Raw genomic sequence first — 60,652 nt, 5'->3', positions numbered from 1 at the left:
TTGAGTGGTTGGATAGTGAATAATTGATAAAGAATAGAGAATAATGAATAAATAAGAATAAAAAAATAAATAATAAAGAATGAAGAATAAAGAATAAAGAATAAAGAAAAAATAATAAAGAATAAAGAATAAATAATAAAGAATAAAGAATAAAGAATAAAAAATAAAGAATAAAGAATAAAAAATAAAGAATAAAAAATAAAGAATAAAGGATAAAGAATAAAGAATAAGGAATAAAGAATGAGGAATAAAGAATAAAGTATAAAGAATAAAGAATAAAGAATAAAGAATGAAGAACAAATAATAAAGAATAAAGAATAAAGAAAAAAATAAAGAATAAAAAATAAAGAATAAAGGATAAAGAATAAGGAATAAAGAATGAGGGATAAAGATTAAAGTATAAAGAATAAAGAATAAAGTATAAAGTATAAAGTATAAAGAATAAAAATTTCACAGAGACGAAGGAAGGAGGAAAGCAGAAGGCAGAAGACGGAAGGAGAGAGAAAGAAGACGGAAGAAGGGAGAAGGAAAAAAGATGAAAGATTGAAGAAAGAACATAGAAGAAGGAAGAAGGAAAAAGTAAGATAAAGATGAAAGAAGAAATAACGGTGATGCAAGAAGAAACAAGGAAGAAGGAAGGATAAAGATGGAAGAATGAAGAAGGAAGAAAGAAGAAAAAACAAGAATGAAGAAAAAAGAAAGAAGAAGGAAAAAGGAAGGAAAATGGAGGAAGAAGAAAACAGGAGTTGCAAGAAAGAAGGAAGAACAAAAAAGGAAAAGGAAAAAGAGAGAAGAATAAAGAAAAAAATAGAAAGCAATCTAGCAAGAATCAAAAACTACATACAAGAACCAAGAACAAAAGTCTTGTTCCCTTCTATGTTACCGCCATCAGGAGTGACAATGGGTCTGGGGGTGAGAATGGGTCATCGCTCTCACCGGCAGTTTGGAGGTCGTAGAGAAAAATCGTTCAAAAAGGTCTCTTATATTTTAGTCTTCTTGCCCTCAGATACATTCGATGCATTCTACAAGCATTCATTCAGTGACCCATTCTCACCCCCAACGACAGTACCTCAAAATTTTATGAGCTGTATAGACTACAATATAAGAATTCTGTATATAAATTGAAAGACAACAAAAAGTCACAAGAAGGTTGCGGATCATTTTAGTTTGTGCTCCTTCTAACGTCAAATGTGAATTCATCCACTAATATTGGTTTCTCACGATTTTTCAGCCTTTCGAGTTTCAGCCTTTTGTTATTTCAGCCTTATGTGAGATTTTTACTTTTCAGCCTTTCGTGTTCAGCCTTATGAGTTTTCAGCCTTATGTGATTCTGCCTTTCGTGGAAGACCCTTCAGGAAAGGTACCGCCGCGCTTTCTGCACCCCGTTTACTTGATTCTTATGGGTGAATAGCATTGCGGTGTAACGTAACAGCGTGAAACGCTAGGATCACTAAATATACTAAATGATAATAAGTGTTATTATCATTTAGTATATTAAATGATACTAGCGTTTCCCGCGGTGAATATTAGACATAGAGCAATGTACCCTTAGACAAAGCTATAGAGGGGAATCAGCGCTAGAAGTCCGCCATACAACACTTTTCGGAATTCCGCCTCTGGAATGAGTTTTTGGCTGAATACTAAATGATAATGAAATGATAAGTTCAATCCCTGGCCTCCAACTGCCACGTGGTGGACTTAATGCCGGTGAACCCTATCGAGAGCCGCTTGGAAGCCTGATGTACATTATGCTTTGTGTCAGGCCAGATGTGTGTTACCCTGTCGGGTACCTCGGGCGGTTCCAGCAAGATTCGTCGACCGTACATTGGAACGCCTTGAAGCGATACTTAAGCGGGACAAAAACCCTTTGTCTCGAATACCAAAGGAACAGCGAAGCAGAAGCGCTCGTCGGCTTTGCTGACGCCGATTGGGCGGCCGATGTTCAGGACCGAAAATCGGTAAGCGGGTTCATCTTCAAGGTGTATGGATGCACCGTGTCGTGGAACAGCAAAAAGCAATCCACCGTATCGTTGTCGTCAAGCGAAGCGGAGTATGTCGCTCTTAGTGCAGCAGCGACAGAGGCCGTATGGATCAGCGGCGTCTTGGAAGATCTACATGTTGCTGCCAACCCGGTGTCAATCGTGGCTGTGTGTGCATGGCCAAAAACCTGGAGAGCAAGAGGACCAAACACATCGACCTGAAGCATCACTTCATCCGAGATCTGGTCGAGAAAGGTACGCTGAATGTAGAATCCATTGGCACTCGTGATCAACTGGCTGATCTGTTCACGAAGCCTCTGGAAGACACCCAATTCAAACTGCTGACATCAAACCTAGCAATGTCGGATTGAGAGGAAGTGAAAACATGTGAAAAACAAAGTAACCCGGGACTGCCGTGACCCGTGTTAAATTCGTGTTTCTCTGCGTTATGGAAACATCGGAACATCGTGCCACTCAGGTGCACCAATTGCAGTCAGACAACGTGGACGACCCAAACTGCCAGATCAGCAGTTTGTCCATTATAAATAACCCGCGAACGCGTGGCGCGTTCTCTTTCCTTTGGCAGCTTTGGACAATCACCGGTGGTGCTGTATTGTGTTAGTATTATTAATAAAAGTGTTTTAGAGTTACTAAGTCTTTTTAAAAAGTGAATCCATATCACGATTCCCATAAGTGGTGTCAGGAGTGGGATCGTGAGGTGTTTAAAAAGTGGTAAAAATCCCGTCGCACGCGAACCTGCAACAACGTGATCATCAAACCCCTCGGATGTGGATATCATTTACGTGAGTAACTCATTTTTATTATCTTTTATAAAACAATCCACTAAACAATGCCAGAGACTAGGCAGTCAGAGATTGAGGCGCTGAAGGCTGAAATTGATCAGCTTAAGGCATTGATGACGTCGGGGAATAGTAGTAAATTTACTATCCCCGATCCCATCAAGAACCTATCGGAGTTTTCCGGTAGTTAGAAAGAACTTTCAAGCTGGCTACGGGAAGTAGACGAGCTATATGAAATGTTCAAGATAAAGGGGGCCAACGGCCAGCCCGATTCACTAAGCTCTATGAATATTAGAGCGATTAAAAATAAAATTAGAGGAGATGCTCGCGCGATTGTATGCGCAAATGGCGATCCTGATACCATTGGTGGTATCAAACAGATCCTGTTAGAACAATACGGTGATCGATTTGACTTTGCGACAAATGTGTCGATACTGTTTAACATTAAGAAAAGTGATAAAAGTCACCTGAAGTTCTACAACGAATGTAAGGAGATTAACACAAGACTAAAATCTAACTTGAATTCCATCCTATTACAGGAAAGGAAACCATAGATATTTTAACCGTTACTAGATATCTCGACAATATCGGAGAACCTTTATCCGCTATCATTAGATTATCCAAGCCTAAAACCTTAGAAGATGGATACGAGTCAGTGTGTATAAACCAGAACGCAGAAATTAGATCTAGACCCGCGAAATCTCAATTCAACAAATTTCCCAACAAAAGCAACGGCCCCTCGAGTAGCTCCCCTAAGCAGCATACAAATTCAAAACCCCCATATAGGAATCCGATGCAAAAACAAAAATTTAAATCAGAGTTCCACGCGAACGAAGTAGACGTAGATAACGACGACGACGACGATGAGGATGAGGATGACAATGTGCAAGGTAGAGCGATGCAACCCAACGTGTCAAATTTTCGCTTAGAGGAAGACGATCTCTCAACAACGTAAACAATTTCATACCGTTTATTCGCTACAAGTCTAATAAAGGGATATTGAATTTCTTGATAGACACTGGAGCGAATAAATCGTACACGTGTTAAAGTCCCAAGAAACCAATCGACCAGCAATAGTGACTAATCAAAATGGTACATTTGTTATTGATAAAGTATTGCATGTCAATATCTTTCCTAGAGGCTTTGACAAAACGTTACCGTACCACGTATTCAAATTCCATAACTTTTTCGACGGTCTTCATTTCATTTATTTAGTTAACATCTAAACAGATAACACTGAATCAACAATTTGACGCCACAATGCACGGTTCGAGGCCGCATCTCTCCATCCTCGGATACGCCCCACGCTCGCCAAGTCGTTCTGCACCTGGTCTGCCCATCTCGCTCGCTGCGCTCCACGCCGTCTCGTACCTGCCGGATCGGAAGCGAACACCATCTTTGCAGGGTTGCTGTCCGGCATTCTTGCAACATGTCCTGCCCATCGTACCCTTCCGGCTTTAGCTACCTTCTGGATACTGGGTTCGCCGTGGAGCTGGGCGAGCTCGTGGTTCATTCTTCGCCGCCAGACACCGTCTTCTTGCACACCGCCAAAGATGGTCCTAAGCACCCGTCTCTCGAATACTCCGAGTGCTTGCAAGTCCTCCTCGAGCATTGTTTCATGTCCGTAGAGGACAACCGGGCTTATTAGCGTCTTGTACATGACACATTTGGTGCGGTGGCGAAACCGCAGTTTCTTCTGGAGCCCGTAGTAGCCCCGACTTCCACAGATGATGCGCCTTCGTATTTCACGACTAACATTGTTATCAGCCGTTAGCAAGGATCCGAGGTAGACGAATTCCTCGACCACCTCGAAGGTATACCCGTCTATCGTAACACTGCTTCCTAGGCGGGCCCTGTCGCGCTCGGTTCCGCCCACAAGCATGTACTTTGTCTTTGAGGCATTCACCACCAGTCCAACTTTTGTTGCTTCACGTTTCAGGCGGGTGTACAGTTCTGCCACCTTTGCAAATGTTCGGCCGACAATGTCCATGTCATCCGCGAAGCAAATAAATTGACTGGATCTGTTGAAAATCGTACCCCGGCTGTTACACTCGGCTCTCCGCATGACACCTTCTAGCACAATGTTGAACAACAGGCACGAAAGTCCATCACCTTGTCTTAGTCCCCGGCGCGATTCGAACGAACTGGAGTGTTCGCCCGAAATCTTCACACAGTTTAGCACTTCATCCACCGTTGCTTTGATCAGTCTGGTAAGCTTCCCAGGGAAGCTGTTCTCGTCCATAATTTTCCATAGCTCTACGCGGTCTATACTGTCGTATGCCACCTTGAAATCAACGAACAGATGATGCGTTGGGACCTGGTATTCACGGCATTTTTGAAGGATTTGCCGTACAGTAAAGATCTGGTCCGTTGTCGAGCGGCCGTCAACGAAGCCGGCTTGATAACTTCCCACGAACTCGTTCACTAATGGTGACAGACGACGGAAGATGATCTGGGATATCACTTTGTAGGCGGCATTAAGGATGGTGATCGCTCGAAAGTTCTCACACTCCAGTTTGTCGCCTTTCTTGTAGATGGGGCATATAACCCCTTCCTTCCAGTCCTCCGGTAGCTGTTCGGTTTCCCAGATTCTGACTATCAGTTTGTGCAGGCAAGTGTCCAGCTTTTCCGGGCCCATCTTGATGAGCTCAGCTCCGATACCATCCTTACCAGCTGGTTTATTGGTCTTTAGCTGTTGAATGGAATCCTCAACTTCCCTCAAGGTGGGGGCTGGTTGGCTTCTATCGTCCGCTGAACTGACGTAGTCATCTCCTCCGCTGCCTTGACTTTCACTGCCTGTACTCTCAGCGCCATTCAGATGTTCCTCGTAGTGCTGCTTCCACCTTTCGATCACCACACGTTCGTCCGTCAAGATGCTCCCATCCTTATCCCGGCACATTTCGGCTCGCGGCACGAAGCCTTTGCGGGATGCGTTGAGCTTCTGATAGAACTTGCGTGTAACTTGAGAACGGCACAGCTGTTCCATCTCCTCGCACTCCGCTTCTTCCAGGCGGCGTTTCTTCTCCTGAAAAATGCGGGTCTGCTGTCTCCGCTTCCGTCTATAACGTTCCACGTTCTGCCGGGTACCTTGCTGCAGCGCGACCGCCCGCGCTGCGTCCTTTTCCTCCAGAATCTGTCTGCACTCTTCGTCGAACCAATCGTTCCGTCGACTTCGACCCATATACCCGACGTTGTTCTCCGCTGCGTCGTTAATGGCTGCTTTAACTGTACTCCAGCAGTCCTCAAGAGGGGCCCCATCGAGCTCACCCTCTTCCGGCAACGCTGCCTCGAGATGCTGCGCGTATGCAGTGGCGACATCAGGTTGCTTCAGTCGCTCTAGGTCGTACCGCGGCGGTCGTCGGTACCGAACATTGTTGATGACGGATAGTTTTGGGCGCAGTTTAACCATCACCAGATAGTGGTCAGAGTCGATGTTAGCGCCACGATATGTCCTGACGTCGATAATGTCGGAGAAGTGCCGTCCATCAATCAGAACGTGGTCGATTTGTGATTTTGTCTGCAGTGGTGATCTCCAGGTGTACCGATACGGGAGGCTGTGTTGGAAGTAGGTGCTACGAATGGCCATATTCTTGGAGGCGGCGAAATCAATTAGTCGTAGGCCGTTTTCGTTCGTCAGCCGGTGAGCGCTGAACTGTCCAATAGTCGGTCTAAACTCCTCTTGGCCAACCTGAGCGTTCAAATCTCATATGATGATTTTGACGTCGTGGCTTGGGCAGCTGTCGTACTCACGTTCCAGCTGCGCGTAGAATGCGTCCTTATCATCATCAGTGCTTCCGGAATGTGGGCTATGGACGTTGATTATGCTGAAGCTGAAGAACCGGCCTTTGATCCTCAACCTGCACATTCTTTCATTGATCGGCCCCTACCCGATCACGCGCCTTTGCATATCGCCCATCACTATGAAAGCTGTTCCCAGCTCATGTGTGTTGCCGCAGCTCTGGTAGATGGTATGATTACCTCTACACGTTCGCACCATTGATCCCTTCCAACAAACCTCCTGCAGCGCTACGATGCCGAATCCACGGTCCTTGAGCACATCGGCGAGTATGCGTGTGCTCCCGATGAAGTTGAGAGATTTGCAGTTCCACGAACCGAGTTTCCAATCGCTAGTCCCTTTTCGTCGCAGTGGTCTTCGCCGATGGTTCCAGTCCGTACTCTCTTGTTGATTGTTCGTTGCTTATGATTTTTTAGAGGCTGGCTTGCAGGGCCTGACACCAAACCCCCTAAATTTCCGGAGGACCATTCCTCCTTATTTCCGGTGGACCATGGTGCACAGTTTCACTTAGAGTCCCTCGCTGGCACTCGGACGATGATCAGCCGCCCCTAACATGGAGAACAGACGCTGTTGTGAGCCGATCATGACATGGAGAACAGACGCTCAATAAGATTTGCACCTCCGGAGAGGAGCAAACCCCCCCTTCCCTGTCAGCATACGACCATAGTTCCCACCGGGGTTGGTTACCCGATCTTCCCTAAGGTTGCTCGTATCCCAGCCAGCACCGCGGGGAGGTAGGGATAGGAGTTGCTGGGTAAGAGGCTAAGGACCGCTAGATGGGGTCTATTTTATTCCTTCAGGTACGCGAAGTACCAATGGTACGCTTTACCCAGCATTCGACGGTCTTATCGGATATGAAAATTTGTCTACTATGAATGCCAAAATCGATGCCGGTAGCCATGAACTTTCGATTGGAAATATAAAATATCCTTTAGATAAATACTACCCAAGTTCCATGAATTTTCATGAACAAACGGAAACCCTCATAGAGATACCGACTACTGCAGACGGGGCATTTCTCATTGAGGAAGAAATTAATTTGACGACAGGTGTCACATTACGACCTGGCCTTTATGCGGCTAGAAATAATCGTGCCACTGTACACTTGTTTACTACTAGGCAAGCCAAACTGGAGAGATGAAAACCTTTTGAGAATGAACGTTTCTTTCTCAACCAGCATGAAACTTTTCCGCAGCTTAACTTTCCTGCAGAACATTTGAATAAAGAAGAGGTTAAATTATTAGCCAAAACTCTTCGGCCCTTCAAGAGTGTTTTCTTCCATGATGGACAGAAATTGGATTTCACCCATCAAGCACAAAATAGAAACCGGTGAAAGTAACCCCATTCACCAACGAACCTACAAGTACCCATACCATCTACGGAAAAAAGTAAGTGAGCAAATTCAGAAAATGTTGGAGACTGGAATCATAAGAGAATCCTCTTCTTCATGGACTTCCCCGATCTGGGTGGTCCCAAAGAAAACGGATAATTCAGGTATAAAGAAATATCGCGTAGTTGTAGATTATAGTAAACTGAATAAATTAACGCCAGCAGATAGATATCCTATACCCGAGATCAGCGAGATTTTAGATCACCTCGGAAAAGCACAGTACTTTTCTTTACTCGATTTAGCCAGTGGTTTTCACCAGGTAGAGGTGGAGCCGAATGATATTCCAAAGACGGCATTCAATGTCGACAATGGAAAATATGAATTTTTGAGAATGCCGTTCGGGTTGAAGAATGCGCCCGCGACATTCCAACGTTTAATGGATGCTGTTCTACGAAAACATCTGGGGATAAGATGTTTCGTCTATATGGACGACATCATTATCTTTACAACTTCTTTAGATGAACATATGAAGGACATTCAGAAAATCTTACAAACCCTTAAAGATGCTAACCTTAAGGTACAATGCGATAAGTCTGAATTTCTTCGTAAGGAATTAGAATTCCTTGGACACGTCGTCTCTACAGACGGGGTGAAACCGAACCCAAAGAAAGTTGAGGCAATTAAAAAGGCCAATACCGAAAACATCAAAAGAACTAAAGTCGTTTTTCGGAACAATCTCCTACTACAGAAGATTTGTACCAGGATTTGCAAAAATTGCAAAACCAATGACTAGCCAACTTCGTGGCAAGAATAAATCAATTACTACCAATCCTGAATATGAATCTGCCTTCGCTAAGTTAAAGGATATCATGAGTACAACACTACTCTTGAGTTATCCAGACTTTAACGAAGCGTTCATACTAACTACCGACGCATCAAACTATGCTATCGGCGCAGTACTGACGCAAATGGTAGATGGACACGTAAGACCAATTGCGTACCTTTCGCGAACACTGACAAAAGCAGAGGAACAGTATTCCGCAACTGCGAAAGAACTTTTAGCTATCTATTTCACTGCAAAGAAATTTCGATTATATTTGTATGGTAGAAGTTTTACTATTTACACGGACCATGAGCCATTGACGAAGGAAATTAAATTAACAGATGCAACAGGACGAGTAACTCGTCAACGGTTATATCTGGAGCAATTCGATTTCCAATTGGTTTACAAGTAGGGGAAACAAAACGTGATAGTCGATGGATTATCCCGGATACCTCGCGTGGATGAATCTGAAATAAATTTACAAACTATTTTAGAAAACGAAGTACACGAAAACGATCCTATATACGGGCCGGAAATCATAAATAAATTTAGAAATAAGCTCACCATTCATATTACCAATAATAGAAGAAAGTCCCCTCACATTTATTTATCTTTTCAGGTTATAGTAGACACGTATTCCACCAGGAGGAATATACCGAAAAACTATTGAATATTCTTAAAGCTCATTTATCTCCAAAAATAACAAATGGGATCTTTGCCCCACCTAATATTGCAAAATTGTGCTCTAAAATTCTAGATAAACATTTCAAGGGAATGCGAGTACAATTCTGCAATCTTAAGCTACCAGATCTAATTTCTAAAAAAGACCAAGACGAATTTGTGCGTAAGAGTCACAACTTTGGAATCATAGAAGTTGGAAACTCACATATGAAGAGATTCGTCAATCAGTCTACTTCCCAAACATGTCTTCAATTGTTAGGACCTTTGTAAAAAAATGCTGGGATTGTAAATACGCTAAATATGAGCGTCATCCCTTTAAAATTCCAATCACACGTAGAATCTATGAAAGACCTTTAGAAAGTCTATTCATGGACGTCTACGTGAAAGAAAACGAAAAGTTTCTAACAATTATAGACTCCTTTTCCAAATTTGCGCAAATTTACAAAATCATTAACGAAACTTCAGAAGAAATCATCGAAACGCTCATCAAGCAATTCAAAATTTTTGGCCTACCGAAACAATTAACTTGCGATCAAGCCACTTATTTCCGCAGTCAAAATTTTAAGGAATTTCTAGAAACCCATGGTGTTGCCGTTCACTACGCTAGTAGTAGCAACAGTAATGGCACCATTGAGAGGTTCCATAATACACTTTTAGAAATGTATACGGCCAACCGCAGGAAATTCGACCAACTTTCACTCATTTGGAAACTCGACGTCATTAGACTTACAGGACATTAACCTAACAAAACAACGTACTATTATGACAGCAAGAGACAATATTGTATTTGAGGCTAACAAACATAATTCCAAAATTAAAATACATGACAAAGACTATGAGGATATTGGAGGTTAAGACGAAAGGAAAAGCCTCTCCTTTTAGCAACCGATATAGACTAGTAGATATCAAAGAACAAAACGAAAAAACAATTACGGACGCAACAGGAATCAAAATTCATAAAAAAGATACAAAGAAGTAACAAACTGATTAAAACTGGCTTTCCGACTTCCTTACAGATTATGGCTTGGTATACTGACGCAGACGACTCTAACGGATTTAAGACTACACGATGTAAAACAGAATCCAATCATAATGATTCCCTTAGGAGAAGCTAGGATCAGTAACAGCTTTTTCAGAATAATGCATCCGATAAACCTTACAACCATTGAATCGACAATAGATGTGTACAATAATGTAGCCCAAACCGGAAAGCTTAATCAGACCTTTTTTGAGTTATCTATCAGGAGAAAAATAGGCAGAATTAATCTGTTGTTTAATAGAATTAGGCCACAGCGAATCAAACGATGGGAATCATTAGGTAGAGCGTGGAAATATATTTCAGGAAGTCCAGACGCCGACGATCTTAAGGTCATAAACTCTTCTCTAAACTCCTTGGTAGATGAAAATAATAAACAAATTCAGATAAATCACTTGTTTGAGAAACGTATGAGAAACTTGACAAAAACTTTCAATTCACTATTAGATAACGAGCAGAATTTGGAAAAAGTAACATTCGATAGTTTAGACTCTTTGAATTTCATATTTGAGATTGATGAATTATTATACTATTTAGAGATAATTGAAGAATCTATAACACTAGCCGGACGAAGCATCCCAAGCAGCCGCATCATCCACCCTGAAGAATTTTCGGTTATTCGCCATACCCTCAACGATAACGGTTTTCGATTGAACTCGGTCGACGATATGTTGAACATTGCTAGCGCATACGCAGTATATAACAACGAGATGTTCATGTATACACTCAAAATACCAAAAATCAAGGATGTGCAATACAAAATTGGTTTGATTGAACCCGTAATTGCCAATAATTTACGAATTCATCTTACGGCACAATTTTATATTGAAGGACAGAACGCATTTATGTCAAAAAACCCGTGTCCAAAGATGAAAGATCTCTCTATATGTTCCTCCAGCAACCTGGAACCGCCTACGGAGTGCATTCAACAATTAGTTTCAGGACAACAAACAGCCAAATGTCCTATGGAACGAATTTACGAAGCTAAAACTATTCGTAAAATCACAGAAGGCAACATCATGGTTACAGGATCCAATATCACACTTTCATCAAATTGTTCATCCGAACGATTACTCAATGGGTCATTCCTCATACAATACTCCAATTGTACTGTGAAGCTGGACGACGAGGAGTATGCTAACTCCGACATGGAAATTCAACCATTCATCCCTACCACAGGAATTAAGGTCAGTCCAACTATACTGATAAACAATATCCCGTTGCAGCATCTGCAAGAGATGCGTTTAGAACACAGAAACCAGATAGATCATCTCAACTTAACTACAAACAATCTACATTGGAAACTACATATGTTTGAATGGTTAACCTCATTATCAACAACAGTTATAATCATATGTATCATATGTATCTGATCATAGCCATCATCTTTAAAATATTTAGTTGGAGAAAACATCTCACACTTGACACAAAAGAAGATATTTATATCAATTTCAGTCTAGCAACTGATAGATGTCCCGTGTCAAGAGATATACCACTTATCCCACAGCAATAGAAGAAAGCCGAGGACGGCTTTCAAACTAAAAGGGGAGCCGTTATGGAAACATCGGAACATCGTGCCACTCAGGTGCACCAATTGCAGTCAGACAACGTGGACGACCCAAACTGCCAGATCAGCAGTTTGTCCATTATAAATAACCCGCGAACGCGTGGCGCGTTCTCTTTCCTTTGGCAGCTTTGGACAATCACCGGTGATGCTGTATTGTGTTAGTATTATTAATAAAAGTGTTTTAGAGTTACTAAATCTTTCAAAAAAGTGAATCCGTATCACGATTCCCATAAGTCTGCTACACGTAATACCTACAAGAATATCATTCTTCACAATTGAACCACATGAATTCAACTCACCTCATGAATTCAGAGACAGGATCCAATAAATAGACTGGCAGGATCGCCAAAATGTGTGGCCCTGAATGGTTGGCACGAAATTATGTGACAGTGACTCTCCGTTGTTGCGTGTGCACTCCACGGAGATCTGACTGGAAGAGGCAGAGTCATGGCTTGCTGCTCGCCGATTGACACGCTAAGGTGTGAATCTATAAACACACGCTGAAAGCATTTTACTCAAACCCCACAGGCCCTTTATGGACATGAAGCATGGACGTTGAAAGAGGCGGACCGAAGAGCTTTCAGGGTAATCGAGCGGAAAGTGCTGCGTACAATACTTGGAGGGAAACTAGAAAATGGTGCGTGGCGTAAACGCATGAATCAATAGCTGTATCAAATATACAAAGAAGAAACTATTGTGAATCGCATAAAATACGGCAGACTTCTGTGGGGTGGTCACTTAGTGCGAATGTCAGAAGAAAGAATAGCGAAAACAATATTCAACAGAGAACCGGATAGTGGCCGGCGACTTCGTAGCATGCCCAAGACCAACGATTATAGAGCTTTACAATACGTCAGGCATAGGTTAATCGACGCTGTAACCAACCAGGTATCTTCTAGGTAGGTATGAATAAAAACCCAGGGTTGATCCAAAAAGCGGAGTGCAATTTTTCCATGTTCTGTGAGCAAGTGTTCTCACTCACTCACTTGTCAAAAGATTTCTCCACCATCCACTTTATCCGGAGAATTTTCAGTGGATGGTGCAGAAATCTGTTGACAGGTGAGTGAGTGGGAAATCCGAACCCTGATGTTAGCTTATGTTTAAAGAATGAATAAACAACCGAAGTGGTTCTTTTTCGAGAGAAGTCGTTAGTTGTCAGTAATGTCTGTATAAATGAACAAAGATAATTGAGTCAGATATTGACAAACGCATATAAAATTCCATTACGAAACATTTTGTTTTATTAAAATAAAAGACATTAGAACGATATCTATCCAAGTTTAAACTGATGGGTTTCTTCAAGTTATATACACATTTGGCCTCCGATATTTTCGAGTTGTCGTTGTATTTTTATCTATCATTCTGGCATTGTGTTACCAGCACTGCAAACACTTATAGAAATACTACTCATATTTTACAAGTTGATACGCCGAGTAGCGAATAATCGAACAAAAAAAACAAATTCGTTGACCGTCTTACTGTTTCATAGCGACGGTAGATCCTACCTATCTATTTCTAGGTATATGCTATTATTGGGAATGCTTTTTTGAAAAGAGGACCCAAGCAAGATTGTTACGTTTACATGTACTGATTAAGTTTAAACCCCTAGCAGGGGATTGATGATCGACAGTTTAAAAACAACTATTTACATTATTGGTTTGAGTAATAATTATAAAACAAAATATGCTTCTCCTTGCACTAATTCGAAAGGAATAAGGAAAATGATTGCTTCGGCAAACGGTGAGTTGAAATAAGTATATCCTAGATTCATTTTACATATCCTATTAATGGTTATAATAAATATAAGTAGATCAAACACACTCGCGTATCCGTTTCGGCAATAGTCGTGCCGCGTTCCATCCATACAATTCTAGTCACTTACCTTAATCATATCAGTCGGTCATCACCCATCAACGCGTACGCCTCTCCTAGAGTCGGTGTGTTTGAGTTACCAAGATCACATTTACCTCTTCTGATCGTCAAGTTTCCGTCGCATCCGGTCCGGTAACAATGACAACAGAAAACATCACAAGTTGAAAGGAATAGGATTATCCGTTCTGCTTCCTAAGACCTAATCCGGGTGGACCGTCGTAGGATTCTGCTATCGCTTTCTCCTGTTGCCGTTGCTACTACTGTTTCTGGCTTCGGGTTCGGTGGTCGTCGCGCATTCGTTGCAGCTGCCAGCAACTTTGGCTTTTTAAACTGCTTTGCCGTCGTCCGAGTAGATGGCTGGTCAGGTTTTACCGTGTCATCCCCTTTGGATGGTGCTTTCCGCTTGCGAGAAACTACCCCTTTTATACCACTGCTGGATGTGGATGTGGTACTCCTTGGTGGTGGTAATTCTGCAACCGTCGTAGCTGGAAGAACGGCCACCGTTTGCCTACGCAATGAGTAATTGCTGTTCTGCTTTCTAGCTACAACTTTTGGTGCATCTCTAGGAAGTGGCTCTACCACAAGCAAAGTGGCTCCTCTTGTGCGATTGAGCTTCTTCTGCAACTTTTGCGCAAACTCAAAGTCTCGCCGTTCTTGTTCGATCATTGCTTCTCGCCGCTGCTGATCACTGACGATCAGATTTTTCAGCCGGCTGGGCTGCCTAGTCAGACTCTTTCGCGATGTTTTAGTTTTGGAGCTGTTAATGCTGCCTTTACTGGATGGCTCCTCTTTCACCTTTCCCTTCGGGTGTGGGGAGAATTTCAATTTCCGCTTACGAGGTTCCATGTCAGGGTTCGAGCTAATAGACTTTTTAGAGATTCGTTTCGTCGTTTTAGCGGACGAAGGCGAGGATATTTGCTTCTTTGCTGCAGAATTCGTTGCTCTTCGTTTCTGGCGTTTTTGTGCCCCGACTTCGGTGGTTACAGGTGTGAACAAATTTACGTTTACTACGGAAAAAGCCGACCGACGTGGCGTTGTTGGATCAATTGGCTTGAAGGGGCTTTTGCTGGGACTAAAACACTCGGTATTCTGTGGCAGCGATCCGGTTTCCGGTCGCACTGAAGGAACTCGAACGATTGCCTTAGACGAAAAGCTGAAATTAAAATTATTAAATTTAAGAAATTTCTGAATATGTTCGTTAATATACTAGAATTTTAAACTTATGTTATCCCGAAAGATTAGATTAGGAAACATCGGTACGCTAAGTTTCTTACCAACTCTTGGGTGTCGTCGTGAAGATTGGCTTGAAATGATTCAACTCAGACCGTAAGCTGTCGCCATCGTCATCCTCGTCGTCCTCCACCGCTTGACTAGAGGTTCTCCGGTGAAGCTTGGTAGGCTTCACACACAGCTCGTTTTGATTCAGCTCGGCCATCGTGAAAACCTTCTTGGCCACTGGCCCGGCGTTGGAACCGCTGATGCTGCTAACATGTTTACCGGGCGGATTCGAGCTATGCGCCTTCGAGGTCTGCTGCTGTTTGATTAAACTATACCGACTGGAGGCGGACGAAATGCACGAAGAGGAGGCTCCGGACGCGGACGACGTTGACGAAATGGATATGACACTGAAACGAGAAAGGTTTACAATATGTCTGATAGATACGAAATTTGCAAGATATTAACCTTCCATTGGATTGAGACTTCGAGGTCTCCGGACGACTAGTAGTTTGCACGTTGTGATTACTGGTTGTGACCGCATTGTTCTGATCGGGAGCCGCCTGTTGAGAGTGTTTATGGACTTGGTCTCCACTCCCAGAACCTGAAGGGCCGGCCACCTCGTCTTGGATCGGCTCGTGCGCTTTTGCCTCATGGCTACTGCTAGTACTGGCAGCTGGTGGTTGTAGCTTTTTTGCATTTGTTTGTGCTGGTGGTTCTGGAGTGCTTGTTGTAGACGAAATGGATAGGTGGTCGCTACTGTCTACCAAATCTATGATTCCCTCTTGCTTGTAGAGATTAATGATGTACTTTTCGGATGCCGCCAGTTCCTTCTTCTTTTCTTCTATGAGCTCTTTGCGGTATCGCTGTAGTTCGTTCTCGTACTCCTTGCGGATTTCTCCCGGTTCGCTAAGGTGGATAACACTTTCGCTTTCTGTAATGGAATGAGATTGAAAAGTGACTGATTCATTGCTTATATGACCAAACAAAAGAAATAATTAAAAAAACTGAACTATTAATTCTCATCGATACTCGAATTTAATCTGCCCGTACGCATGTTCTGCATTTTAGTGAGTTTCCGGAACATCGCTACATGCATTATTATTCTCTCTGTTATTCCCAGAAAATATGCACGTTTGTGTATACTTTCTGGGAATAACAAATTCAAATTCGCTCGCTTGTTTAAATAATAAATATAAATATAAAAAAAAACCAGATTAATCCACCTAGCGGTGATGGTGCCTTTATCGTTTTTTTCGTGAGTAATTTCTAAGCACTTTTGGCATGAACAAAAATTATTTTGGCCATAACTTCTGAGACCATAGTCCGATCCGGTCAATTTTAGATTGGAAACAATGGGACAGGATTCTGCGTCGAATGCAGCTTGCTGCGAGCAAATCGGCTAGAGGTTAGTGCCTAAAAATGAGTGAGATTTTTTTTGTAAAAAAATGTATTTTGGACATAATTCCAAATCCCATAGTCCGACTCCGCCAATTTTCAATACGAAACAATGGCACAAGATTCCGCGCCGAAAGCAACTTGCTACGAGTAAATCCGTTAAAGAGAAGTGCCTTAAAAATGAGTCAGAATTTTGTATGTGTTTCGGCTAAGAGTAAGTGCCTAAAAAGTGAGTGAGAACTTTTCTTGCAAAAAATTTTTTTGGCCATAATTTCGAAGCCCATACACCGATTGAGCCAATTTTCAATACGAAACAATGGCACAAGATTCCGCGTCAAATGCAATTTGTTGCGAGCAAATCGGTTTAGGATAAATGCCTAAAAAATGAGTGACATTTTTTCGCGATTTTTCTAATAAAAAATATATTTTGGCCATAACTTCCGAGCCCATAGTCCGATCTAGCCAATTTTTAATAGGAAACAATGGGAAAGGATTCTTGTCGAGTGCAATTTGTTGCGAGCAAATCGATTTAGGATAAGTGCCTAAAAAATGAGTGACATTTTTTCGCGATTTTTGTATTAAAAAATTTATTTTGGCCATAACATCCGAGCCCATAGTCCGATCCGGCCAATTTTCAATAGGACAATAGGACAATAGGACAGGATTCTGCGTCGAATGCAATCTTTTGCAAGAAAATCGGTTAAGAATAAGTGCCTGAAAATGAGTGACATTTTTTGCGCACATACACACACAGGGGGCAGCAGAGACTGTCCAAGGGCTTGACGACCCCTCCCCATGGCCACTGCAAGTTAGACCGGGACCATCGTCCCTAACCCCTAATTCCAAGGCGTCAAGCGACCCGTGCCGAGGGGATGCATGGCCAGGGGGGTGAAATAATAAGCTAGGCCTTTAACGGAGCCTGTGGGGTACCTGGGCACCCTCCACAGTAATTGTCCTTTACCGCGTCATGCTGGGCTCTGGCGTGGTGGACCTCTTTTCCCGAGCAACTCGTGGGACCAAAATGGAAAACCAAGGCAATTCTTCAATTAGTGGTAGTAGTGTAGGCAACAACCCCTTCGCAAGAGGTGGGTTGTTCAGGTCTCCGCCTAGGAGGCCAGAGGCAATAGTCGGCAGCTCAGTGCGCAGCGCCAGCGTGGGTCACTCAACCTTCCTCTCGGCTAAAAAAACGCCGGTAGGGGTTATTGACGGCCCATGGCTTGTGGAGGCGATGAACCGCAAACGCGATGGGCTTTCGGCCTTCGAGGTGGCGACGTAACAGCTGGACGCCATCATCGACTTAGCGTCATCGAAGCATAATATCAGCAAGTACCTCAAGAGGAGCTTGCAGAAATTTCGAAAGTCGATGCTGGACGCCAAGCTGGAGAGGGCGGTCGGGACGGCCAAGTGTAAACCCGTGAAATCGGTGGAGTCGAGGTCTACCCAGACTGAGGCCCAAGGATTCGCGGACTCGGGCAAGGTCGAATCGACCGAGGGCGTGCCAGCAAAGACGGTGGTACCAAAGTCTACCCAGACTGAGGCTCAAGTATTTGCGGTACGTTGGGGGTGACTGCTCCAACGGAGCAGACACAAAAACGGGGGAGACAGTCTCCAGGGGATGAGCTCACTGGGGGCCGCTCCAAAACGCGGAGGGTTACTACCCCGAACAAGGGTACTGGGCTGGGAAGCTGAACCCCGGCCAGGTACCTCCAAAACCGGGGGAGGAAGGATCTGGAAAGGTCCGTCCACTCAAGAAAGACGGTGGTAAGGAATTACGGCAGGCTGAAAGTTTTCAGCCGCACCAGACCAGGGGAATAGAGGGGGATGACGCCTCCTGGACCCTGGTCAAGAACAAGAGGAAACCGAAGACGTCAAGGGCCGAAAAGAAGGCCCAGGCGAATGAGGGTAGCAAGAAGTCTAGGGTAGGCGCTAATCGCTCCAGGGGCGATGCCCTAGTCATCACGGCGGACGAGGCTAAGTACTCGGACGTTTTGAAGGCAATGAGGAGTGACGTCAAGCTCGGTGAACACGGCGCCGACGTACGTCGAATAAGACGTACCCGGATGGGCGAGATGATCCTCGAGCTGAAGCGGGGCGTCTCGCAAAAGGGCGCCGCCTACAAGAAGTTGGCGGAGGAAGTTCTAGGCGAGACGGTCAAGGTGAGGGCACTCACAACGGAGGTGATATGCCCTGTGCGCATATACGAGCAACCTGAAGTTTGCTTCAAGTGCCTGGAACCGGGGCACAAGCAATGGGACTGCAAAGGCCCTGACAGAAGCAATCTCTGCTGACGCTGCGGATTGGAGGGACATAAGGCACAATGCTGCACGAACCCTCCCAATTGTTTGATTTGTTCCAGCAAAGCTGTGAACAGCAAGCACCCCATGGGGGGTTCGATGTGCCCGGCGTTTAAGCGTGCTGCAAAATCACAGTGTAGGTAACGAAGCTGACTTGCTCGGCCTCGCCCGAGTGTTTGGTGTGCGCAGGTTTCGTGTGCTCACGTTTTAGCGCAATGCGTGACCACATGCTTGCCACTAGGGGTAGTGTGGTCTGGACACTACCCCGGACAACCTAGTTCGGAGGATGTGTAAAGATGAAGTTGGCTGGAACGCCGTTTTATCGGCTATCGCCCAAATCGTCTCGGAGCTACACAGAAGGTGGCGCGTGGACTCAAGGATGGCTAGTACAGGCGCAAACAAGAGGTGGTCCAAGGGAGCGGAGTCGGCTTCATGGGTCATACCGGTGGTCATGCTCTGTGGTCGAACTCGATCCTTTTATCGAACAAGTGGCCGCGCGAAGAACAACACTTTCGCGGCGTCCGTCAACTGGGCGGGGTTCCGAGCCCGAGGACGGAAAGGGGTCTTCGTCAAGGCTGGGGCAGGCGTAGGCACGGCGTCGGCAAGTCCCTCTGTGTGCTGGCGAATAGGCCCTATCGCAGAAAGGTCAATTTTGGGTGCATGCGGCATCATCATTCTTGATACCAGTCGTGCAGAGGAAAGCAGGCGCGAAGTCGACCCTTCCTACCTTCCGAGGACATAGGGCGTGGTAAGGCCACCTGGAAAGCCGGCAACGCGGTGGCACGATACCATGGTGTTCTTCTGAAAAAGCGAGTCACGATGTTCGGTGCTGCAAGGACACGCAGCTAACCTCGAGGGTGCGTTATGCACTGGCCCCCCTTTGAAGCATTACTTTCTGGTAGTACCGAAGGGACGATGGGCTTGGCGGCAATGGAAACGGTTTAGCGGGTCGGGGATGCAGTCCTGCCTCAGTCGTTTGGAGGTGGCCCCTAACCCCGTACTTCCTGGACAACCCAGGATGTCTGTTGAGCAGATTCCCCCTCCATTGCTTAGGAAGAAAAAAAACACACACACACAGACATTACCTCAATTTGTCGAACTGAGTCGATTGGTATATAACACTATGGGTCTCCGGGTCTCCTATAAAAAGTTCATTTCTGGAGCGAACATATAGCCTTTACGTATACTTTGTATTAGAGGCCTTGATAAGAGAAACGCGGATTGGCATGAGCCGCCAATAGAACCGTCAAAAAACAGTAGCCAATCGAGCAAGAGACCTGTCAAGCAACCAAAACATCGGCTCAAATACTGAAAACGGCTAAATTCGATTTAATGCCATTTATGAATGCCAATTTTTAATGCATTTAACATTTGTTATAAATAATATATGCAAATCAATGACAGGTTATGAAATGCAATTGCTTTGTTTATGGGATTTTATTGTCATGTGATGTGAACACATTAAATAGAGGTGTGTAAAATTTTACCTGGATAAACCATTTCCTCGTTTTCATGTGTTGTTCTTACATGAAGAAGTTCGGCTGCAGTGTTGACAGAGCCATATTTTCTATCCGCGTTTCTCTTATCAAGGCCTCTACTTTGTATACGAGAAAGGCAAAAATATAAAAATAAAAATAAATAGATAAGTAATAAAAAACTTCTCGGATTTGTTAAATAATGTTTTGACAATCCTCAAAATTTTATTGTTCCCCCTTTTTTTTGGGCAAAGAAATTCGAGGAGGGTGACATAATTTGTTCTAAGTATTTGTATCGGCCTTATTACTTGTCTAATTAAGTGGTCAAACTGATCAAACTGACGTTGAAAACGTCGAGATCTGGTGTTATCTCGAAATAATATTCAAAAAGTCATTTTTTTTTAGATAACACCAGATCTCGACGTTTCACGCATTTCATAAGCAATTTTTTTTTGATTTCGAAAAAAAATTCATGTCCCAAAAAGTCATTTTTTAGCATAAAAAAATAATCGATTTCGATTTTTTTCCGTAACCCATCTCTAGTTCACACCAACACTCCTCCTCAACTTAAGTAGCCATCATACGAAAAAAGCCTCATCATACGAGAAAACTTCAGAATCTTCACTGCACCCACCGGTTTAGTGAGAGCATCATCTAGGGAGCATTCATAAATTACGTAACGCTTAGAGGGGGAGGAGGGTTGAGTGAAGTGTGACCATCCATACAACATTTTAGATGTTTCATATAAAAAGTGTGACATAGGGGGGAGCGGGGTTGAAAATGGCCGATTTTTTCGTTCGTAATTAATGGATCTTCCCCTAACTGTAGTAAATAATATTAATATATCTGTCTAACTCGATCATTAGCATTAGCATTTACAAATTCGTAGGTGGTACAAGCCAAGACTATTGTATGAGAGTAGCATCACTTTCATCCGTTACCACAGATATTGATTTGGGACTAATCACTAACTCTTAGAAGCAAGCAATGCACTCTCCAATAATCGAGATCTGTCCTGGCCACGTCCTTGCGAATGCTGAGGAAGGGGAAGGATGGTTTGTTGGACACCTACTTAAGAAAGATGCAGAGAACTCTACGACCTCTCATAGGTGCCACGGGAGGTTTTTTTTTGGGATTGCGTGGAAGGTTATAACAGTAGGAATCGTTTTGGTATAACGTGAAACACAGAAAGAACTAAGATAGAAATACAAAGTAGGAAAGGGACGAGCCTGGAATTGAACCCACAACCTCCTGCTTATAAGGCAGAAGCGGTAGCCACTAGACCACCGAGCTCGTCTTGTATCTGTCTAACTCGATCATGGTAGGTAATGGACTGAGACATTGGACATTTGACAATATGAGGACTAATAAAGATTATTCTATAAGACAACTTCAATCAGATTGGTTGTATTTATTGAAGTCTCCACATTATCAGAAGTGGGATGTTCCTGCGAAGTCAGAGGACATCAAAAGAACTGGATCCTTCCGGTGATCATTGTAATGCTTCCTCTGAAGCTGCTGACAGAATACTACAGGCTGATGTTCGACAAGAATCTGTATAGGTATCGCTGCTCAATGCACTATGAATGCTACAATTCCGTCATTACAACCCAGTCAAGCATATACAAGTGGTGGTCACGGTGATGGATTTACAACAAATTCGTTTCCGGATCGCAATTTACCAAGAAATGATGTGCAAAGGTGTGAATGCCAACCGAATGTATCAAGCATTGGACTAGTACCGTCAATCAATAGTTATCGTCTTGAAGAAGTTGGTTGATATCAACCATTTTATTGCAATCACAGATAACACCAAGCGTGCACTTGGGTTGGATTGTTAAACTATGAAATTAGTTGTCATCAAGCAACTGAAAGGTACCGCAAGAACTTGGTTACACACACGAGCAGACTTCATGTTGAAATCTTATGAGGAAACTCTGGAAGATCTTCGCCAGACGTTTGGAGTGTCGGTCAACGGGTTTGAAATGCGGAAACGATTGGAGAAAATTAGATGGTTTGGTCGTTAGTCGTTTGCTGATTATTGTCAATCGAAGAAGCTAATCGCACAAAAGCTAAAAGAAGAAGCAGAACTTGTTGAATATAATGTGGAAAGAATTGGAGACGTAATTTTAAAAAATCAAGCCAGAATTCAAAATTTTAAGACGGTTACAGACATCATGCAAGTGTTCCGGGTGGTCAGATTAGATGACAGGACGTTTTCGAAGAAACCAAATGTGTGCTATTCCTGCAATCAACCAGGTCATTTTGCTGCTAACTGCAGGCATTTTTCGGGTTAAAAATCTGTATCAACATCAACCTTTCGGAAGCCAAACTACGAGATCAAAAGACAACTAGCAGCAAACAGGCCCGTTATCAACGCAGTTATAAATGATGAGCGCTCGAAGGACGATTTTACTGACGAGGGACATAATGGACTGGTAGAATTCAAATTTGACAATTTCGATAACTCTTTTAAAGCTTTATTTGACACTGGGAGCACTATCTCACTTATACGACGTGGTTTATTTGATAAACAATGTATTTTCCAAAATTGCAAAAGCGAACGTTATCAGGGTATAGGTGGGAGAAGGCTCAAGACATTAGGCGAATGCATTAAAATTATTAACATTCAAAATATCTTTTTCAGAATTAAATTCGTTGTAGTACCAGATAGGGTGCTTGGTCACGTTGATGCTATCATTGGACGAGATGTCATTATGCGTTCAGAAATTCGGACAGTAATTTAATATTAAATATTTTGTTAAAAGTAAGCAGTTTAATTTGGAAAAACGAAACATACAAGAAACGCGACGTAATGCACAAATAAGAAATCGAGAAATACAAGAATATAATAAAAAATGGTAGATAAGAAAAGATTGAAATGCCCAGATTATAAGGAAGGGGATTTCATCGTTCTAAGAACTAATGATTCACATAAATTGTCTGCTAAATTTAAAGGTCCGTATAACATAAAAAAAGTTTTGCCAAATGATCGATTTGTTATATCTGATATAGATGGATTTCAAGCTTCGAGTACTCCTTTCAATGCCATTTGCTCTCCTACTAATATGAGGAAATGGATGCATAATGACTTGCCACTCGAAGATAATATCGATGAGGACATCGGATTTGTCAGGTTGGCCGAAGTTGTAGTAAATAATATTAATGTATCTGTCTAACTCGATCATGGTAGGCAATGGACTGAGACATTTGACAATATGAGGACTAATAAAGATTATTCTATAAGACAACTTCAATCAGACAACTTCAATCAGATTGGTAACATGTCGTCAGTTGGGCAGTAATGCAATTCCATGTCTCCACCTTCACACATATTTTTCACATAGGTACTGTTCCTTCGCGACGACTTTTAAGATTGTCTTCCATTACCGTCCAATCAAGGTTTAGTTTTATATAGCGCCATATATTCGGATTTCGTCGACGATGGTGACGCAGGTTTGCCTGCAAATTTCCCATCGTACTACCCCACCAGCATACAGGTACACCTCGATTATATGGACTTCGATTATATGGACTTCGATTATATGGACTTTTACCTTGATTATATGGACAATTTTTTTCGCCCAAATTTGTTTTCGTGATTTGGGTTTCTGAAAAGCTATTGAATATTCTATGTCATAGGGGAAAATACCTATTCTTGGCAGTCTAAGACATTCGCCAAATTGAATGACAAAAATAATGAATAATTACACTAAAACACAGGTCCAGTTTAACTGGTATACATTTGTATGCTCTTTCTTTGATGGTTGGTGTTCACTAAATATAACAGCTTTTACCACAAACTCAGTAAATTTAATATAAAGTAACAGGTTAACGTTTCTTCTGTTGGCATAGCAATTTCTATTATCAGCAATGAGTTTGCTCCCTTTGGCAACTAGACATGGAAGTAGAAAACTGGTAATGTATTGGTGCCAAATGCTGGTTGTTTATATCCTCGAGTAGTAAAATTCATTCATATTAATCGGCCGCACGCTCATCTCGCTTCACTCAATTTTGGAACAAACTTTATTGTTTATCAAAACTGGTTTAAAGCAAAACATGAATTTTTAGCCTTGGCATCAATTTTATGTCATGTAGACAGATAGGCAAAAGCATTTAAACACATTGTAAAACAAATTTAACCCTTATGCGGCCAACAAAAAACAGACGTGAATGGCAGATAGGGTACCCGTGTACCTAGATATTGACCGTTTCATAACTTTTACCATTTTCAACCTATTTGAATAATGTTGGCCATTTTAGAGAAGGGAACTTATATGCTTTTTGTTCGCTGCCAAGATTTACATTTTTGTCTTTTGTAATGCCTTAGAGTCTTAGAGTTTTGTAATGCCAAAAGTATATCAACAACATCTTTGCGGTCCTTACATGATATGTTTGTTTCATCAAAAAAAATCATGGTGGTTGTGTACAAGACACGACTGCTCGACATAACTACGTAAAACCAAATCTATACACATAAGAATGAATTTTTGTCTGTCTGCCCTTATAGACTAGGAAACGGCATTAACATTTGTATGTAGAGGTTTTTGGAAACGATGAAGATTCTTATGATGGTATTAGGCCCCTACTCTTCTGGAAGGGGGACTCCCGTACAAATGAAGTACAAATTTCTGCTTTAATCGAAAATTAAACTAAAAAATAGAATACAAATTTGCGAATTTTGAATACTTAACCGTCTTTTAAATAATGTAACAAATATAAAATTAATCAGTTTTAGGTAAAACGAAGCTCGTCGGTTCTGGTAGTATAGTATATTAACAATATATTCCACCTCGTGAGTCTTCATATGCACTGTCCTATCCAGCCGCTGGAGCCACCCATTCTTACACTATACGTTTCACAGTTGAATAATAAATAATACCCTAAAAGTAGGCAATTATTTATGGTTGAAATGCGCTATGTAGGAACGGGGATGGTTATGATTTTCTTTTATGAGCTTGGAAAGTATTGAAGTTGCAAAAGGAAAACAATCCTGTCAGCCACATAAGGGTAAAAATACTACGGTGTTGCTATCACTTTTGATATAATTCATGGTCTGCGTAAAAATCTGAATAGAAGCATTTGTATTTTAACACTTTTTTTTGAATAAATGTCATTGTCGAATTTTTTGTTCGTATTTTTCCTAAAATCAAATCACAAAGAATTGTGCGTGGTATCTTTTTAGCGTGTGTTTGATATACTCACAAACACATTCTCCCGCTCTATTCCGAAGTGTGCTGCTGCCAAAGAAAACGAACAGTCCCGATTTTATTTAGTGAAACATAGAGCAAATATTGCATAAATTTGCTCTTTGTGGTGATAATCAAGTGGTGATAAAGTGTAAAAAGTAGTGTACGTACTTAATTTGTCGTGTCAAACGCAATAAAGAGAAGAAACAGGCGATCCAAAAAAGTAAGTAACAGTTTGCTATTCGTGCGCTGCTTTCTTTGGCAATGCAATAATGGCAATGATTTCGAAGGTGCAAATTTGTTTCGATGATTAACTCATCAAATCTAACTTCTTTTACACAAACAACTTATTCAAATGAAAGCTTAGACTTGAAATTGTGTGATTGAATCAAAATTATGTTCATAAATAGTGTATATTTGCTGGAAAACGCAAATATTGTTGAGGGTGCCAACAACTGTCGCACCCTGCCAATGCCGTATTCTACCCTATTTTACATTGATTTTATATTTATTAGGGTATATTAGGGCAAGTAAAGGCCAGTAAGTCATGTTTTCGAACTTATATATGAAATCCCACATTGAATCATTTGTTCGGCTGACTGGATTAATTCACCATTTTCACGTTGGAAATTTCGTTGTACCTGTATATTGCATTAATCAACAGCACCCTCGGCCACGTCCTTACAAATAAGTGGGAAAATATAACGCGTATGTTTAGGTGATCTCTGCTATATGAAAACGAGAAGTGAATTGTCAGTCTGACAGTATGAGAAGCAAGTGATGAGATAAGGTTGCCGTATTTAACTGTTCGATCTTTGCTTTAAACCTTTTCTTGCTTTTGGTGCATGGAATTACGTGTAGAAGGGCAGATGACGCATTAACATCCAGCAAATTCGACCCACGGATTTTGTTAGCAGTATGTCCAGGAAACTGGAAGAGTTTATTTCAATGTGTGCTATTTTTTTCTGGATGAACTTGATTATGATTTGAACTGTAAAAAACTGAAAAATCTACAAGAAGTCTTTATATTTAAATAAGTGTTGTCGAATAACCCTCGGCCGCATTCATATTTGTTCAGCACAAGCTTGCGGATTATACTGATGCTTAACGGCAGGAAAAGAAATTGAATATCCGGAATGTGAGTGTTGCTGTTTAACCGTTCAGCAAGCGAGTGATCCTTAAATGCTCATGCAGGATCACTTGGCCTAACATTCGCCCGATTTAGAATTGGAATTAGGCCAATTTTTCTTCAGTCGTTTCAGGTTTAAAAAAATATGGGTTCTGTAGGAAAGTTGACCTTCAACGAGTCAAAGAATTAAATGAGACAATAAAACAAGTCACAATTTTTGACAGGAAGGGTCAATTGGCACTGGTAGATAGATAGGATCCCTTATTTACATTCATAAAAATTAATCCCTATCAAACGCAACTTGCAAGTTGCAAGCAGATCGGTTAAAGATAAGTGTCAGAAAAAGAGACTGATTCTAAGCGTTCTTGTACATATTCAATAATGTATTTTGGCCATATTTTCTGAGCCCATAGTTCGATCCGGTCAATTTTCAATAGTAGACAATGGTACAAAATTCTTCATCCAAATCAATTTGCTGCGATCAAATCGATTGAGAACAAGTGTCAGTCCTTTTATATAAAGTTTGTTTTTTATGCGAATATATAACTTTCTCGTACACTCAGTGTTTGCTTTGTTGCTAAAACAGGTAGGCACTGTAGTTAGAATTCCTACAAAAGTATATTATTGTGTACATTTTAAGCTTGGCAAACTCTCCATCACTAACGTAATCTTAGAATGGTGAGCAAGTTTGCGACTGGAAAAAGGTTACGTTCTTACAAAAGCTCATCATCTGCTGAATTGTCATAAATAGGTCAAAACAAGCGAATTGGACTGCAGGAAAATAAATGGATATTTTTTAGTGTATTAAGACTTATTTTCATCGTATAACATAAATTTTGAGAAAAAAAAATTTGCTTCGATTATATGGACTTTTTTGCAACGAAAAAGTCCATATAATCGAGGTATACCTGTATTTGAATACAAAACCAGTTGTACATTTTCTTGGACTCACGTCGCCGGCCCAATCAATATCCGAATAGCCGATTAGTTGTCCATTTTCGTCGTCTAATTTTCAATCTTCAGTTGCCTTCAGATAACGAACTACACGCTTGGTCGCAACCAAATCTGCTTCAGTAGGCGAACTCACTTTGTGACAGTTCGTTTGGCTACACTCGCTTTCGCCTCAGCTCGGAATCTATGGAAGTGCCTACAGTGTCTATAGTCTAGAAGAATCTACACCTCGTCGTAATCGACTCCATACTTTTGGGTATATCCCTGAGCCACCAGACGTGCTTTGTACTTCGTGACTTCTCAAGCAGCATTACGTTTGAGCTTGTACACCCAGCTACAACCGCAGGGCAGCAGGGACTATGTCCAAAAGCTTTACAAGCCTCTGTGAGTTAGGGGGCCTGCCTAGGATGTGATGGGGTTTGGCAGTGGGCTCTGTTAAACCCCTACAAAAAGCTACATGTGTCCGCAAGCATGCCCTATCAAAGCGACCTTACTTATTTGCTTATGGATCCTGTACACCTCCGGTGGTGCAACGGGCCGACCTGAAAGATCTCCATCCTGAGCGTTGTCCAGCTATCGCTTTACCCTGTTGCCAGGTTAGATTTCGGTCGACTTCTTTTATTTCTTTATTGAGGCTTCGCCGCCATGAGCCTCTGGGTCTGCCTCTGCTGCGATGTCCCACTGGGTTCCAGTCTAATGCTTGTTTACAGATTTCGTTTCCGCCCCTACGTAGAGTGTGGCCGACCCTCTGGTGACAACGACGATGGAGCGCGTTGTTTGAGATCCAGTTGTGAAGCCACCCTGGTCCGAGTTATACACAGCAAGCATCTGTTGATGAACATCTGCAGCCGTTTAGTGTTCTCCCCTGATACACACCATGTTACAGTAGCGAATAACAGCACAGATTTCACGTTAGAGTTGAAAACTCGTATTTTGGTGCGTTAACTTATCTGCCTATTTTTCCATATATTTCTTAAACTCGCAAAGGCAGCCCTTGCTTTCTTGAGCCGTGCGCCTATGTCGATCTTGGTACCGCCGTCTGACGCCATTTGGCTACCAAGATATTGGAAGCTTTCAACATACTCCACTGGTTGCCCGGCTACTGTGAAACTGGAAGTGGTCACCGTGTTTACATCCAACGATTTGGTTATGTTGACGTTGATGACTAAGCCTGCCGAAGAGGAGCGCTCGGAAAGGTCATTGAGCTTACTCTGCATATCAGAGCGCCATTGAGCGAGGAGTGCAACGTCATCAGCCAATTCGAAGTCGTTTAGGTGCTCCATGGTTATAGGCTGCCATAACAGCCCGCGGTTTGGTTCACGGTCAATCGCACCCACCAGAATATCATTGATTACGATGAGGAACAGTAACGGTGATAGAATACATCCTTGCTTCACACCAGCTACGACCCGGATAGGGTCGGACAAGACCCCATTGTGCAGCACTCTACACGAAAAGGCCTCGTACTGTGCCTCGATGAGGCCGATGATTTTCTCAGGAACTCCCTGCGTCTCAGGGCGCCCCACATATTCTCGTGATTGAGACGGTCGAAATCTTTTTCGTAGTCGATGAATACCAAGTAAAGGGACTCTTGGAATTCGTTGACCTGCTCCAGAATGATACGGAGCGTGACAATATGGTCCACACAGGATCTTCCGGCACGGAATCCGACCTGCTGCCGCCGGAGAGTCGCATCGATCTTCTCTTGAATCCGGGCTAGGTTGACTTTGCATAGAACATTGAGAACGGTACACAGCGACATAATGCCTCACGACATAACACCTCGCTCACCATCGCATACAGTCAGGTCACCCTTTCTGGGTACCTTCACTAAGATACCTTGCATCCAGTCGACCGGGAAAGTTGCGGTGTCCCAGATATTACGAAATAAACGATGCAGTAGTTGAGCGGATGTCATGGGGTCAGCTTTGAGCATCTCAGCTGATATGCGATCGACCCCTGGGGCTTTATTCGATTTCATGCTTTGGATGGCAGTTTGATTCTCTAACAGTGATGGAGCTTCGGTATTGACGCGTCTAGCCGTCTAGCCGGATCCTAACAGATCATGCCGAGGTGGTGATGGCCTGGCTGGCACTTGAAAAAGTTGTTCGAAGTGCTCGAACCAGTGATTCAGCTGGTCAGTTGGGTCGGTCAATAACTGATCATTCGCGTCTTTCACAGGCATCGTTGCATTCATTTTCGCCCCGCTTAAGCGTCGTAAGATATCATAGAGGAGGCGAATGTCCCCGGTTGCTGCGGCTCTCTCTCCTTCGTCGGCCAGAGAGTCTGCCCACGCTCGCTTGTCCCGTCGACATGAGCGTTTTACTTCCTTCTGAAGAGCCGAGTATCGTTGACGGGCTAAGACTTTGGCTCCTCTGGTTTTTGATCGCTCTATCGCGGCTTTGGCTTCTCTTCGCTCCTCTATCTTTCTCCAGGTCTCATCGGTGATCCATTGTTTTCTCTGGGTGCGCAGTTCGCCCAGATTGCATTCTTGATGGCGGTCCATTGGTCATCCACGTTGCCATCTTCCGGAATATCTGCAGCACGCGTCTCCAGTTCTTCAACGAAGGACCGTTTCACCGTGGCTTGAGAAATGGATTTCGAGTGTCGCTAGGTTGCGAAGGCCGACGGTCCTTCGTAGCTTAGTTGGTTGAAGCACCAGTCTAGCATACTGTAGGGTCGTGGGTTCAAGTCCCATCGAAGGGAAAGTGGTTACCTCCAATACATTTTTTCAAATCAATATCTTCCGCATAATGTACATATTCACATATGAGTTTTCACAATATCATCAGCCAAATCGAAGTTGACGGGCTTGGTAGTCATATGGCTACTGCTTCTGCCTCATACGCAGGAGGTCGTGGGTTCAATCCCAGGTCCGTTCCATTCTCCTACTTTGTATCTTTCTCTATATTTCTCATGTTCTAGCAATCGCTAGAACTGGAAATGGACTTCCATACCGTTTCCATTGCTATTGTTATACCTTCAACTTGAGTATTCTAACAGTAATCTGCTAGAATTAGAAATGAACTATAGAGCTTGTTTCCAATTAGAAATTCCATCAGTTGCTTTCTCCTATTTATCACATTGGCAGCTCGTTAACCAAGACGGACCTCTGCCTCTCGAACCTAACCCAAAAATTCCAACAAATTCCGCATGAACTCGTGGCGAGTGCAGAGGTATATTCGGCTTGCAGTGGGCGAGTGATTGCATCATCATTTCCTCCCCTTTCCCTACATTGACTTGCATTCTGACGTGGCAGGCGCCTAACAAATGACCTAACAAATGAGATCACCAGTTCTTGTACATTGAAGATATGTGCTAGTCCCAAGCAAACATCTGTTGGTTCCCTGTGCCCTGTGAACAGCTGATCTGGTCATAATGGAGTAGCAACTACGAGCAGTCAATCAAGCTCAAGCTCAAGCTCAAGGTATCATCAGCCAAATCGAAGTCGTTTAGATGTTTCATAGTAATAGGCTCGTGTATTCGATTAAGGGCAACTTTGCACAGAACTTTGAGAACAATGCACAGTAACTTGATGCCTCGCTGTTGGTCGGGCGTCGAAACTTAAAGAAGTTGTTCGAAGTTTCTTCCCTTCGTCGACCATGGAGTCCACCCACTCTCGCTTGTCCCATCTGCAGCAGCGTTTGACTGCATTTTCTGAATCGTCGTCCGAGTCTCTCCTCCCGTCGCTGTATCCGAGCAATGCGTAATCAGATCTCGCCAATTAGAAGGTGATCGTCAGACGCGGTATGAGCGCTGCGTTCATAATCATGAAACAAACAAATTGACACCCGGCCTTGTAGCGCAATATTGAATAACAGGCACGGAGATCCATCACCATGTCATAGTCCCCGTTGGGATTTGCTTCTTCCAGGGGGCATTTCTGCCGTCGTTGTTTTCGTTAATATCGTTCTACGTTATGCCGTTTCCCTTGCTGCGACGCAAACCCTCCGCGCTGCGTCCTTCTCCTCCAGAACCTGTCTGAATTCTTCGTCGAATCGATCGTTTCGTTAACTTCGTCCCTCATAGCCGATATTGCTCTCCGCTGCGTTGTTGTTGGTTGCTTTGATTGTATTCCAGCAATCCTTAAGAGGGGCCCATTGTCCCCATCGAGCTTACCCTCCTCTGGCAACGCTGCTTTGAGATACTGCGCGTATGCATTTGCGATATCCGGTTGCTTCAGTCGCACAAGGTCGTACTGAGGAACTTTTACTAGCGAACTACATGCGACCTACATGTTTGCCGTTGGCATACAGAAAATCTAATGGAAACGTCATAGCGATTTCGGTGTTAAAACGCATAAAAATATACTTTGTGTAATGAATTGTGTACGCTGACTCCAACTCAGAATAGCCCCCTCTAATCGCTTTCACAATGCGGGCCATATCCGTCTCAGATTATATGTTTCTGGTCCAAACGTTTTATTAAAAGAAAACCTCCTATCTCACTTAATCATAACAATTCCATTATACCATATATTGAAAGCTGATATTTTAAATAAGTTTCTGGTATAAAATCTAGACCAACATTTGAAAAGGGCGTAACAGCCAAAATTCATTCCTTCTGATTCTTCGTCTACATATAAAGCTCTATATTTGGACGAAAAATCAGAAGTAATAAATTTTGGCATTTACGCCCTTTTTCAAATGTTGGTCTAGAAATATTCAGGCCATTAATTGAATTTACTTTCTTAAGAATTATTTACAATTTAAAGCTAACGTGTAATATAGCTCGATATTGTCGTAATGTATTAAAACTCCTTTAAAGATAATATCAACAGAGTATTTTTGCTAGATTTTAGAATTCAATTTTCACCAACGATGTTCACATATAGGTATATCTTTTTTTAATATTTTGTTGATTAGCTTATCTTTTATAAATAATTTTACGAATCTCTCAACAAAAGATATTTTAGTTACTAGATAAAGATTGTCGCTGTCGTCGCTGTCCGGAACATCTTTTGCTGGCGAGGATAGGGGAGCTAAATGTCAAAGAAGGAAAATCCATACGATTTGACAGCTTGGTACCCAACATGTTCCGGACAGCAGAACAAAGGGAATCGAAGCGACAATCTTTATCTAGTAACTAAATAATCTTTTCTCTCAACAAATAAAAAATGAACTCTTCCAAGGAAAGAGTCCAAAAGTATTCATCCTAAGTGGCTTTTTGATCGCCCCCTGCTTCTGACAGGTTAACGTAGAATCAATAAATTACAATTTCAATATTTTTCCATCCATATACTGATAAGCAAAATTTTACAACATTACTTACGCGGCACAAAGCAGCCTCCAACGCTTCCGTTTCCGTTGCATCGGCCAGCACCATCCTCTTCCAAATAGTCCCGGAATTGGCTCTGAATCGCATTCCACAGTTGCTCGTGAACCAGTTTGTTCACCCGGGAAGCGTTCCGGTACCACGTTCCAAATCGCTTCCGACAGCACGGACAGTTGAGATTATTTTTTTCTATGGTACCGCTTAAGCAGTTTCGACAGAACCGATGCTGGCACGGCAGAAATACCGGTTCCACTAGCACCGATTGACACACTGTGCACAGAATGTCATCCAATTGTAGGTTCTCGAAGTTTAGTTGAGAGGATCCATGACCGGAGGAGGTGCCGTTTCTTGTGGTTGACGATGACCCCGCCGAGCCACCGGTACCCAAATGTGGATTTGAGCTGGCCGAGGGATAGTTAAGCAATTTTGAAGACATTTCCAGAACTATTCTTACGAATCCTCGCTCCACTACACACAAAATTCACAAACCCTTGTTCGTTTTCTGTTCAAGCCCCGTTCGCGTACCCCAACCAGCCCCACAAGGACAACCCAACACCGATGGGCTGCTGCCAATATTCGAACAAAAAGGGAAACACCGGCAGGAAGAAATTTTTCTCAAGGACTTTACAAACTTCTTTTTGTCGAAAGGGTATCACATCTTAACGCATATAATCGATACATTTCACTTGATCATTTAATTCACGGACATTAACGCAATCGAATGATTGGAACACAAAGCGGACACAGTAGCCAAACACGACACTAAATTCCGATTTTACTCCGCACAGCACAACCGAAAAATGGCAGCTTTTACGCGAGATGGACAAAGTTTAGTTTTTTTTTGTAGTTTACTCTCAACTTCACACTACCACTTCACTGAACAAAAACTGACGACGGTCCCGTTTGTGTGCGTTTTGACTTTTTTTTGTTTCGCAAAAACGTTGTTTTGACAGATTTTGACGTTTCTTTTTGTCACACGGTTAAATCGAAGAACGTAAACATACAATAATTCAAACTATTATATGCACGGAAGCTCTAGCAATAGGCCTTCTCATTATTTAATAATAACAAATTTTGACACAGCCGAGACGACTGAACTTGTTTACAATCGCTGAACAGTCTGCGCAAACCTGAAGCTGTCACTTTCATAGAAGAACTGTTACTTGGCGGTAAAATCAGCTGATTTTAAACGTCTCGCGAAAAGGCCTAAAGTGCAATTTGAACTGATTGTTTTTTGTAAATAGGCCTTTTCACGAGATGTTTAAAATCAGCTGATACCGTCATGATCTCTGAGAGTCTGTCTCATTTGGAGAATTAAACTTAAAAGTGACAGTTCGAAAATTAGCAAATAACTCGGTCATATACTTGGATTACATCACTTACCAAGGTAAATCCTGATCTAAGTAATGACACTTCCTCTCCCTACTTACAATAAGGTATTTTATGAGACATTTCGTGGCGGCTCGAATATTTACATTTTATGTTTTGTTTTGGTATTGCTTTTTGCATTGAAACTTTTCGTTTTGTCACTGAAACCATTGTCACTTGTCTTCAGCGACTGCTTCCGCGATAGAGCATTTGCATATTTTATTCACTCATACACCTATATTGCTGTCAAAATGTGCATTTGACAATTAAATTTTCAGCTAAAAGCTCTATTTTTTGACACCGATGCACTCACACAACCAATCGACATCAGTTGTCAAAAAATCAGGAGTACCAACTTGACCACTATCTCCTTGTCGCCGAGTCTGGCGCTGAGTGCTCGGCGCGGAAATACACAGGTGTGAATAAAATTTTGGGGCTTATGCGCAATATGATTCTGCGTGAACTTTCTGTTAGGTCCAAACAAAATATTTTTTCTAACGTTTTACTTTTAATTCATGTTTTCTTCAGCATTTTATGCTTAGAATGCAATGGTATGAATAATCTAGCAACACGTATTGGAAATCGTATGAAAAGCTTTGTTCTTAAGCTCTAGAAACCGAAAAGTAAAATAGGTAGAATTGATGATCCGACCCATTGAAATGTTCAGCGCGAAATAACCAAACAAACCGGCTCCCACTAATTGTCAAAGTAGATAAACACGAGAAAAACAGCTGTTTCGATCTGTCTCATAAAATGCCTTATACTCCCATGGGAAAACTGTCAAAACGCACGCAAACGTATCCATTGTGTTTGGCCCACAACTTTTGTTGGTAATTTTAATCTGGCCTGCGGAGGGGAATTCATATGTAAGATTAAAATTCAAGATTAATTCCGGAGGTGAACTAGCCTTGGGCTAAAAACCTCTTTAATAAAGATTATAATAATAATAATAAGATTAATTCCCCGTATATAATTTGCATCACTGCTGATTTAACTTTTAACTTGATTTGATTTTACTTCTATTTTGAATAGCTGCTGTTCAGTGTGTATAAAATACAGCCATGACACAACCCCCTTGTTGTATACAATTTTCATAGCACCCATGAATGATGCAAAGGATGCAGCCTCCCATGAATATTGTCTATCCGGATTAAATTTATTACGCTTTTTATACCGAAGTTGGATTTTTTTCCAGATACAGGCAACTTTCCCAACTTCGGAAGTAGTTCGATGGATTCCCCTAAAGATGCGCTAAACAACGCATCAATTAGTTTGACAGATAAAACTTCGGAAGAAAGTTCGGTTCGGAAGTTCGGACTTCCGAATTCTAAGTTGGTGCTACGCCGACAATAATGTATTCAGGGTATTTCTCGGGAACTTTTTCAAATCGGCGTATGTAACATTTTGATCAAGCTGAGAAAATGAGCTTGAAAGTTTTCAGATTTCATTTTTATTCCTATTTAGAAACTAATCATTTTTATTGCAGTTGAATACACCTCAACGATACATTATGAAAAGGTTCATCGTCACTGACCTTGAAATCTGCACTGCGTGTGAACATTTCTGTTATTTTTATAAAAATATATGTTACAACGTTCTGCTGCAGATAAATCACATACGTCGTTTTGATACGTCAGTATGACCGAGGTCATGCTACTTTCGTCGAAATGTTACGCTGCTCCGTACGCTGCATTGTTGATACGTCGAAATGTTGCGTCAAGTTGAAACGTTTCACGCACATGCGACAAAAAATTGCAACACTTACAACACGACGTAACAACATTTGCTGCAGAAAAACAACGTAAAAGGTTTTTCTTAACGAAAATCAGAATATTTAAGCGACATGCTTAATTTTGAAATCAGTGATGAAAAAGTACAAGCAGATGCACGTTTTAAACTATTTAGTTGTTCGAAAATACTTTTTAAAGTACATTTTCTGCTAAGCGGTGTATGTGCAATATTTTCAAAAATGATGTTACACCGTTTTGCAAAATATTGATTTACATTTTTAAAAACACATTTTCATGTAGCTTTGAAGATATACACATTTTTAGATGAATTTGATGCCATATGCTGTTGAAAACGGGATTGTTTACAATTTGCGACATACGTCGTTTTGAAAAAGTACCCGAGATTTAGAGGCCGCTAGGCAAACGACCGTTTTGTAGTCGGGGGAAATGAAATTAAATGTGCGCGGGAAAACTTTCTTCTGGGCCGAACTATTCGTTCAGTACCGTTGGTATTTTTTTAGTGATCCTTTACAGTACATTTTTGTAAGAAAGGCGAAAATAGTCTTAGGAAATCCAGTTATATTTTTCTTCTTAATTACGGCAGTTTTCAGAAATAGAAAATGTAGTACACAGATAAAAATATGTTGTGGTTTTAAATGCATTTTCATGCACATATTTAGAGCATGCAAATAAACGTAACATTCAATCGATCTTACTATTCTTTTGAATCGAAATAAATTTAAATGATGCTTGCTTGTAAAATTCAGTCAATTTCAATTGAATATTGAATGTTAATTCCTTTGATGGAATAAGCGGAAATTTTACACGTCGTTGAATTTTCAAAATTATTTGCTGTGTATATATGCAAGTTAGTCAATCGCATTGATGGTTTTTAAGAACTGGCCTGCTTTTCAACTTAGTATTCTGTTAGCATTTCCTCAGTAATTAACTGAAAGCTTTTCTATGCCCGCCATTACATGAGTATTAGAGTGGGGCGCAGTTGTATGGGAAAACGAAAACTTCGTCCGATCAAGTGAGATCAAGGTTTTTCTGAATCGTTTTTGGACCCCAGTCAACTGTGCATAATATGGGCTCGGTTGGTTGCGACCTCGCATGCCGCATCGCGTTTTAAGTTTACATGGAGGTTAGTATGGGAAAACGTTCTTTTTTACATTTTTGCTCTTAGCGGCTTCAATTTATCATCAATCACGTTCGCATATAAATAGCCTGGAAGATGCCGAAAGACTTTGCCGAAGAAGGTACGCAACTTGGACGGTCTACAAAAAATGTTATTACGTTTCCAAAATTGATTGTTTAAACTAGAGGCCTCTAGTTTAAACCATATGCAAGAAATCAATGTTTCTGCCAGCACTACCGGACAACCTGTAATAATTGTCAGAGGGCAAACCCCATTTTCCTTCTAGTCGAAATTTTTACTTTGTGAAATCATTCTGAATATCTCCCATTAGCTCCAAAGTCCTATAAAATCAATAATTTTGAAATAACACTCAGTTAAATTATTGCTCCACGTAGTTCGGCAGTGCTGGGCCAGAATAAATGATTTTTTGCATATGGTTTGAACACTCAATCTTCGAAGCGTTATAACTTTTTCCGTGGACGTTCCAGCAACGTGCCTTCTTCAGCAAAGTTTTTCGGCATCCTTTGGGTTTTACTTTAACGTAATGTGCTACTTGGTTTACGATGAACTGAAACCTCTAGTACTAGAAATGCAAAAATATTCGTTCTCCCGTACTAATTTCCATACAAACTTCAAAGGCAATGCGGAAAGCGAGGAGGCAACCTTCTTCTTCTTCTTCTTCTTATTGGCATTACATCCCCACACTGGGACAGAGCCGCCTCGCAGCTTAGTGTTCATTAAGCGCTTCCACAGTTATTAAGTGAGAGGTTTCTAAGCCAAGGTACCATTTTTGCATTCGTATATCATGAGGCTAGCACGATGATACTTTTATGCCCAGGGAAGTCGAGACAATTTCCAATCCGAAAATTGCCTAGACCGGCACCGGGAATCGAACCCAGCCACCATCAGCATGGTCTTGCTTTGTAGCTGCGCGTCTTACCGCACGGCTAAGGAGGGCCCCGAGGAGGCAACCAATCGGTCCCAAATTCTGCACAGTTGTTCAGGACCCAGAATGGCTTCGAAAAACAATTGATTTGTAAAAATGACCATGACGCCCCACTCTAATGAGTATGTATATCTTCTGTGGCAACTACAATGGATACCTATGCCCAGGGTGTCGAGAAAGTTTCCAACACGAAAACACCTAAGACCAGACCGAGACCGAGAGTCCAAAGCTACATAGAACTCGCCTTCTCTGGATTGGAAAACTTACACCTTTGCTCGCAAGGCTACTGGAAACCACGACTAAACATAACTATAAATGCAAATTTGACATTGGTTGCGTAAAACAAAACATAGTTCGAATAAAGTGAAGTACTTTTCGATTTCAAGTAACTGTTCCGTTTCTTCATCTCATAGCTCCCATATTCATCCTATGGAATACGAAGAAAATTAGCGTAGTTTGAATAGTTTATCTAATAAAAACAAGTTATCCATAGTATGTAGTTTCCTTGACATGATAAAAAGTTCTGCCTCGGAATCTCTAATGTAAAACTTTTTTAACTGCATCCTTCCAAAGCATTTTTGTCAGGAATGTTGGTTGAATAGAATGGATAAGAAAATTATTTAGAGCTTTTAGTGGCATGTCTTCACTTGTCATAAGACGAGTGCATACGATCCCAATTGATTCCACCACTTGGTTGTAAGTTCGTCCAAGCAAATTTCTAGCTTTTCCCATACAAATTCCTATATAAATAAAAAAAATGCCTTTGCGCCACCCCTTAATCATCACCGAATTCTGAAATTCTGCTAGGACTCTTAAATTATCCAATAGATACCAATAGACAAACCCAAGTCGCATATAATATTGACTTGAAAAAAAGTTATGAGCGAAAAACGCAACTAGGCCCCAGACTAGGTCCAAATCCAGAGACATTCCCCTATTATTGTAAAAATGCGTTCAACTTTCAACGTCATGTAGAAGTAAAGGCTTCCCTAAACCTAAGACGGCGACAATTAATCGCCGCGTCTCAATTTCTGGGTCGCTGTCTGCAATGTTCTATTTGCACCTAAATACCAACGGTGACTGAATCGCAAACGCCAAGCGACAGCGAGGCGACAGTCACGTCGCGTGTTGTTGGGGGTACCTCATTATTCATAATCAAATTGTGTTTTTTTTTGTAATATTTATTTTATATATACTTGGTACTTTTACATGGCCATAACAATTCGACACAATTTCTCAAAAATATTTAAAAATCAATTAAAACCTATTATCGTACATGAAACGATATTAGGGCTAGATTTTTCCAAAAAAATTGGAATCGTAACATTTGTATCATACACTTAGAAACTATATTAACATATTGTCATAAAGCTCCAAACCCCAATTTAAATGCGGCCAAAATATCACTTACACCTATTTGCCTAATCCCTAATTATTCCTAAACTAATTTGGGTTAATTAAATTCTATGTTTAACATCAATTTCATTCAGTACATGTATCATGATCTATTCAATCATGACAAATCATTAGGTGTGCAACAGAAAATGTACAAAATTTTCTTTGACTTCCTTTAAAAGAGGACTAGAAGAATACTAAAAGTTACTGGAAACTCTTAGCTTTACAAACCAACCACACGGTCCCGCGAAGCGAGTATTGAGGAATAACAGCGAAAGCACGACGCATGCCCTCGACCAGTATCCTGCCTGATAAAGCTCCGCCCTAATCGTTGATGGGGAGAGGGTATCGCTCATCGTTTTATAAGCTGATTGAGATTGGGATACAATGTTGCCCCAAGAGCAAAGGAATGTTTCGTTTTGCGATAATGTTGCACATAAATATTACGCAAATGTTATGTGCTTTCAGATCGCAATGGCGGATGCAGAGGAGCTCGAGAGGATTTTTCCAGAAGGGTAGAATCGTTTATGGTAGGGGAGTATAGGGAGATTGCAAAAGATAAGTGGGATCCAGTTCTGCTTTTACTGCTTTTACAAAATGAGGCTAAAACCCAGACTAAAACAGTCTGTGGAGTTTTATGAATCCATCAGAAAAAAAACATAGCTAATGGTTGGAAGTTTTTTCTCGTTCAAATTGTAGGTTACTTCTCTATGAAGTCTCATATTTTTCTCGAATTTTTTCCAATTCTCAAGAGGCGTATTTATGGAAAAAAAAAAAATTGAAATTGGATGTTGTACTAACTCGTTTTATACAAGTTTAAAATCCTAAAGGATTGATCATTTACTCACTTTATTATTACTGGACTGGTTCAACTTGCTGTAGGGAATCGACAAACGAGATAGATGTAATAGGAACTTAAGTAAATTAGCAACAATTCTAGGTGGCTAGTTTGATCAGAGAGGCGCCAGAGTTTTGGTAAAGGTGGGGCACCAACATTTTTGGCGTAATTGGTTCATTTATAATTTGGCGTCAGTAGTAACAATTATGATTGGAGGCGTTAATCAGTCAAGGCGATAAATTAATTTGAAAAAATGTCAGGTAGTTTAAATGTAACGAAATTTTAATTGCATTTTATCGACTATAATTGAAAGGTCAATTTTTGGAATATTTTTGTGTGATAATGTATAGACTGTAATTGCGATTTTCTAGCAAGAAACTCCAGAGTCAAAACCGGGGTTTACTACTGACCTGAATTCTTCGGATGTTCTCAAGAATTCCTGGGGAATTAACTTTTGTCATTTTTTCGTAAATAATTCTTCAGAAAATACCACCAAGATTAAAAAAAAATCAAGAGAGCTTTCAGAAATTCCTATAGAAACTCTTTCGATTATTTTAGATATTCCTTCGAATACTAACGGAAATTCTATTCTCTCGGAAATTTCTCCGTCAAGAATTCTTTCCACAAGTCTCGGACAAAATTTTCCTCTTGTGGTTTCTCCAGAAAATCCCCCGGAAATTCAAAAAGGTAATATAAGAAAATTTCGAAAATTTCTTCGTTGATTCCTTTACGAGTTCTTTTAGGAATTTCTTCAAAAATTCTTTTAAAAATTCCTTGGAGAATTCCTGTAGAAATTCGTTTGAAATTAAAATTAAAATTCGTATATTCATCCGAAGGAATATTTAAGATGCAAGTGTTCTTTAAGGTTTTAAAAAAGATATGCCTACAGGAATTTTTGAAGAAATTCTTCAGGGATAATCTGAATGAATTTCTAGAATTCCTTCTTTGAATTTTTGAAAGAGTAATTTCCTGATAATTCACCGAAAGAATCCTTGGAAAAAAATTGAAGGAGTTCCTGGGAGGAATCTACAGAGAAAATCCAGAATTTCAAGTTCCTTTGGAAACTTCTTTAAGAATTTGTTTGGTAATTCCTGTAAGTAATTCCGGCGGATTGCTAAAGGAATTCCTTGAGGAAACCCCGGAGGATTTGTTTGCTGAGGAGTTTTGAAGAAATTCTTTGAGGAATTTAGTAATTAATCACTGGAGGAATTACCGATGGATTAATTAGAGTAATTTACGGTGGAGTTCCTGCAGGAATTTTTGAAGGTATGTATGGAAGATCTTGTGGGTATCTTTTTTACGAAAAAATATCTGGATTATATTCCGAACGAACTTTTGGATAAATTCTTGAAATATCACCTAAATGAATACTCTAAGAAATTTCTGGAGAAATTTCCGAAGCATCTCCTAAGTAAATTCCTAAGGAATTTTTGATAATATCCGAAGAAGTATGGATAGATCGACTGCAAACCCGATATTTTTATATGTTTTTTTACAGTCATAGTCATCAGTCATAATTCCAGATTCAAAACATGGTTTTGTTTTGTTACTGTCCTAATTTGCGCAATAATTTTCAAAGGAGTTCCTTCAGATGTCCATGAAGGAGTTCTTGTGAAAGTTTATGAAGTAATAATAAAAGTTTATGAAGAATGAATTCCTGCATTAATCTTGAAGTTTATATAAAATATTCAGTAGGTATTGGCATAGGCGTAACTAGAGTCTCGGTCTAGGGGGGGCCATGGCACCAGCTGGTGGGATGTAATTTTCAAAGGCGATTTAAAGCACTGTGCGCATGGATTGCAATAGAAATTGTTTGACTAAGTTTATCGCTCATTCGTCCTAGAACTTAAAAAAATCGCGAATAATACAATTGATTTCCAATGATGCTGTGATTGCTTCAAAACGCTGTGTCTGTGTCAACTTGTCTTCTCCATGTTACTAAATGTGGATAAGTGTGTAATCTAAGATTCAAGAATCTTCTTCGAATTATCTATAAATGAAATTCGATATGAGTATATTTCTGAAAGTTTTCAAGCATTTCCATGATTACTTAATGCATAAAGATCTCGATTTTTTTGAAACTCTTTAGATGTGGAATAAATTCCACGAAATTTTGTCATAATCAATATAAGTATTCATGCAATTCCAAAATGTATGCTATGTGCTGAAATAGTTAAGTACCGATGAACACAAATTTGGAATCCTAGAGTGTTTTTTATGAGTCATAAATTCCATGAGTCATAAAATTATGAGTCATAAATCAAATTCCAGAATAACATAGGATTTTTGTAGTTACTGACGTTAGGAAGAGGCTTTATTATGGTTTTCTGAATAGGTGAGAGATTTCTCTGCAAAAATCAAAGAGACTTGAGAAGCAACTAAATCGATCTGAATTGTGCTGCAAAAGAAATGTTTTCTGATACGAACTGGTTTCTAAATCTATTTTTTTATCCTAAAAAACAAATTCTAACTAAAGCAGGCACAAAAGAGTTTTCCGATGATACTTATGAAATCGCCAAAAAATTAAATGGAACTAGCTCTTTTGAGGATTATAAAAATATTTCTTTAATGCAATCTCTGTTGTGAGTGCGAAGGTTGCCTAAGTTTTGTTCTAATACTTTCAATGGAATGCGTTGTTGATTTTTCTGTCATTGTAACGAAGATTCTTAAGTTTTATAATTTTATATCTTTCTGTGCCAGAATTATATAGCGAGAGCAAAAAGCTCCATAGGAATTTGATCAACTGTTTTGCGGCATACCTTGCGATTAACTCGAAGATTTTCGAAAGAATGGTCGTTCGAAATTTCATTGACCGGATTTGTGTACATGTGCTCATTTTGATGTTGTTGCTTCAGTCTTTTTTGAAGCGGATGGTAGTTTAATAGAACAGAAATATTCATATCTTAATACAATTATATTTTTATGTTTCTGCGACCAGGATACTAGTCAAACGAATGCAGAACAAATTTATTATTTTAAGCTAGCACCTGAATTAGAAGCGGCATTGATTTTAGCTTAAAAATCGAGAAAATGTTCCCGGGGGTCCAACTTAAATATTTCGATGCTTTGCTGAATGACTATGACCATTTGCATAGATGTGATAACGCAACAAAAAATATGTTCATAGAATTCATAATCAAAATTAAGAAATATGTAAATGAAATAAAAACTGACTAAGTTTTAATTACTTTTCAAAATTTTCTGGGGGGGGGGGCACAAGTAGGTCCGGGGGGGGAGGTGCAGGCACGCCCCGGCCCCCCCTTATTTACGCCAATGGGTATTTTCGTAGATGCCTTTAATAATTCTTTAACAAATTCTTTTACGTTTTTATTAGGAAAATATTTTCAAAAAACCTTTAAAAACTGTCGTTAATTTATTCAAGAATACATTCTGAAGTTTATCCTGAAATACATTTGAAAATTCCTGACGGAGTCTTTTCCAAAATTTCACCAGAAAATTATAAATTCCTGCAGGAATTATTCCGGAAAATTTGTTGAAAGAAGTTTTCGTAGAAGTTTCTAATGGAAATTCGAAAGGATTCTCTAATTTATTCCCAAAAGAATTTGCGAATGAAACCTCCCAAGGATTCCTAAAAGAATTTCTGAAGGATTTTATAAGAGACTAGCTTTATGTACCCGGCCTTGCTCGGAATTGCCAGTTTGGTTTGAAGTTTTCTTTTACAATCGGCAAATGATAAAACCAATTGATCAACAGGGTAATTGTGTTTACTTATTCATATTTTATCATTTGATTAAAAGAAGGCTTTTAAGGAAACATTGACTGATTTTGAAGAAGGGATCTTGGGTTTGAAAGGTCTTATTCCGGGAAAACGTCTATTTCTAAAGAAGGAAAAACATTCATCGATGCCATATTCGGGCAACGCATATTTTTAAAGAAGGGATCACACCCACCATTGCCTTATTCCAGGCAAATGCCTACTGTTGAAGAAGCAATCACATCCACCATTCAGAAGGAAACACATTAATCATTGCTTTTCACTGGGCATACAATTATTCCGATGAACAACAATACCCAATCCCAATACCCCCCCCCCCCCCTACATCCCATTCCAAAAGTCCCTTACAGCCTAATAGTTTCCTTTGGGTAGGGATTACGTGCTTACGTGTTTGGTTTGAATTGACCTATGCGATAAAAAGGTATACTAAACTGTTCGTTTAATGAATATACCCTCTCTCTAATTTTTTTTTTTTTAATACTTTATTTAGGTGTTTTTTTAATTCTAGATTAAGTTCAACACCGTCTCTCTCATTTAGCTATGGCACTCATACCCAGTCTGATATAGTCTTCCTTAGACAGATAATATGGGTTCCAAATTTGGTGAACATCGATAAATGGGTTCAGAAGTCATGCTGAATTGATCGATAACTAAACAATACCCCCGTCCCACACCCTCCCCTTTTTTTTTTAAATTACTTAACCACATCCACTAAAATCGCTTCCTTAGGACAGACAATATTTGATACCAATTTGGTTCAAATTTTTGGAATTCATTCGAAATTTCACTTAGGAATTTCTTCAAAAATTCTTTTAGAAAAAAATTATTTAAAAAAACTCTTTCGATAACTTCTTCTGGAAATTCCTTGGATATTTCCACCATCCGAAACTTTCCTTACGCTATCCTATTTCACTCTTTAATAAATTTCCGGGAAAAAAAATTTTCAGGATGAATTTAAGAAGGTCTTTCCAGAGGATTTTCCGATGGAATCCCAGGAGGAAAGACAAAAAAAAATAAAAGCAATATATTCTAAATTATTTTTGGAGGGAATTCCTAAAGTGAAAAGAATTTCGAAGAAATTCCTGGAGAAAACTCAGAATGAATTATCGAAGAAATTTCCAAAGCCTGAAAGATTTTCGGATAGATTTTGCTAAAGGAATTGCTGAAGGTATTTACGAAGGAATTCCTACAGGAATTTACAATAAAATTACCGGAGAAATATCTATTTGAATTTTTGAAGAAATTTTCAGGCATCTTCGAAAATTCTTTTGAAAATAACTCCAAGAAATCCTTCGGAAATTGTTCAAGAAATAATCAAAATTATAGGATTTTTTTTCAGAAAAATTATGGCAAATATAATTACTTGTCATAAGACGAGTTTGTATAATCCTATTTGATTCTGGAAATGGGTGTACTATAAACTCGTCTTATATGACAAGTGGACGTTCGACTAAAAGCTCAAAAAAATCTTGTCATCAGATATAATTAAATTTCAATAAAATATTCGATTTGGTGGGTCACGTGCCCCATCGTGCCCCAGCTTAACTCCGCCAGTCTATCTCGGATCTAAGATTCTTGCAATAATTTGCAATGAATATCTTTAAACATTCCTCCAAGAACTTTTTTGGAATTTCATCTTTGGATTACCCTAGTAAGTCCTCCGAAAATAACTTCGGAGAAATATCCAGAAATTCCTTTGGAAATTCCAAGAAGGAATTCCAATAAAATTTCTAAAATTTCTACGGAAAATATTTCACGAAATCTTTTAGGAATCTTCGAAAATTCACTTTAAAATTCCTTTGAAAATTTCTGCGGAAATACCGAAGGAAAATCCTTCAGAATATCAACAGAAATTGTTTCAGAAAATCCTTCGAAAATTGCTTTAGGAGAAATTGTTCGTAAATTTCTTAAGCATTTTTTTTTAATTTCCTTGAGGAATTTGTTTGGAAATTGCTTTAGGAATTTCTTCGGGATATGTTTTAGAAAATCATTCAAGAATTCTTCTGAGAAATCCTCTAGGAATAATGAGGAAAATTACGCCAGAAATTCCTTTTGGCATTCGTCCAGGATTTTCATCTGAAAAATTTTTTCCGGAAATTCCTTAGAAACTTACTCTAGGAAATCCTTCAGCAATTTTTTTAGTGAAGCCGCATAGAATTTGTTCCGAAATTTAATTGGAAGATTTTTTTTTATTAAAGAATACTAAAGGAAATATTAAAGGTATTTTCGGAAGAGTTTGTAACGGAAATTATGAAGGAATTTCCAGATGAAATTTCCGAAAGAGCTCTTATAGTAATTTCCGCATCATTCTTAAAATAATTTCTGAATGAAATTCAGAAGTGATTTCCGAAAAAAAATTCAAAGGAATATCCGAAGGTTTGAAACTAACTAAATTTTCGAAGGAATGTCCGAAGGAAGTCCTAAAACAAATCGAAAGAACTCCTGGATGATGTTCTAACAAAATTCAGAAGGGGTTTCTTAAAGAATTACTGGAAGAAATACTTTGAGAAATTCCAGAAGTTATTGCACAAGACAATTTTTAAAAAAGTTCGAGGGAATTCCTAAATCAATTTCCGCAGGAATTTCTAGAGCAATTTTTAAAAGAAATTTCTGAAGGAATTCTCCTAAGGGAATTTCGGGTTTTTTCCCTGATACAATTTCCGTAGGTAATGCCGAGGAGCTTCCCGTAGGAATTCCAGCCAAGAAATTCTTTAAATAAATCATTAAGGATATTCTGAAGAAGTTCTTAATAACGGTGGGATACGAGAAATCAGTCATCCCAATGGAAGCAAGCGGTTTAGGAGGAAAAAAAAGCGCAACGCGAGAGGGCCAGTTAAGTTCCTCCGTCGATTTCACACCATATGATGATGATGAACTTAAGGGCGAAGCCAGAGTAAACGCAACGTGCGATGCGACGCGACAGTGCAATTTGACAGCCTGATGATAATGATTGTTATTCTTTTACGTGAGTCGTGTCGCGTCGCATCGCTCATCGCGTTTACTCTGGCGGGCACCTAATGGGTTCAAAGAACTGAATGATGAAGATTAGGTAAGCTCAAGTTATTTGAAGTCCTACAACTTTGTGGCTTATTATTTGCTTAATTTCTAGGATGCCGATGATCCGATGGAGTAGAATCATAAGTACTAGAACGCTAGTGGCGCTGTAGTCATTTAACTAATTTTGCCAAATTATGCTTCAACAAGCTTCAATTGGCCATAATTTATGCATCATGTTGTGGTGCATGTTTGGAAGAAACCAAGATGTTAGTCATGCGAACAGTAACGACATTAGCAATCTTATACTTTTGAATCAACTTCCGATGGCGACGAAAAAAGCGAAGAAGGCTGCTCAAAAAATTTCCAAAGACTGGGTGTCTAAATTCACTTGGCTCTCACAGAGTTCAGACAAGCATGCCGGTTTTTGTGTGGTGTGCAACAAAGACATAAAATGTCTAAGCGGTTTCCAATAGACCAAGATTTCCTCAAACATGCTGCTACTGAGAAACATAAGAAGAGCGTTAGTTGCCTACAACAATCGTCATCGATTGAGAAGTTTGCTAACACATCGTTGAGTGTAAAAGTGCGAAATGCTGAATTACAATTAAATTGAGGAATTCGCTGCAAGCATGCGGGGGATTTGTATGTATTCCGATATTGCCAAAGGAATCAAGGTTGGTCGAACGCAAGCAATTAGTATGATTAAAAATGTATTGGGTGAAGGTCAACATGAGAAATTAGCGTCACATCTGAAAAACTATCCGTTCAGTTTGATGGCCGATGAATCAACTGACTTGTCCAATAAGAAGTCACTGGCTTTAGTTGCTCGAACATATTTCTGGATTGAAGATAAGCTGAGCGTCAAAGATTGTTTTTATGATTTGATCGAAGTGACAGAAACAGATTCGGCCACTTTATATAGCAAAATACCGTCAACTGGGGGGAAGATGATCATTTTTAAGACAAAACATGCAATGTGTGCTTACATTTTAAATCGAAACAAATATTTTCAAAACGTGTACTGCTATACGTTGCAATAAACAACAACTTTAGTTTTCTGAAATGCGTTCCCATTTATTAAAATAAATTAAATTATCACACATTTTTTGAGTAATCTGTTTTGGGGTGAAGTTGATCAAGACAGCCCTTCTAAAATCATTATGACTCAGTAGTCAAAATACACTACGTTATTTGTATGAATGTTGAATTTACTACGTAAAGAAAACTCATATGTGAATATGTACGTTATGTGGAAGATATTGATTTGGAAAATGTATTGGAGGTAACCACTTTCCCTTAGATGGGACTCGAACCCATGACCGTACAGTACGCTAGACTGGTGTTTTAACCAACTAAGCTACGAAGGACCTCCGTCGGCCTTCGCAACCTAGCGGCTACTGAACGAGCTCGAGATTCCCAAATTGGACGCATAGTCAAATCACTCGCAATCCATTTATCAAGCCAATACTTCCACATGTGTATTGTACACGTCCACATTAGAGGAGCGTGAGTATTTAGTCTAAATAATACTGTTTGTTTTTTTTGGCAAGATTATAGGGTAACGGGATGTTATGTTAGGCCTGGATGCAACGTGAGCCAGACGCATTCTAAACTGAATTTAGAATGTTGCGTGCGGCTATACACATTCTTCATCAGCAACGGTACTGATCAAGTGATGTTGTGTAAGCTATTTGCCAGTCGGTCGTCAAGCTCAGACCCGACCGCATTGCGTAGGCAAGAGCACGCAACTCAAGTTCAGTTCAATCAAATGCGTTGGCTCACGTTGCATCCAGGCCTAACATAACATCCCGTTACCCTATAATCTTGCCAAAAAAAACAAACAGTATTGGTTGTTGGTCACAATATAGATCAGTCAAGAACTGTAACAATTTCCAACTGCACAGTAAATGTATTTTGCATCTGATTCTGTTTTAAAGTAGTTGTTTTTGTTCTAAAATATATAACAAAATATGTTATTTTTGTGATGATAGTATAGCACAATTTAGAAGCTTTTATAACAGCTGTGTTATTTTTGCCTTTCTCGTACAACAAAGTTGTACCGAAAGGCTATCATTTCACTCCGAAAACGAACTTTTTATAGGAGCCTCTGAGACCCATAGTATTATATACCAATCGACTCAGCTCGACGAGCTGAGCACATGTCTGTCTGTCCGTGTGTATGTATGTGTGTATGTGTGTGTGTATGTGTGTGCACAAAAGCTATAAAAACATTAGACAACTTTTCGTATAGTAATCCTTAACCGATTTTCTCGCAACAAGTTTCATTCGACAGGGGACAAAGCCTTGTTGATCACTATTGAATTTTATAACGAACGGTCATTGCATTTAAAAGTTATGAAATAAATGGTACATCGGATCATATAAACCCCATATAAGGTTGGTGTCTTAACTAAATGCGAGAAAGGCACCACCAACGCTAGGTGGATTAATCTGGGTTTTTTAATATAAATTTAGTTATTTTAACACCATTCTGCACCAAGTGTATACAAATTGTGTTACAGAAATTTTGTATAACTTAATAACATACGTTGATTTACAGGACAGCAGGGACTATGTCCAAGGACTTGACGATCCCTCCCCAGGCCATCAGGAGTTGTGGGGCTTGCCTAGTATGTGGTGGGGTTTGACAGTGGGCCTGTTAAATTCCTATAAAAAGCTGCATGTATCCGCAAGTAGGCCCCACCAAAGCGCACAAGCCCAAGTCTTGGTGTCAGGTGGGACACAAAACACACCTGACACGATGGCCCTCCGACGTTTGTGCAGGCCCAATAAGCCGCCTGGAAAACCAATAATTACGAACAATATAAAAGATAATAAGATTCGATATAATCGGCAAAGACCTAGGCGATGAATAAAGAATCACGACTGGAAGCTTGGAATATGGAAATCGCTAGGTTTCGCAGGTTGCGACAGGATGATCTACGATGAATTGCATCCCCGCAACTTCGACGTCGTGGCGCTGCAGGAGATTTGCTGGACAGGACAGAAAGTGTGGAAAAGCTGGCATTGAGCGCCTACCTTCTACCAAAACTGTGGCACCACCAACGAGCTGGGAACCGGCTTCATAGTGCTGGGTAAGATGCGCCAACGTGTGATTGGGTGGCAGCCAATCAACGCATGGATGTGCAAGCTGAGGATAAAAGGCCTTTTCTTCAACGTGCACTGCCCACACGAAGTGAGACCCAACGACGAGAAAGAAGCGTTCTACGCACAGCTGGAGCAGACATACGATGGATCGTTAAAATCGTCATCATGAACGCACAGGTACACATAAAAAAATTTAATGTTATTTATTATTAAGATTTCTAATACTTTTTAGCCAAAGCAGACGCTTAATGATATGTATAAGAAAAAACTTATACATCGCATTAGTCACATACATTCCAAAACTTATAATTTTCTTTAACATATGAATGTTATTAGCTTTCTGATATGGGATCATTCATTAGGTGGCATAATGAAGAGTATAAGTATTTTCGAATGATTTTTTGCCATAACATATAAGGTTATTTTTTACGTGTAGGAAGGGAGGAAATGTATAGACCGGATAGTCTGGACACCGTATCGAATGACAACGGCCAACGATGCATAAACTTCGCAGCCCCCCGCCGAATGATGGTCCGAAGCACCTTCTTTCCCCGCAAAAATATCCACAAGGCCACATGGAGATCACCTAACCAAGAAACGGAAAACCAAATCGACCACGTTCTAATCGACGGTAAATTCTTCTCCGACATCACGAACGTCCGCACTTACCGCAGTGCGAATATTGAATCCGACCACTACCTCATTGCAGTATGCCTGCGCTCAAAACTCTCGACCGTGTACAACACGCGACGAAGTCGAATGCCGTGGCTTAACATTGGACGGCTACAAGACGGTAGACTAGCCCAAGGATACGCGCAGCAGCTGGAAGTGGCACTCCCAATGGAAGAGCAGCTAGGCGCAGGCTCTTGAAGATGGCTGGACAGATATTCGATCCGCCATTGGTGCCCCCGGATCAGAGCAACGACTGGTATGACGGCGAATGTGAGCAGTTAGTGGAAGAGAAGAATGCAGCATGGGCGAGATTGCTGCAACACCGCACGAGGGCGAACGAGGTACGATATAAACGGGCGCGGAACAGACAAAATTCGATTTTCCGGAGGAAAAAGCGCCAGCAGGAAGATCGAGACCGTGAAGAGACGGAGTAACTGTACCGCGCTAATATCACACGAAAGTTCTATGAGAAGTTAAACCGTTCACGTAAGGGCCATGTGCCACAGCCTGATATGTGTAAGGACATAAACGGGAACCTTCTTACGAACGAGCGTGAGGTGATCCAAAGGTGGCGGCAGCACTACGAAGAACACCTGAATGGCGATGTGGCAGACGAAGATGGCGATATGGTGATGGACCTGGGAGAACGTGCGTAGGACATAATTTGACCGGCTCCGGATCTCCAGAAAATCAAGGAGGAGATTGGCCTGCTGAAGAACAACAAAGCCCCTGGGGTTGACCAACTACCAGGAGAGCTATTTTAACACGGTGGTGAGGCACTGGCTAGAGCGCTGCACTGGGTCATTAGCAAGATTTGGGAGGAGGAAGTTTTGCCGCAGGAGTGGATGGAAGGTGTCGTGTGTCCTATCTACAAAAAGGGCGATAAGCTGGATTGTAGCAACTACCGCGCAATCACATTGCTGAACGCCGCCTACAAGGTACTCTCCCAAATTTTATGCCGTCGGGGAGTTCGTGGGGCAGTACCAGGCGGGTTTTATGGGCAAACGCTCCACCACGGACCCGGTGTTCGCCATTCGCCAAGTACTGCAGAAATGCCGCGAATACAACGTGCCCACACATCATCTATTCATCGACTTCAGAGCCGCATATGATACAATCGATCTGGACCAGCTATGGCAGCTAATGCACGAACACGGATTTCCGGATAAACAGACACGGTTGATCAAAGCGACGATGGATCGGATGATGTGCGTAGTTCGAGTTTCTCAAGTCCCTTCGAAACGCGCAGTGGATTACGGCAAGGTGATGGTCTTCGTGTCTGCTATTCAACATGAAGGGGTAATACGAAGAGCAGGGATTAACACGAGTGGCACAATTTTCAATAAGTCCGTCCAGCTATTTGGCTTCGCCGACGACATAGATATTATGGCACGAAACTTTGAGAAGATGGAGGCAAGGATGTTAACGATCATTCAGTAATTTGCGTTCGATCATTTAGTAGTTTGTCAATAACACATTCCAAAAGCTGAATTTCAAAATATGTTGTATGGTGGACTTCTAGTGCAAAGGTTTTTCTACAACTCTGCCGAATGGTTCGTTGTTTGAATTCCACTAGTAACGGAGTTATAGCTTTAGTTTCAGTACCTTAGACTAAATTATAACAAAATTCCAATCATTTAGTTTAAGTTACTGCAACTAGCGCTCCAACTCCGTTATTAGTTGTATTAGTTGAATTCTAATAACGAACCATTAGGCAAAGTTGTAGAAAAACCTTCGCACTAGAAGTCCACCATACAGCATATTTTGAAATTCACCTTCTGGAATGTGTTATTGACAAACTACTAAATGATCGAATGCAAACTACTTTTTGAGATTTCTACACCCACCCTCCCCCCTCTGTCACGCTTTTTTGTACACCTAGTATATGTAGTGTCACAAAATCTTAGACCCCCTCCCCTCTAAAACCTGTGACATCATTGTTGAATCCTGTCCGGATTTTCAAAGGATTTCCCGGCAGTATTCCTTCAGAATTCTTGAAAATCCGGATGAATGATCGAAGGAATTCCTATAACAATTTTTGAAAGAATTTCTGGAAATCTGAAGAAATTCCTAAGGGAAATTTCGAAGCAACTCAAAGAAATACTTCCTAGAGTATCGAAAGGGATTCCTTGAGAAAGTACTCACACTAAGTTTCTCTTTTCCGAGCTCGGCAAAGTTGGGCACCGCTGTAAGTCATTAAATATTAAAACTAAAAACGTCACTTTTACTGAGATCTCGGCAAAAATCATGTTTCCTGAAACTTGGTGGTGCTTCGGGAGAATAAACCAAAAATACCGAGATCTCGGCGAAAAAAGTGTTTGTAAAATTCTCAAAAAATCGTAAAGGAATGATTTTCTTAAAATTCCTATCGTCTGATCGCTTGAATCTGAATCACTTTGAACCAGTGAATTTGAGATTAATTACGTTCGAGTACGAGACACTGAAGACTTACTATTGAGGACGAAATACGTGTCTATTAAAGTTACAATCAAGTGTAGGTATTGAATGGGATTGTACAAACTCGTCTTAAGACAAGTGAAGACATTCCATTAAGAGCACAAAATAATTTTCTTATAAAAATTTGTGATCATTTCCCATAGCGACATTTTGAATTCGGGCTCCCCTAAAGCTTAGCACCCTTGGCGGGTCCAACCTGGCCAACTACACGCTACGGCGCTGGCTAGGGTTAAAGCTAAATTGCATTCAAATTAATTGAATTATCATAGTGAATAAACAATCGAAATATACATCCTAAAGAACAGTTATATCGGAAACAGAAATCGCGTTTTTAACAACGACCCATGTTGAAGACTTTGATGTCAAGCATTCAAGTAACTCGGATAATATGACTTTCCATCCTTGATAAAAACAGAGGGATGGGATAATTCTTGATAAGCTACCACCACTACATAACATTGTTGTTTCCCTTAATTATAAAATAATAAAACAATAATAATAAAATTTCCAAGGGTTAAGATTGATCAATTTTCTTGAAACTGTATGCCAATCACTCTTCAAATTATGTCAATCTCAATCTGAATGCCGATACAATCAATGCTATGGCCCCCACAGCTTCATATTCCACATTATTCATCTAACTACATTTCTTTTGATTTTAGCCGCCGCCGAAATGAGTATCATTCGACACCGCAAAATAGTGGCAATCAATATCTAATCAACACGATGAAAGCATCAAATGCAAAGAAATAATCCAACGCCAAAGGATTTCGGTTTCGAGTGCTGCATGTTGATAGTTTAGACACCGCAGAGCGAAACCAAATTATCTAATCTAATGCAATTATCGGAGCTTCTTCGGTAGCGGTAAATCTCATTTCCTGGATCATGCTGCGCCTCGGCAAGGGGTGAATAGACGGAGGTACCTTCTCAAAGCGAAAGGTCGACACGTGGAAATGACGCGCCTGCCAACCAAAGTAGCATTTTCCCAAATAAAACTAAAGTGGCCATCACGATGAGGTTGCAATTGCATTGGCTCCCCCTTCTGGAGGCGACCGCATTTATTAGCAAACGCAAATGAATTGAGTTGAGTCTTGAGTAGCTACTTCACATTGCGAGCGGGTGGAGAAAAATCACAGCAAGCCTTGGCGGCGGTGGGCATCCATAACAAGAAAATAAAGTGGCAGGAAAAAGCTTTCAAAATAATTCAATTACGCCTCCTTCGATAATATACACACCGGCGCGCCATGAGGATGTCGAGCTGATGTGTACACAAACATAAAACTCGCTTGTCATGGGCCCTCCGAGAGTCGCGTTCGCCCACACGGTTTCTCAAAGGACTGGGACTGGGAGGGAAAAAAAATGCAAACACTCATACACGCCGAGTAGCATATATGAGAAGAAATATGCTTTTCTCCTGTTCCGAATTATGTTTATCGCATGTTTGCCGAGAATATCGTTTCCCATAACTCATGGCGCCCGAGTTGTGCCCTTCCTCCCTCTAAGCTCGATTGAAGTGGTTTGCAGTACTACTACTGCGGCTTCTTGTTCTTTCACTATATTAGGATTGCATATTAGGGTGTCTCCAGGAAGAAACGGGATTACACGCATCAAGATCTAAGAAAATCCGGTAACTTTTGATGAGATTCGATCCGCTGAGTTCTTAAAAAAATCTTACTAAAAGTAAACTTTCGTTGTTGAGATTGAGGATAAAATTTGTGTAAAGTTAATTAGCTGAAAATGCATTTTTCTGCTGTACAACGTGTGATATGCAGTTCTAAAGTAAAACTATTAGAAAACGGAGCAATGATTTCGACAAAATGTTTATTGGATTACAATGGAAGGTAAGCTCATGCAATTAAAAAAAATCCACAATCCAAAAAGTTGAAATTTTATAAACATTCATACTTTGATTGAACACCCTGCCGGTTATGCTCGTACTAAGTGTAGCTCCTCGAACCGAACAAGGGATCCCCAACAATCTCCCTTCCGAGGACCGGGCCAGGGACAGGAACGGGATCGAACCGGGAAAGCAAGACACACATTCGCAATTGAGCGTATTTCATATAGATTGTTATAAATAATATTATCAGAATCTTGCATTAAATAAAAGCAAATTCACGCTGTGTGCGAAATTGATCAGGCATCCCTGCAGCTTGAACTATGATACATCATGTTGTCGTCATCGGAACGGGGCTATGGGGTTTCCTTCGTGTCTTTCGTTTTCCACAGCAACACGGCAGCACCGACAGCAGCAGCAGGAGCTGAACGAAGCGTGTGCTCCTTGTTGTTACTTCTGCCGCTGGATCGGACACGGTGGGATGCTGCGGGAACGAGTATGAGAACGGCTGTTCACTATCGGGTGATTCGTCGTCACAATCGCAGAAACGGCCACAGATTCCGAGCAGATTGAGTTGTCAATTATTTTGGTGAGCGGATATGAGCGTTTACCTTTGGGCTTTTTCTTGGAAATTGAATAGAATTTTACCAGTAGAAAAATTTAGAATCGCATATTGACAGTGATCCAGGACGGGCTTGGAGCTAATTCAGGGCACCTGAACAGATAGGTAAGCATTCATTTACGAATGCGTTCCGTGTAAAACCAGTTTTTAGTTCAAAGTTCGAAAATCACTGTAAACATTAATGGTTTTTCAAATCATGCAAAATTGAGCAACTTTGCAAAAATTATGCGTGGGATTGTTTTACATGGCTGTGTAAAAATAACCATGTAAAAAAGAAAAACAGAGAGTTGGTCGGTCAGTGGTGTTTATTATTATTATTTTACGGACACGAGATTTTTATCACATATGTACACACTTAGTTCAGCTCGGCATTTTTTTATTCTTTTACCGAGATCCGCACAGCCGAGCGCTCGGTTCGTGATTTTTTGCTGATATCTCAGCTGAAAAAGCAATTTGTTTGCTGCGGCTCTCAAAGGAGCCGCCGTATTCATACGTCCATTCAGCCGATATTTCAGCTAATGAACTTTAACCGAGATTTGCACAGCCGAGATCGGTGGAAAAATTTAAGTGTGTAAGTATTGATTCAGTGTCTATGAAAAAAAATTAAACTCGTGGGCAAATGATATTATTTTTGTGAAGATTTATTATTTATTTATTCAGACTAAGGTCGAAGTGGCCTGTGCGGTATATAAGAGTCTTCTCCATTCGGCTCGGTCCGTGGCTACACGTCGCCAACCACGCAGTCTACAGAGGGTCCGCAAGTCATCTTCCACCTGATCGATCCACCTTGCCCGCTGCGCACCTCGCCTTCTTGTGCCCGTCGGATCGTTGTCTAGAACCATTTTCACCGGGTTACTGTCCGACATTCTGGCTACGTGCCCGGCCCACCGCAGTCTTCCGATTTTCGCGGTGTGAACGATGGATGGTTCCCCAACAGCTGATGCAACTCATGGTTCATTCGCCTCCTCCACGTACCGTCCGCCATCTGCACCCCATCATAGATGGTACGCAACACTTTCCTTTTGAAAACTCCCAGTGCGCGTTGGTCCTCCACGAGCATCGTCCAGGTCTCGTGTCCGTAGAGAACTACCGGTCTTATAAGCGTTTTGTAGATAGTCAGTTTGGTACGGCGGCGAACTCTATTCGATCGGAGCGTCTTGCGGAGTCCAAAGTACGTACGATTTCCAGCCACTATGCGTCTCCGAATTTCTCTGCTGGTATTGTTATCGGCGGTCACCAGTGAGCCCAAGTACACGAATTCTTCAACCACCTCGATTTCGTCACCACCGATAGAAACTCGTAGTGGGTGGCTCACATTGACCTCTCTTGAGCCTCTTCCTATCATGTACTTCGTCTTCGACGTGTTGATGACTAGTCCAATCTGTTTAGCTTCGCTTTTCAGTCTGATTGAAAATTGTACCACTCGTGTCAATCCCTGCCCTTCGTATTACTCCCTCCAAAGCGATGTTGAATAGCAGACACGAAAGACCATCACCTTGCCGTAACCCTCTATGGGTTTCGAAGGGACTCGAGAATGCCCCTGAAACTCGAACTACGCACATCACCCGATCCATCGTCGCTTTGATCAACCGTATCAGTTTATCCGGAAATCCGTTTTCGTGCATTAGCTGCCATAGCTGGTCCCGATCGATTGTATCATATGCGGCTTTGAAGTCGATAAATAGATGATGTGTGGGCACGTTGTATTCGCGGCATTTCTGCAATACCTGACGTATGGCGAACACCTGGTCTGTGGTAGAGCGTTCACCCATAAATTCCGCCTGGTACTGCCCCACGAACTCTCTTGCAATTGGTGTTAGTCGACGGCATAAAATTTGGGAGAGTACCTTGTAGGCGGCATTCAGCAATGTGATTGCGCGGTAGTTGCTACAATCCAGCTTATCGCCCTTTTTGTAGATGGGACACACGACACCTTCCATCCACTCCTGCGGCAGAACCTCATCCTCCCAAACATTGGTAATCACCCAGTGCAGCGCTCTAGCCAGTGCTTCACCACCGTGTTTAAACAGCTCTCTTGGTAGTTGGTCAACTCCAGGGGTTTTGTTGTTTTTCAGCCGGCCGATCTCCTCCTGGATTTCCTGGAGATTCGGAGCCGGAAGTCGCATGTCCTGCGCGCGTGCTCCTAGGTTCATTACCATACCGCCACCGTTGTCTGCCATATCGCCATTCAGGTGCTCTTCGTAGTGCTGCCGCCACCTTTGGATCACCTCACACTCGTTCGTAAGAAAGTTCCCGTTTATGTCCTTACACATATCGGGCTGTGGCACGTGGCCCTTACGTGAACGGTTCAACTTCTCATAGAACTTTCGTGCGTTATTAGCGCGGTACAATTCCTCCGTCTCTTCACGGTCTCGATCTTCCTGCTGGCGCTTTTTCCTCTGGAAAATCGAGTTTTGACTGTTCCGCGCCCGTTTGTATCGTACCTCGTTCACCCTCGTGCGGTGTTGCAACAATCTCGCCCATTCTGTTTTCTTCTTTTCCACTAACTGCTCACATTCGCCGTCATACTAGTCGTTTCTCTGATTCGGGGGCATCGTGCCAAGTGCAGCGGTTGCGGTGCTACCAATGGCGGATCGAATATCTCTCCAGCCATCTTCAAGAGACGCTGCGCCTAGCTGCTCTTCCGTTGGGAGTGCCACTTCCAGCTGCGCGTATTGTTGGGCTAGTCTAGCATCTTGTAGCCACCCAATGTTAAGCCGCGGCGTCCGACTTCGACGCGTGTTGTACAACGTCGAGAGTTTTGAGCGCAGGCATACTGCAACGAGTTACTGGTCAGATTCAATATTCGCACTGCGGTAAGGGCGGACGTTCGTGATGTCGGAGAAGAATTTACCGTCAATTAGAACGTGGTCTATTTGGTTTTCCGTTTCTTGGTTAGGTGATCTCCATGTGGCGTTGTGGATATTTTTGCGGGGAAAGAAGGTGCTTCGGACTTCCATTCCGCGGGAGGCTGCGAAGTTTATGCATCGTTGGCCGTTGTCATTCGATACGGTGTGCAGACTATCCGGTCCGATGACCGGTCTATACATTTCCTCCCTTCCTACCTGTGCGTTCATGTCACCGATGACGATTTTGACGTCCCGCAGTGGGCATCCATCGTATGTCTGCTCCAGCTGTGCGTAGAACGCTTCTTTCTCGTCGTCGGGTCTCCCTTCGTGTGGGCAGTGCACGTTGATGATGCTATAGTTGAAGCAACGGCCTTTAATCCTCAGCTTGCACATCCTTGCGTTGATTGGCTGCCACTCAATCACGCGTTGGCGCATCTTACTCAGCACTATGAAGCCGGTTCCCAGCTCGTTGGTGGTGCCACAGCTTTGGTAGAAGGTAGCCGCTCGATGTCCGCTTTTCCACACTTTCTGTCCTGTCCAGCAAATCTCCTGCAGCGCCACGACGTCGAAGTTGCGGGGATGTAATTCATCGTAGATCATCCTGTCGCAACCTGCGAAACCTAGCGATTTGCAATTCCATGTTCCAAGCTTCCTATCGTGATCCTGTATTCGTCGCCTAGGTCTTTGCCGATTATATCGAGTCGCATTATCTCTTATATTGTTCGTAATGATTGGTTTTCTAGGCGGCTTATTGGGCCTGCGCAAACCTCCTGTCTCGTCGGAGCGCCGTCGTGTCAGGGCTATTTAGCGTCCCACCTAACACCAGGACTTGGGCTTGTGCGCTTTGAGCGGCACACGGTCGCTTTTTATGAAGATGCGATCAGTTTTTACAGCAATAGATTATTGTCCATTTTGTGAGAGAAGGAGTCGTAGTTTTACGATACTTAGTTACTACAGCTTGTTACCGAACTAATTTAGTTATATAATGTGGAAAAATAGGGCTTATAAATAGCGTTTGCGATACGGGAAGTCCAAAATAAAACGCACATAGTGAAAATTGGGAGCTTTCGATCGGACGAATTCCTTCGAAAGCTACTGTGGCTAGTCTTCCGGAAGTTCCTGCAGAAGTTCCTCCGGAAATTCCTCCGCAAGTTCCTCCGGTAATTTTTCCGGAAGTTCCTCCGGGTATTCCTCTTAAAGTTCCTACTGAAGTTCCTCAGGGAAATCTTTCTGAAGTACCTCCAGGAATTCTTCCGAAAGTTCCTTTGGAAGTTGTTCCGAGAATTACTTCGCAAGTTTCTCCAAGAATTCCTTTGGAAGTTCCTTCAGGAATTGCGCCAGAAGTTGTATACTATTTCTCTGAAAAACATTTCGCGGATTTATTTTTTTCCGGTACGACATTCCGCCGAAGGTACCAAATCTCCGAAACACGTTTCACGGAATGCACATTTTTTTCCGAAAGACATTTCGCGGAATGTACCTTTTCACCGAAAGTCATTTTGCGGAATGCCATTTGGCGGAATTCAGGTAGAATAATTATCATTGAAATGTTTACTGAATTCTGCTTAATTACATGCAATGCGGTCTAAATTTCTTTGGATTGTGATTTAAATCAATGAAAGAAGGTACCCAAGTAACCGTACGCATTAAAATGTTGCTTTAATATAGCTTTAAAGCTGCACGTAATGCTATCCATAAAATGCTTACCAGCTTTTGGTGCAGATATAATGCTAATATAATGCCGGAAAAGGCGAATTATCGTGCTATTAAAATGCATAGATAATAGCTCCATTACCGCATTAGTGATGCCAATGTAGGGCTAATAGGAAAAAGTCAAAGCGTTTTCGCCCGTTGTTTCGGGCGAAATTTTTCGTGCTTTCGATGAGTATTTGCGGTCAGCTGATCAGCTGTCGATAATGAAGATCTATCGAATGATATGAATAGAGAAATTCGAGCAAAACAAAATATTGTTTTTATCAAAATTTTTATTATTTCTAAGTCATTAATTTTTTTATTATGTTTATTCAGCAGATGATAATGTTTTGAAAATTTCCCTGGAAGTTGATGGTAGTAATGTCCTCATATGGGTCTCGAACCTGGAAGCACAGCACAGCGATCGCAAAGTTATCCTCCTTTGCTGTTTCGGCCAC

General features: G+C 41.3%; 3 protein-coding genes across 3 annotated transcripts; 2 read left to right on the top strand and 1 right to left on the bottom strand.

Annotated features, from left to right (window-relative positions):
• The first annotated feature begins 1,655 nt into the window (after positions 1–1,655).
• LOC134221604 (uncharacterized) lies at positions 1,656–2,201 on the top strand. The gene has a single exon (XM_062700793.1). It carries the CDS (start codon positions 1,656–1,658, stop codon positions 2,199–2,201), a length of 546 nt encoding a protein of 181 aa, XP_062556777.1.
• An 8,076-nt stretch (positions 2,202–10,277) lies between these two features.
• On the top strand, positions 10,278–12,399 carry LOC134221603 (uncharacterized). Its single transcript, XM_062700792.1, has 2 exons — positions 10,278–11,632; positions 12,325–12,399. Exons 1-2 carry the CDS (start codon positions 10,502–10,504, stop codon positions 12,397–12,399), a joined length of 1,206 nt encoding a protein of 401 aa, XP_062556776.1. The 5' UTR covers positions 10,278–10,501.
• Positions 12,400–13,230: 831 nt separating this feature from the next.
• Positions 13,231–33,717, bottom strand: LOC134223275 (E3 ubiquitin-protein ligase RNF169-like). The gene is made up of 4 exons (XM_062702426.1): positions 32,807–33,717; positions 15,568–16,033; positions 15,159–15,509; positions 13,231–15,037 (listed from the first exon to the last, which is right to left on the bottom strand). Exons 1-4 carry the CDS (start codon positions 33,243–33,245, stop codon positions 14,077–14,079), a joined length of 2,217 nt encoding a protein of 738 aa, XP_062558410.1. The 5' UTR covers positions 33,246–33,717; the 3' UTR covers positions 13,231–14,076.
• Between the last annotated feature and the right edge of the window lie 26,935 nt (positions 33,718–60,652).

The sequence above is a fragment of the Armigeres subalbatus genome, chromosome 3 (genome assembly GCF_024139115.2).
Source record: "Armigeres subalbatus isolate Guangzhou_Male chromosome 3, GZ_Asu_2, whole genome shotgun sequence".
Lineage (NCBI taxonomy): Eukaryota > Metazoa > Arthropoda > Insecta > Diptera > Culicidae > Armigeres > Armigeres subalbatus.
This window is presented reverse-complemented; position numbering and strand designations above follow the sequence as displayed.

Coding starts and splice junctions, on each gene's coding strand:
- LOC134221604 (XM_062700793.1), top strand. CDS start 1,656: ATGATAAGTTCAATCCCTGGCCTCCAACTGCCACGTGGTGGACTTAAT.
- LOC134221603 (XM_062700792.1), top strand. CDS start 10,502: ATGATTCCCTTAGGAGAAGCTAGGATCAGTAACAGCTTTTTCAGAATA. Junction 11,633..12,324: donor TCCCTACCACAGGAATTAAG/GTCAGTCCAACT, acceptor TCATGAATTCAG/AGACAGGATCCAATAAATAG.
- LOC134223275 (XM_062702426.1), bottom strand. CDS start 33,245: ATGTCTTCAAAATTGCTTAACTATCCCTCGGCCAGCTCAAATCCACAT. Junction 16,034..32,806: donor TGGAGGCTGCTTTGTGCCGC/GTAAGTAATGTT, acceptor ATTCCATTACAG/AAAGCGAAAGTGTTATCCAC. Junction 15,510..15,567: donor AAGTCTCAATCCAATGGAAG/GTTAATATCTTG, acceptor TTCTCGTTTCAG/TGTCATATCCATTTCGTCAA.